The 68,170-nt window shown below is 47.0% G+C and overlaps 6 protein-coding genes, 2 non-coding genes and 1 pseudogene across 13 annotated transcripts in view; 3 read left to right on the top strand and 6 right to left on the bottom strand.

Moving 5' to 3' along the window:
- The window catches only part of LOC120683553 (protein ECERIFERUM 26-like), a 3,425-nt gene extending 173 nt beyond the window's left edge, over window positions 1-3,252 (bottom strand). The window contains exons 1-2 of the mRNA XM_039965639.1: window positions 2,683-3,252; window positions 1-865 (exon numbers count right to left, since the gene is read on the bottom strand). The exon at window positions 1-865 is cut by the window's left edge and continues 173 nt beyond it. Coding sequence (XP_039821573.1) covers window positions 44-865; window positions 2,683-3,171 — 1,311 coding nt within the window. The 5' untranslated portion in view covers window positions 3,172-3,252 and the 3' untranslated portion in view covers window positions 1-43. The remainder of the gene's footprint in view (window positions 866-2,682) is intronic.
- A 5,271-nt stretch (window positions 3,253-8,523) lies between these two features.
- On the top strand, window positions 8,524-8,596 carry TRNAA-CGC. Its single transcript has one exon. It is a non-coding gene; the product is annotated as a tRNA-Ala (tRNA).
- A 308-nt stretch (window positions 8,597-8,904) lies between these two features.
- Window positions 8,905-23,754, top strand: LOC120682430 (annotated as a pseudogene).
- Window positions 23,755-24,163: 409 nt separating this feature from the next.
- Window positions 24,164-29,312, bottom strand: LOC120682428 (serine/threonine-protein kinase CTR1-like). Of its 3 annotated transcripts, none has more exons than XM_039964339.1 (15): window positions 28,700-29,307; window positions 27,712-28,010; window positions 27,264-27,408; window positions 27,062-27,177; window positions 26,606-26,814; window positions 26,232-26,516; window positions 26,116-26,156; window positions 25,940-26,029; window positions 25,757-25,857; window positions 25,585-25,669; window positions 25,402-25,500; window positions 25,249-25,317; window positions 25,032-25,163; window positions 24,853-24,947; window positions 24,164-24,716 (listed from the first exon to the last, which is right to left on the bottom strand). In XM_039964339.1, exons 1-15 carry the CDS (start codon window positions 29,174-29,176, stop codon window positions 24,635-24,637), a joined length of 2,325 nt encoding a protein of 774 aa, XP_039820273.1. In that variant the 5' UTR covers window positions 29,177-29,307; the 3' UTR covers window positions 24,164-24,634. The 3 variants fall into 3 exon arrangements, with proteins under 3 accessions (XP_039820273.1, XP_039820274.1, XP_039820275.1); XM_039964340.1 differs by having other exon boundaries at window positions 25,940-26,008; window positions 28,700-29,306; XM_039964341.1 differs by lacking the exons at window positions 24,164-24,716; window positions 24,853-24,947 and having other exon boundaries at window positions 25,070-25,163; window positions 25,249-25,294; window positions 28,700-29,312.
- A 15,356-nt stretch (window positions 29,313-44,668) lies between these two features.
- On the bottom strand, window positions 44,669-47,075 carry LOC120682476 (60S ribosomal protein L11-like). Its single transcript, XM_039964410.1, has 5 exons — window positions 46,940-47,075; window positions 46,709-46,816; window positions 46,242-46,284; window positions 45,964-46,159; window positions 44,669-45,072 (listed from the first exon to the last, which is right to left on the bottom strand). Exons 1-5 carry the CDS (start codon window positions 47,063-47,065, stop codon window positions 44,880-44,882), a joined length of 666 nt encoding a protein of 221 aa, XP_039820344.1. The 5' UTR covers window positions 47,066-47,075; the 3' UTR covers window positions 44,669-44,879.
- A 77-nt stretch (window positions 47,076-47,152) lies between these two features.
- Window positions 47,153-47,225, bottom strand: TRNAE-CUC. The gene has a single exon. It is a non-coding gene; the product is annotated as a tRNA-Glu (tRNA).
- Window positions 47,226-48,070: 845 nt separating this feature from the next.
- Window positions 48,071-52,320, bottom strand: LOC120681925 (oxygen-dependent coproporphyrinogen-III oxidase, chloroplastic). The gene is made up of 8 exons (XM_039963609.1): window positions 51,594-52,320; window positions 50,852-50,927; window positions 50,294-50,388; window positions 49,543-49,626; window positions 49,132-49,219; window positions 48,736-48,860; window positions 48,561-48,659; window positions 48,071-48,403 (listed from the first exon to the last, which is right to left on the bottom strand). The coding sequence occupies exons 1-8, from the start codon at window positions 52,134-52,136 to the stop codon at window positions 48,335-48,337; spliced, it is 1,179 nt and encodes a 392-aa protein (XP_039819543.1). The 5' UTR covers window positions 52,137-52,320; the 3' UTR covers window positions 48,071-48,334.
- A 2,369-nt stretch (window positions 52,321-54,689) lies between these two features.
- Window positions 54,690-59,819, top strand: LOC120681926 (probable potassium transporter 15). 4 transcript variants are annotated; one of them, XM_039963613.1, is made up of 10 exons: window positions 54,690-55,190; window positions 56,024-56,252; window positions 56,350-56,598; window positions 56,779-56,829; window positions 56,939-57,199; window positions 57,423-57,475; window positions 57,584-57,698; window positions 57,913-58,167; window positions 58,269-58,791; window positions 58,882-59,819. In XM_039963613.1, the coding sequence occupies exons 1-10, from the start codon at window positions 54,906-54,908 to the stop codon at window positions 58,883-58,885; spliced, it is 2,025 nt and encodes a 674-aa protein (XP_039819547.1). In that variant the 5' UTR covers window positions 54,690-54,905; the 3' UTR covers window positions 58,886-59,819. The 4 variants fall into 4 exon arrangements, with proteins under 4 accessions (XP_039819547.1, XP_039819544.1, XP_039819545.1 ...); XM_039963610.1 differs by having other exon boundaries at window positions 58,973-59,809; XM_039963611.1 differs by having other exon boundaries at window positions 55,055-55,190; window positions 56,041-56,252; window positions 58,973-59,489.
- Window positions 59,820-60,105: 286 nt separating this feature from the next.
- Window positions 60,106-63,176, bottom strand: LOC120681928. The gene is made up of 11 exons (XM_039963614.1): window positions 63,158-63,176; window positions 62,689-63,012; window positions 62,423-62,566; window positions 62,220-62,303; window positions 62,078-62,118; window positions 61,849-61,884; window positions 61,443-61,505; window positions 61,190-61,279; window positions 60,608-60,700; window positions 60,482-60,529; window positions 60,106-60,310 (listed from the first exon to the last, which is right to left on the bottom strand). The coding sequence occupies exons 2-11, from the start codon at window positions 62,997-62,999 to the stop codon at window positions 60,237-60,239; spliced, it is 984 nt and encodes a 327-aa protein (XP_039819548.1). The 5' UTR covers window positions 63,000-63,012; window positions 63,158-63,176; the 3' UTR covers window positions 60,106-60,236.
- Window positions 63,177-68,170: the final 4,994 nt, after the last annotated feature.

Here is a 68,170-nt window from a genome sequence, read left to right as displayed (position 1 = left end):
CCACACGAGCTTTCAGACGGACGCAGCGGCGCGGCGCGCACGCTCAGGCGGCGGCCGGCGGCGCGCTCCCGAGCGCGGCGCGGAGGCTCTCGATCTCGTTCCTGGGCAGCACCGCGGTGACGAGCCGGCCGCGCCCGTCGGCGTCGGGCTGCACCAGCACGGCGCCCTCCTCGCCGACGCCGTCCATGCCGTACTCCACGTGGACCGGCCGCTGCCCCTTGATCTCCAGCCCGTACACGTCCACCTGCTCCATGTCCACGAGCGTCAGGTTGGCGCCGCCGTACACGAGCACGTCCCCCGGGAACGCCGCCACCGCGGCGGTCTCGTCGACCACGCCCTTGGCCAGAAGCGCCGCCAGCTCGGCCACGTCGGTCTTCGCCGGCGACGAGCCCGACGCCTCCACGTACCCGACCTTCATCTCGTTCGCCAAGGCCCTGCCGCTCCGGGCGGCCGCGCCAGTCCTGACCACGGTCACGGTGTCCACGTTGCCCCTGATCTTCGCCACCGTCTGCCACAGCAGCGCGGAGACGAGCTCGAAGGTGCCCGCATGGCGCCCCTGCTGCTGGAGCTCCTTCAGGGTTGCCTCCGTAACGTGGAAGGAGTAGCACGCCATGTCGCGGCCCGGGGGGACCAGCCAGTGGTCCTCGATGGGCCCGACCTGCTTAACGGAGCGCGGCGCGGCGGCGCCAGCTGGGGAGTGGCCCTGCAGCGGCTTGTTCTCCGGGGTGAGGACGGTGGCTTCCGGCTTCTTGCCGCTCAGGATCTGCGCCCACTTGTTGAAGCAGGTGGCGGCCGAGAACACGTCGCCGATGAGGTGCGCCCAGCTGAAGCCGAGCGCCAGCCCGCCGCATTTGAAGTTTGTGATCTGCGAGCCCAGCAACCATTGTTACTCCATTTACAGTTTACTAGTACTGTAGTATTTTTTATCTGCGACTGCGAGCCAAGCTACAGAACAATCTGTAGAACAGAGTCATCAGTAAGCTGCTGAAATTTACAGAAAATGATTCTGTAACAAAGAATGGTGCAGTAAAGTAGTACTACCAGTTTGCAAATAGGTTGCCCTTGTGAACAGAAAAGCAAGTGAGACGATCATGCAAAGCAGTGGGCCTACATCATTAGGCGGATCATAATGCGCCACCGCCCGGACGGTGATCAGCTGATCATAAGCATTATCCCGTTTGCACATAAGTTAAAATTCTTAAATGATCATTATTCATTATGCAGGCTGTGTCTTGCGCTGTTCCATTCATTTGGGTTTGCTGTCGAGTGCAGCGAAAACTTTCGCTGTTGAAGTATAGAAGGCACGATCAACCTCATTGAACTCTCGTTATTTCAATCGATTGCCTTCATTGATGAGTAAGGTCCTGTTTAGTTCTAAATTTTTTTTCTATAATATCCATCATATTGAATCTTTGGACACATGCATGGAGCATTAAATGCAGTTGAAAAAAATAACTAATTACACAGTTCAACTGTAAATGACGAGACGAATCTTTTAAACCTAATTAGTCCATAATTAGATATTAATTGTCAAATAACAACGAAAGTGCTACAGTATCCAAGTTTAAAAAATTTCACGAACTAAACAGGCCTAATAGTAATACGAGAAACGAGTACTGACTACTCAGCAGGTCTGCTACACTCGTAAAGTCCGCCTAACAAGTTCACTGATCTTTGCTTCAGCAGAGTTAGACAAGGTGTAGTTAATGGTGCGTACTAGTGATCTATTGGCACCTCCTGAGCACTAGACTTGGTAGTACCAGGTACGGGGCAAAGGTGAACTTGAATGATTTGCTGAATTTCAGGTGTGCTACTATCTGTGCTTTTCATGCCTATGCCTAGAAAGATCGTCTTCTCAAGTCCTTTGATTATTAGTATGGTTCAAGAACAAGTTCGACTGATCATAGAACTCTTCTCCTACTCTCTTATTATATTCAGATTTCGTTTAGCTTAATCAGCCTGTTGTTCAAGAATCCGTGATGCAAAAACGCCCTGCTGCCTTAAGGCCGCCGCCGCCGCCGATCGGAACCCATGGACGCCCTGGGCAAGCGGCCGTTTCAACAACACCAGCGGCAGATGAATGCCAGCAGCGGCCGGTCCGTCCACCGCCGCCGAGCGGCAATTACTACTCATGCGGCCCCGTTCCGGCGATCTCACGGCACCGCACGCCTTGCCCATCCATGGGACGGAAAGGGTTCCCAGGTTTTGCCAATCGGCACAAACCAGCATTAAATCACGAAGAGCTCGCCGCATCCTTGGCGTGCCTACACTACACTACACGGATGATTTGGCACTCCTAAACTCGGGTTTTTCTTTTCTGTTCAGAGAAACAGTCTAGTCTGAATTAGTGGCGACAGCGGGGCCACCAAACTGTTGGCTGACACTAGCGTGATGATGTGGGGTTGCAGTCACCAGCCAGGGACCACTGACCAGCTAGGTATAATGTTGGATGGTTAGCAGGTACGGCCGCACCCAATTAAAAGCTTGCTCAACTGCAAACAACCATACTGAAAGCTACGTACAATGAACAGGTCTCGCCATGCCAAAAGTCGACCAAATCTCCAGTTCCGACAGTAGCCGCAGCGATCGCTCAAATTTAGAACTTTTCCCACACTCCCTACGAGCTAAGCTACAGTACGTTGCCGATTTCATGGCGAGCACACGTGGTGAGAGAGGCTTTACCTGGACGTAGAGCAGCGGCGAGAAGAAGAGCTCCGGGCCGAGCACCTTGTCGTAGCAGAGCTGGCTGAGGCGGCCGGGCGCGTCGTCGCGGAGCCACTCGGCCATGTCGCGGTCGCACTTGGCCTCCACGATGCGCACCCCGCAGTCGTTGCACTTGATGTAGGCGCGGCGCGCGGCGCCCTCGGCGGCGGCGGCCTCGGGCTGGCCCCCCGCCGGCGCCTCCTCGGCGCGGCGGACGCGGCCGGCGACGGGGAAGTAGTCGTCGAGCCACGGGAACATGGGGTCCTTGAGCACCTTGGTGGTGAGGCCGCGCGCCACGTCGCCGGGCGGGTAGTAGTACGCCCCGCGGAGGTAGTGCAGCTTGAAGGCGAGGTCGGCGTCCGCCAGCGCGTAGTCCACCTCCCCCGTCACCGAGCTCGGCACCACCGTGGACAGCCGGTGCCCGTGCACGGCCCCCGGCGCCACCTCCTCCTCCTGCTCGAACACCATGTCGCCGCCGGCGGCCGTAGCACGCGGGTTGCCGTTGCCACTTGCCAGGGGTCGGGTCTGGGAGCGGGCGGGCTGGCTGGCCGTGGGCTGGATATATAGCGAGGGGCGGGGACTCGGAAGCGGCGGTTGGGGGCGGTGGGGCCTGGGCACAGGCACAGGTGGCGGTTTTAAATTTGGGAGCGAGTTGGTTGGGAGCTGAGCACCGAACGGCGCGGATGGGGAGGGTGACGTCGAGAGGCGACGCGACGCGGGAGCGAGACGACGACGGCTGCTTGGCTTGCTTGACCGCCGCAGCGGTTGGGGGGTGCCCTGCCGGGTCTCGGCGCGGGGCAGGGAGCCAGACGATTGCCATCGCCGTGCCGGGAGGGTACGACGGCGGGTTTGTTCGCGGCTAGCCGGAGTAGCCGGACAGGTGCGCTGTAGACTGCGGTGTGCCGCGCTGGGAGCGTGTTAACTCGCCGGCGTGCCTTTTTTATTTTTATTTTTTGATCCTTCGGCGGCAACAGTGCCAGTGCGTCCCCTCTGTGGCCTTGCTTAGTGAAAAAAAAACCAGTGCCAGCGCGCGTGCATTGGCACTGTTGTCGGGAACACTTCGCTTTATCCTTTATTTGTAATCCGGCCCACCCACCGAAAAGGCCCGTTTGGCTCATTGGTCAGGAAGCTCGGGTGATTCTATAGCGTGCATAGTTTTATACCAACAAAGTGCGCGAGCTACCGTGCTACTCTGCTCAAAGTCCAGTACTGTAAAAAAGAGGGAACGGAGCTGAAGGGCACTGATCCATCAAGTACGGTGGAATCGTATTCAAAACAGTGGATGATGGATTGGTAGCTGAGATCTGCTGCGAGCGGACTACTACTGGATCGGGAGGAGGGGCAGGTTGGCCAGAAATTTTTGTACTACTGGGCCTACTCGTACGCTGGTGGGATCGGAGGCCATACGCCGATGCCAGCAAGGAGGCCATGAAAAACTTGTCTGTCTGTCAGGTCGCCCTGGCCATGAACACAATGGATGTACGGCAATGCATGACCACCACCGGAACGCCCCTCACACTGAACACATCATTTTACCTCGAGCTGATCAGGTTATCAGGTGACAGGTAGTAACAGTTTCAGTTTGTTTCCCGGATAGATCCGCCGCGACAATCCGCATGCATTGCCCTGGATCGGATCTAGCAGGGTCCGGCATGCAGCCGGTGGTCCGGCGTGGGAATGACGCCGGCCGGGGATCGGAGGACCTGCTGCCTGCGCCGCCATAACTAGGGCCAGAAAAACCGGTGCGCACGCGTGCCACTCGGAGCAGAGCAGGCCTCACCATTCATTCATTCCGCCGTGCTGTCTGCCGCGGCGCGGGAAGCCATCAGCCATGGACGTACTGGATCTACTGTGAAGTTTGGGAGGGCGCCGCTTTTGCTCCATCGATCGAGCTATCAGGTGACGTGAAACGCCGGATATGGTGGTTCACCGTCCTCCAACTCCAAGAGAGGAGAGATTCACCGTGTTCGGCTGGTGGGTAGGGCTCCAGCCCTACAGTAATTCCCTCTCACACCACTCCAGCTCCAGCCTCCAGTCACCAGCCAGGTAATAGTGTTTTTCTCTCACACCACTCCAGCTCCAGCCTCCAGCTCCAGCCTGCCGAATGCAGTGATTGCCGTATCAATCAATCGATCGATGCAACCATGATGATTAGCTAGCGGCCCTACCAAGACCCTCAAGTACGCGGCCCGATTCGAGAGGTAAAGGTACGTTTCATTTGGGGGAGTATGTGACGTTGGCGATCCGACTTCTAATCAGACACGATTCGAAATCCTGCAACCGTTACACTGCTGCTCCATTGGTTATCAACCAAGCACAACTTGATTGACCTCACCGAGAAGGTTTTTTCTGCAAGCGAATCGAAGCACATAAGCAAAAAAGTAGAAATACGCAATCTGAAATTGGAAATATAAATGAAGCAAGGATAAATATGGGGTTCAAGAACTCAGTTCCAAAGGACTAATCGAAATAGTGGAAGAGATCAAGAACGGGGCCTTGGATCACAGTAAAATGACTTATCGCCATAGTTACAATGAATCTATCTCGGTTCCTCGATGGAAAACTAGATCTAAACAAAACCCTAAACCCTAATGTGGCGGCGACTGCTGATTATATGAGTGTTAGTGCGTGCATAACCCCTAGCCACGTCCATCATGGACCCCAATATGATACACGGGCCAATAGTCCAAAAGATGATGTTGTAGCAACTTGACAGATTCTGGACGTTCACTTGTTTCGACGATTTCCGTTGACTCCGAATGACTTTGGGCCTCAAACCAGTGCCATTGGAAGCTCCTTGAAATTATCTTTCCATCCATATAAAAGCATCCAAAACGGACTCCGTATGCGGCCTGGGCGTTGATTTTGGTGTGGGCTGCTCCTGGACTCCGAAGCAGACTCGAACTCGACTTGGATTGGGCCTCCAACTCGCCTTGGCTGCCCTTGCTGGTCCACCACGCCTCCAAACTCCTCCCCAACGTCCTCGTCATCATCTCCATGGTTTCTAACAATAATTAAATCATTAGGTAGTAATTTATTTTCAAATCCAGATGACAAATTTATTTGGAACGAACTCACCTTATAATTAATGGTCGTATCCGAAGGTGTCATGTCCTCATCACTATTATATTAATAACTTATCAATTCGTCCTTCGCCTAAATAAAATTAATATAAAATTAAGATTTATAGTACAATTATCATTATCTATCTAATGCTTTCTTTCATCTATCAAATATTCTAATACGTACTCTAAAATATATATTTATGTTATCTAGTTGCAATATATTTTATTTTGCATCACACATCCATATGTATTTGATATATATTTAATTGAACTATTTATTTGTGAATTAATATTTTTATCTCTTACATCATACATTTACATCGTAAATGAATACACAGTGACACACATTGTGATTAGTATTGTTATATAAATAATAGCATAGATAATAATATATTAATGATGATAGAAATAGAAATTTAGAATTTTATATTGGTGCACTTTAATATTATATTATAATTATATAATTTAGATGAAAATTTAGAGGTTACTTTAACTTTTAATAATAATATAACTGGATAATTTATATGCAAAATTAGAGGATTATTTGCACTATTTTTATAATGGCATAGGTGGGTAATTTACATAAAAATTAGGTGGTTATTTTAGATTTCTTTTATAATGGCAGATGCGGTAAGTTAGATACATGTTTAGAGGATTACTTAGTCTATTTTTATAACGATAGGGGTGTGTAATTTATTAGAAAAGATAACAGATCCAGTGACAGTTATTATTATAGTTGTCGGATTGATGGTTGGATATTTTTAAGAGATAGTAAGATATATATGCTGCCAAGAACGACGATGAAGATGCCACAAGTCGACAACCGATGGGTATTTGATTCGATATATTAGCTGGCTGAATTTCAGATCTACGGGGTTGTTTGTTTCACCGTACAAAATTTTAATCTCGTCACATATGATATGTGGACATCAATAAAAAATTAAATATAGGCTAATTACAAAAAATCAATTGCATAATGCATAAATGAAGTCTAATTCACAAGACGAATCCATTAAATCTAATTAATCCAGCACATTTCTATTGTATGACACTATAACCAAATTATGATCTAATTAAATTTAATAGATTCTTCTCGCAAATTAACCTCCATTTATACAATTAATTTTAATAATTAGCTATATTTAATACTCCAAATCCATAAATATCTGATGTGACATGGAACACCCCCACCTGTATAGTCTCCGTTACCACGCCATCACATCATGCAGTCTTCACTCAGTCCAGCACACCACCACTAGAATTTCCTATTTGTACTACACTTTTCTCTCCCATAGGAGTACATAGGACAATACGACGCACCACCATAGGAGTATGTTTTTTCATATTCATGGCGAAACCGATGGCATGGCATCTTGCTGCAAGCTGCTAGTGGTAACTGGTAAGCATCACATCAACTCATGACTCATGTCATGCGCTGGTGAACCGCGATCGATCCAGCCAGCTAGGCACCCAACTTGTGTGACTCCGCGAGAACAATTCAATTCGCATCGGCTTCACCGTCAGCGTCACCGGTTTGATTAGCAACTGCTGGTACGCCGTACGCCGGAGCGGGTGGAAGGCTGGTGCGACCACCGGAGCGCCATTGGAGTCTCATGAACCACGCTCCACCACGCACAACTGCACAAGGGGACATGGGGTACATGACGGACGGACGGTTGGATCAACGGAATCGTCGTCGTCGTCGTCGTCGCGCGCGCGACTGCCACTGATCAGGAGCGTTGGGAGTTGGGGACGCCGACCCGCCCGACCGCGCGGGCCATGCATGGAAACCAATCGTTCCACAGGCGCCGTGACGGTGACGGGCCGCCAGCTTCGATCTGAAGCACGGTGGCGACGGCCGGGTTGATCGGATCGGAGTAGGACGGCTGGTTGGGGCGCAGCTGGTTGCCGTACGCCTCCTTTTCGTTCCTTCAGAGCCCGGGCTTCAGCTTCGGGCCCATCGTCCCATACGCCGGCCTGCCATTGCCATCCACAAGTACAGGTCAGTCGGCGGATAGCGATGCATCTCAGACACGAAAAACGTGAGCTGAGAACACAACAAAGGACGTGCTTACCCTCTGCTCTTCGAGGCACATGCACGCACCGGACAATGAACTGCGGGCATTGGGAATAAGAATTAGCACTTCTTTTTCCGGAGGCATGGTTCAGTTCAGACCAGATTAAAAATGACCGGATCTTCCTCCTGATGGATGCTTTGAGCTTGGCAATTGGCACAACTGCCTACAAATTAAAGCGAGTACTCCTCCTAGCTAGATGCTCGATCCATGGGCCATGGCAGTTCTGAATCTTCGATGGCTGGAAACTTTGCAGCTACAGGAACAGAGAGGAGAGGATAAGAGTCGCTGTCGAGCGTCTCTGAACCCCCGCGTAACGGGAACGAAAGCTACCAGTACACTACTAGTGTGTAATGGCGAGCGGTGGTTGATAGCTGTGTTGCTAGCGACAACTGCAGAGCGGTTGGGGGAGCCTCACCGCGAGCCCGCAACCGCTTGCGCGTCAGTTTCCATCATGGATCTCGCCGGCGTGTGGATGGCTAGGCCCGTTACGCGCACGCATTGCTTGTGCCGGTCATGCCACGTCCGCGTGCTTTCACGGGCAGTAGTCGATCGTAGGCTCGTTGGAGGACACGGCCAAGAATCTCACTGCACCAAAGGAACTCCAGTGATGTGAAATAGTTGGTAACACAGTCTATGAGTATAGTTAAATAATTTTTTTAATTGATCAGGGCATCAAAGGGGGTGTAGCTCATATGGTAGAGCGCTCGCTTCGCATGCGAGAGGCACGGGGTTCGATTCCCCGCACCTCCAAGCTTTTTAAAGCACTGTTTTTATTTCAACTCCTTGGCACCAATCGCTTTCGCTCGATGTTCAGAAATCGCCTTCCGAGTAAGAAAACGTATTCCTCGCACGCCCGGTTCAGTCCGCCTTTTAAAGCACTGTTTTTGTTTCAACTCCTTGGCACCAATCGCTTTCGCTCGATGTTCAGAAATCGCCTTCCGAGTAAGAAAACGTATTCCTCGCACGCCCGGTTCAGTCCGCCTTTTAAAGCACTGTTTTTGTTTCAACTCCTTGGCACCAATCGCTTTCGCTCGATGTTCAGAAATCGCCTTCCGAGTAAGAAAACGTATTCCTCGCACGCCCGGTTCAGTCCGCCTCATCCGTGCCGCATCGTCTCCTCCCGCAAGAAAGAAAGAAAACCCCGCAAGCGAGACGCTGCCTCGCAATCCATGGATTCCGAACTGGAGGAGGCGGTCTGCAAGCTCGCGTGGCTCAACTTCGCGTGCGCGAGGGGCGACCTCCACTCCGGCGCCGCCCTGCTCGCCGAGCTCAAGGTACATTTCGGCGATCCGGCTCGACTTGCTCCCATTCTTTCTTACCTGGCCCATCAAAAAAAAAATTCTTTCTTACCTGGGGTGTTGGCTAGTTATGTTTTTTTTTAACCCAATCTTGTGAAGCCGCAAGGGTCGTCCAGTGTATTGAACCCTAGAGGATTTTTAGAGGTTGCTTGGAGATTCTACCGTGTCCGATATGTAGAGCTGAAGATGATCCTTCGGAGAGCTCTGTGCGCCCTTTTCCACCTATGTTTCATCAGGACTAGGGGTTATTACGAGATGGCTGTATCCAGATGTATTTTCCATAGGTCTCAGAAATCTCCTGTTGAACTGATGTTTAGGTTTTACTAGTTTGAATTGTATGTTTTTGTCTTCTGAGAAAAGTGGGGTTTTGGATTACTGGTTTGAACTGTACATTTGTGTTTCTGAGAAAAGGGGGGTTTAAGAGATTACTAGTTCGAATTGTGGACTTGTGTCGTCTGTGAAATGATGGTTGATTTCCATTTTACAGTTCAGCAGTATCAAGTGCAGGACTTTTGCAGAGCTTCACTTGAGTTTGTGGTTCATTGCCAGGCGATAAGCTGATATACCCTTGCTTGATTTCAGGTGCTCCTCACAAGGTTACCTAGCTTGCCACCATCATTTGAGAAGACGCCTAATGCAGTTGAAGAGCTGAAAATCGCAAGTAATATTTTGAGCACTTGGTTCTGTAGACATCATAGTCTGGCCTTTTATCCTGTGAACTTTATATGTTATAGTATCCATCGTACTTTTTCACTGGCAATCTAGGTAGCATTTGCCTCGGGAACCAATTTAAATCTGCATCTCAGTACCTCACGCATGGCGTTAAATATTCTGTACACAGTTTCTTCCAACATGAAAAATGTGTTGTGTAACTAAAAGAAATTTGTGGCATAATGTTCTGGTAAAATTTCTTTTTCATGCTTCATTGGTTGTGGAGTACAAAACCTTGCACTGAAGATAACTTTCTTATAGTGTGTTGCTCTTCCATGTAAATCAATCGTAGGAAGAATTGATACATTAATTCTGTGGCATGATCATTCTCCAATGTGTGCCTTTGTAAGTGTTTTCGTAAGCAGTATAAGTTTTATATTTTTGTGGGGCTACCTCTAAGCAAGTGTTTAGTAAAGCCATACAGATCTTTATGTACAATGATATATAATATTTGCTTTGGAAATGTGTAGTAAACCATAGGAATACAGTTTTCGTTTGTTAGGTGTGACTGGTTTTTAAATTTTACAGGGGCTATCTATGAGAATGCTGTTATCTTGATCTTGAAAATTAAAGACCGCGAGGCATTTGAGAGGAGCTTGTGCCAGCTAAAAGAATTTTACATCAATACATGGTTTGTCTCTCCTACAACTATTGACTTCATGATCCATCCTTGTCAAGCAATGTTCAGCTGTTACTTCAATATATGAACCATTCTGAGTTTGGATGCAGGGAATATTTTTCAGTATATAATCATTTCGAAACATAAAGATACCATCTATTGTATTCTTGTATGTTATCTCCAGTATGTATTTCTTGTTATTTAGCTCCTGGCGCACATAAGTAGATTTATTTACTTAAGTTTTGACTCATTTTGCACGTCTAGATTTCCTATGCAAATATCTGTCTCGAATACCGCAACACTGCTAATAAGCAATTAACAGGGGCAGTTGTTGCAAAGATGCCTAAAGAACGAAAAATACATCTGTTTTGAACTGGAGAGTTTGTTAACCATCTGCCCTAGGTTTCAATCAGTATCATTGTGCTCCTGTTCCTGAAAGCACCAGCCATGGTAGTTGTCAGAGGAACACTCTTGATGCAAATAAATTGTGCAAAGCCTGAAAGCTATGTATCCATGCATAGAATGAGTTCTTGCCAGGGGTACAAATTTCATTTGTCCTCACCTTGGAATTAAAAGGCGCAATTAAACATTTCCTCACAGATCCTTTATTTTTTTAGAATTGTACTTCTGGACATATGGTTCTGAACTCTTTCTTTGTTGTTGTTCATGCAACGGTATAATTGCTCCATCACCAGATGAGTACCATTTCTGGGCCTTAATTTTCTCAGGCTGTTGGCCGAGAACAGAATTGCTGAATTCCATACTGAGCTGGAACTTCTGCCCCTGGAAGCTTTAAGCCATCCTTGTATCAAATATGCAGTGGAGCTTGAGCAATCCTTTATGGAAGGTGCCTATAACCGATTAATCAATGCTCGCCAGGCTGTGCCACATGAGACATATGTTTACCTCATGGACCTTCTTGCTGAAACTGTTAGGTATGAGTTGATTTGCACAGTCGTTTACCTTACCTGGATTCTATTGTGAAGTCCCTTATTGTGCTCCCTGTGTGTTTCTTTTGAAGAGATGAAGTAGCTGATTGCAGCGTTGAGGCCTATGACTACTTACCAATCAATGTTGCAAAGAAAATGCTAATGTTTACATCAGATCAAGAACTTCTCGAGTACATATGGGAGGTACCTTTTATTTTATCTCCAGCTCTTTGTCATATGTGCGATATAATAATGAGTTACTGGTGTCTTAGTAAAGGATGCTAGACATGATTGATTGAGGCATGGGTGAGGGACAAAACTCTAACCACCATTGCTTGGTGAAGGACCGGACAGGCGACCAGAGGGGGGGTGAATGGGAGCCTCAAATTCGATTTGAAAAACCGAAGAGAAAAGTCCCGATTACACCCAACGCACCTCGGACGAAGAGTATCAGTACCGCATAGCTCAGAACGACTATCGGCACTAGTAATACTCTTGACATACAATCGGAAGCTCGATCGAGAAAAGTTCGAACAAAATCTCACAAGTTCAACCACGTAAACGAAGATCAGAGCAAAGCGTTCGGAAAGCCAAAATATCTCAGAAACTTGAACAAAGGGGTTAGAGCATAGATAAAACAAAAACTAGAAATACTGGAATGAAATCTAGCTAACACAAGAACAACTAAACTGATTTTTGTTTTGCTTTTTCAGGTTTAATTAAGCAGAAAATTAATTAAACCTAGATCAGGAAAATAAATCTAGAGAAGGAGCTAAGCGACTAATACTAGAAGGCAGCCCTAAAACATGATTTGCTACTCAAAAGGGACCTAAGAAAAATCTAGCAAATCAACAGAAAAAGAAAAGACTGGTGAAGCAATTCATCGAACACCTTATGGTGCAGAGTTGCTGATGAAGAACGAACACGATCTGAGCCGGGATTTCCCACACACGCACTCGATTCGTCTCCCTGCACAAGAATCACACAAACAAGGAAACCAAAATTGTTGCTGTGAATCAAAGAAAAGAGTTAGCTTGCAAACGCTCCACCAGAGCCGCGCCCTGCTGCTGCGCAGGCTGCTGCTGCAGCAAGCTGTTCTGAGTTCAGCGCCTGCTGCACAAGCGAGATGGCTGCCGCCCCCAGCTGCGCACAGCCGGCCGCACCTGGGCTCTGCTCGCGATCCAAGGTCAGCACCTCCACCAGCGGCAGATGGTGCTGCCGGTCATGCAGAGCAGCGGCACCTCAGCCGCCCTAGAGTCACGCCCCCCAACACTTGGCAGCTACTCAAGCCAGAGCCTGAAGCTTCCCTGCGCCAAGAGTCAAGAACCAAAAACCAGCGCCTACTGCTTGCGTGCCTAATGCATCACGCCCAGCAGACCTGCGCCAATCAAATAGGAAGGGGGAAACAAATACCAACACAAAAAGGAAGAACTAGATGCACACAAATTCAGATCGGATCAAAATCCCGGAGGACAAAAGGAAGAGAGGGCTTCCTTTCCCATGAATTCGTGGTTCAAAGTCTCAATCCTCCATCTCAAATTCTAACCCTAGAAGAAAGAAGGAAGGAGGAAAAACAAAACCAGAACACGGGGGAGGACAGAAGGGGCGACGGGAACGACAGAGCAGGGGCGCCAGGAAAGGGTGGGAGGCGGCTCTGGTCTTGGTGCCTGGCGCAAGGGGTGAGAGAGAGGGGAGAGATATTTATGGTGTCCACGCAGGGGTCCAAAATACTCTCGGAATCAAACTAGAGACTAAACGCCCGTAGGGGCTAAACCGGAAATATTTACACGATCCCATCCGACGGCCGAGGTTCTTTCTTCAGAACGAAGTCTTCTCCGCGATGCCGCCATGTCGATGAAGATCCGGTTCGCGGTTTTGATGGGTCCGCGAAACCCGGGTAGGTGGCCGGTTTTGAGAAAACCGCCAAAACTCCACGCGCGGGAAGATTCCCGCCTCCACGCCGTGGCCCTAGACGCCGTTCCCGCCTCGGCCTTCTGACGGCCCTAGACGCCGCCCGACGCCCGTCACCTCCTCGCTCGCAGCGAGGCCCTAGACGCCGTCGACGCCCGTCGCCTCCGTCAGTCCCGAGACCGACGCCCGTGCCTCCACGACTTGGCGTCTTCAACCGCCGTCAGCTTCCTTGGTTTTGTGGCGCAAACCAAGAAACCCGCCTTCCGTCGCCGCTTGCGCCCTCGATCCAGGAGTGGACGCCACAGCTGCCGCCCGGCCCGAGCTCCTCCACGGCAACTCTCCGTCGACACTCGACGCCCGTGTACCTGCAATCCAAAGACCAAGCGCACGATCACACCGCACGGTTGACAATTCACTCATCACAGGCAGGATAGAGTACTCTCATTCCTCAATCTCCCCCTTGATGAGTGCATTGTCAACACACCACCTGTAACCAGAGAAGTGATAAAAAGAAACAAGAAAGCGAAGAACTCAAGCAAGTGACACAAAGCTCAGAAAGGCAAGACCAGTCACTTACTCAAGCACAGATCGATCCCCTAAGACAAGGACAACGGCTCGACGCAATCGATCAAATGCCAAAACATGACTCCTCAAAGACAGAGGTAACGCTCGACGCAGTCATGCTGGAAGTGGAAGGAAAGCAAGGAAAACCAGGAGCCAAAAACGAAGCAGAAACTCCCCAAGCAAAGTTTTTCCCTCTCAAAAGTGCAACTCTCCCAAAATGATGCACTCTCGAAGCCCTGTGCACAACAAGTTTTTCAAAAATCAAACAAGTCTCCCCCTTGTTCGATCACTTCTCTCAAAATTCTCCCCCTTGTTGGCACATGCACACATCAAGTCTAAAAAGAACTAAAGCTCCCCCTGAAGCTGAGACTCCCCCTGAACAGATGCTATGCAATAAATGCAATGCAGGAGGTGTAAGTGAAAGCATTCAGGGATACAAAGATATGAGCAACAACTAGTCACAAGCACGTGTGCATCCACAAACCAGACCTGCATCTAGCTCAACAGGGTATATCAAATCAGTCTAGAGCTAGGCAAGTTCAGTTTAGGAGAAATAAAAGCATCACCCATGATCTAGCACTAACAAGTAGGGAATGAAAAGCAGTGCTACTCATACTCATACAGGTGAGCCAAATCAGCCAAAACAAGTTGCCAACATTCATTTTTCAATCAATTTTTATATCAAGCAATTCTAAGTGCCAGGGGTTGAAAGCTTATCATGCTTTACTTAGCAACGAGGCCAAGCCTATGCCAAAAGACAATCAGAAGCTTAAAGCACTCGTTTCAGTCATGCACAGCCTTGCCCGGGTTCTCACAAGTGCAAAGTGAGCCGTCCCGAAAGCTCGATCAGTGCGACAAGCAATCCCACCTGGATCTTTTTCATCCATTTCCGGAACAGTTCAAGCAAATTTATCAGATTTAGCTCATTTCAAGTATAAATTGCTGAATGAAAGGCCACACTAGCATGAATAAGATAGCAAAGCATATCAACACGCCCTAACATGCTAGTAGCCAAGACAGGGTGATCATGTTTTCAGATTTTCAAATCAAAATAGCTTAACTCAGATGATGTCATATACACAATGGAGCAAGCTATACATGATCAAGTTTATCAACTCACACTAGCAGGCACTAGAAGATCATAGCAATGTATACAAGAATGCTAGTGCAAGTGAGACAATGCAAAATGAAAACATGTACAATGCATATGCACAATGCAACTACCAAACCTAGAAAACAAAGAGAAGCAAATAAAATCTACAAAGCTAACCAAAGAAAAGTCAGCAATCAAAAGGGGTAACAAACCCCAAGCTCCCCTCGCAAGCGAGCAAAGGTGTCCTGCTCTAGCGGTTTGGTGAGGATATCTGCGGTTTGCCTCTCTGAAGGGACATGGATCAGGTCTATGTGTCCTCTTTCATGGTTGTCTCGCAGGAAATGAAATCGGATGTCTATGTGCTTGGTTCTGGAGTGTAGGACAGGGTTCTTTGCAATGCTAATGGCTGACATGTTGTCTACAAAGATAGGAACCCTACCGAAACTCAAGCCATAATCCTGCAAGGTTTGTTTCATCCAAAGTATCTGGGAGCAGCAGCTAGCAGCGGCAACATACTCAGCTTCTGTGGAAGAAAGCGCTACGCTAGCCTGCTTGCGAGAGGACCAAGACACCAAAGATGTACCGAGAAATTGACAAGTGCCGGATGTCGACTTTCGATCCAACCGACACCCACCGAAATCGGCATCAGAAAAACCCACCAAAACTAGAGAAGAATCCGCAGAATACCAAAGACCAAATTCAGGGGTGAATTTCAGATACCTGAAGATGCGTTTCACCACCTGCCTGTGGGAGGTGCGCGGAGAAGCCTGGTAGCGCGCACAAAGGCAGACGCCGAACTGGATGTCCGGTCGCGTCGCCGTCAGGTACAGGAGCGAGCCGATCATGCTCCTGTACTCCTTCTGGTCCACCGCCTCGCCGTCCAAGTCCTCATCAAGCGCCGTAGATGTACTGATCGGAGTCGGCTGAGGAGACAAGTCGCTCATGTCGAACTTCCGCAGCAAGTCTCTAGTGTACTTGGCTTGATGGACAAAAGTGCCCTGAGGAGTCTGCTTGATCTGCAGCCCGAGGAAGAACTGCAGCTCACCCATCATGCTCATCTCGAACTCCCTGGACATCTGCTCAGAAAACTTGGACACAAGAGCGTGAGAAGAGCCACCAAAGATAATATCATCCACGTATATCTGAACCAAAAGAAAATCAGTGCCAGATCGCATGAGAAACAAAGTTTTATCAACACATCCCATTTTAAAGCCTTGAGCCAGCAAAAAGGTTTTCAATCTATCATACCAAGCTCTAGGTGCCTGTTTCAAACCGTAAAGAGCTTTCTGAAGTTTATAAACACGGTTTGGAAACTTGGGATTTTCGAAACCAGGGGGTTGCTTCACATAAACTTCTTCTTCAATAAAACCATTCAAGAAGGCAGATTTCACATCCATTTGGAAAACTTTAAAACCCTTGGAAGCAGCAAATGCAAGAAAGATTCGAATAGCTTCCAAACGAGCAACAGGGGCAAAAGTTTCCTCAAAATCAATACCCTCTTTTTGGCAAAACCCCTGGGCAACAAGACGAGCCTTGTTTCGAACAACCAAACCATCCTCACCCTGCTTGTTTTTGAAAACCCACTTCGTTCCGATGGGATTACAAGCAGGTGGAGGCTCGACTAAAACCCAAACTTGGTTTCTTTCAAAATTTTCAAGTTCCTCATGCATGGCATTGACCCAATTAGAATCAGAAAGAGCGTGTCCAATATCTTTGGGCTCAAAAGAGGCAACAAACGCTGAATGAGCAAAGCCAGCGATACTTGTTACCTTGGACCTGGTGACTCGCTCGTTGAGATCACCTAGCATCTGTTGAGGTGGATGGCGGCGCTGAATGTGTCGCGGTGCTTCCCGTGTCGAAGTCGCCTCCTCCTCAACCAAAGCTGGTGCCTCCTCAGGTGCAGCTGGTGAAGCCTGAGTCACCTCCTCGAACAGCCCCCGTGAAGTAGACGTAGTCGGATCGGGGCCGTCGTCATCGTCCGAGCTCGTAGCAGAGATAGCCGGGTCCACAGCACGCGTGGTAGCCTCAGCCTCGCCATCTGCAGCTTCTTCCTCCTCATCTTCAAAGATGGAGGTGCCGAGCTCATCATCTCCTGCAACTTCAAAGACAGAAGAATTGCACGGTGCAGTCTCGTCGAAAGTGACTTCACAAGTCTCTCTGACGATGTTAGTATCAATAATCAGCACACGGTACGCTCTAGAGTGAGAAGCATAACCGATAAAAATACCGTCAGACGAGCGAGACTCAAACTTATCAAGATTTCCATCTTTCAGCACAAAACACCGGCAACCGAAAACTCTGAGATGGTCAACACGGGGCTGGCGTCCAAACCGCAACTCATAAGAAGTCCTGTGCATGAAAGCACGCAAGAAAATGCGGTTGGACACGTAACAAGCGGTGTTAACCGCCTCAGCCCAGTATTTGCGAGGAGTCCTATGCTCATCGAGCATCGTCCTCGCCATCTCAACCAGCGTCCGATTCTTCCGCTCTACAACTCCATTCTGCTGTGGAGTGTAGGGAGAAGAATACTGGTGTTCGAGCCCTTGATCACTGCAAAAGGCATCAAAACGAGCGTTTTTGAATTCTGTGCCATTGTCAGAGCGAATCGCTCGCATGGCCTGGGGAAGCTCGTTTTTCAACCTCAAGATCAAGTCTCGAACAAACTCGAAAGCCTCATCCTTGGTTCTCATGAAAAAGACCCAAGAATAGCGAGAAAAGTCGTCCACAATCACAAGCACGTACCACTTCCCACCAACAGACATCACCCTGGAAGGACCAACAGTGTCCATGTGTAGCAACTCTCCAGGGTGAGAAGTCATCACCTGATTAACAGGCGGATGAGAAGCAGCAATCATCTTCCCGTGGCGACACGGATGGCAAACAAGGTCCTTTTCAAACTTCAATTTGGGCAATCCTCGGATTAGACCAAGTGAGCTCAGTCTCGACAACAAGTCAAAGCTCAAATGTCCAAGTCTCCTATGCCACTTCCACAGATCAGAAGAAGGACCAGCCAACAAGCAACGAGAAGGGCCAAGAGGAGTTCCAGAAAAGTCAACCAAGAAAACCCGATCGCGAGGTGTAATCCGACAAACCAAATCTCCTCTGGAATCAAGAACACGCGAACAACCCTCCTTGAAGCGAACCTCAAACCCCTCATCAAGAAGTTGCGAAACAGAAAGCAAATTGAACCCAAGGTTCGAAACCAAAGCAACCTCTCTCAGGGTAAAGCGATCAGAAACTCGAACAGCGCCAAGTCCACGTACCTTTCCTCTTCCATTATCCCCGAACACAATATACTCCTTTGAGCGCATCGGGGTGAGGCTGGAGAACCATTTGTCATTTCCGGTCATGTGGCGCGAACAACCGGAGTCCATGATCCACCTGTTCTCCAAGCCTCCAACCTGCACATCAGTAGTGAGACAAAGGGTGAGCAAATGTCTCAACACTGGGGTTAGCAAAGTGAGAAGCAAACCAGTGTCGAGCCATTTGCTCTACAGAAGGGTTAGCAAAACTAGGCAAAGCGTGTCCCTCGTCCCGTCTACCGCGTGACTGACGAACACCACCGCGAGGAAAGCGTGGAGCATTGAAACCTCCTCCAAAGTCTCGGTCCCATGGTCCATAGCCGTACTGAAAACGACCAGGAGCACGACCGGCAAAGCGACCACCCGCTGGAGCACGGTAACCACCACCGTCTCCCTGACCTCCACCTACACGGCGCGCCCTAGCATCTTGCCTACCACCACGCCGAGGAGGACCATGCACCCGAGCAGAGTACATGTCCGCGTTCCGTCTCTCCTGCTCTCGCCTCACAGCCCGCTTCCTCCTGAAGCAAAACTCCTCCAGGTGACCTTCCCTGTCACAGAACTCGCAGTGGTACCTCACCTCACGCTTGGGAGGTGGAGGCCTAGCCTGCGGACGGGGAGGAGCAGCCCTCTTCTTCTGGGCAACCTGGGCTGTGGCAGCCGGGAGCGTGTCGAGGGGATTCCTCAGCTCATTGGGCTTTGGAACCCAAACCTGCTTCTGCGGAGGTGCTTTCGGTAGTTCTTTAAGCACACCATCCGCGGGGTCAACAAGCGAAGGCTGCATGCTCGAGCTAGCAGTGTTTCCAGCAGCCTTGCCAATCTTACCATACAACCTGTCAAAGTCTGACTTTGTGTATGTGTAACCAACCCCAAATCCATCACCACGCTTAAACTGCTTGATCATCATGCCCAACTGCGGCTCACTGCTAGAAACCCAACTCAGAATTGCCCTAAGATAGGTATTCTCATTCTCTAAGTTGGCTTTCTCTACCGCAAGACTATCCAGATCAGCAATCAAACCAGAGCAAACAGAGCAGTCAATAGGTGGGCTAGACTCCACGATCTTAGTCTTCCCCAAAGACTTAATCAAGGCGTTCTTCTCATCTAGCTCCAACCTAAGCGTGGGACAAACCTTGCAAGCACCAAGCAGAACTGGCCTAGACTTCATTTCCTCTAGCTCGCACACAACAGTAGCAAACTTGGACTGCAACGAAGCTAGATCGGATTTAAATATAGGACACTTGTCACATTCAAGCACATCGCTAACAATAGGAGCGTCCTTAACCAGTTCTAGTTCATGCTTGGCCTTTGCGAGCTCATGAGACACGTCAGCAAGCGAAGTCTTAGCAACATCTAAGTTCACGACGTTCTCATCATGCTTGGCACGGAGAGCAACAAGATCGTTCATGTGAGATATGCAGCCAGCGCACTCATCCTCACTAGATTTCTCCCTAGCACAAGCCAGCTCAGCCCTAAGCTTTCTACGCTCTCTAGCTGCTTCCTTAAGCAGCCTCTTCTGGTTGTCGAGAGCGGCGTACAACTCCCTAACCTCTGTATCAAGCAGGTCAATCGTGGAGTTTACCTCTGAATCGCTCTCGGATCCAGGAGAAGAGCCGGAGTGCGTCGGTGTAGCATGTCCACCCGAAGACGCACGAGCACCATCGGCTTCGCCCGCCATGGTGCAGAAGCTCTTGCGTCGACCGGCCGCCAAGCAAAGGCCGATGAAGCCGGTGGCTTCCTTGTCCCGCTTCTTCTTCTTCTTGTCGTCGTCGTCGGAGGTCGGTGAAGAAGAGTGGTCGGTGTCGGAGCTCTTGTCGAGGTCGCTGAGCTGCGCCAGGAAGGCCTTCTCCCGCTTCTTGGCCTTGTACTGGAAGCGCTTCTTGAGCGACTCCTTGTCGAAGCGTCCTCCCCGGTCACGACTGCGGTGCTTGTGGCGCCGACGCTCCTTGTTGGAGCCTCCCTCGTCGCGGTCGCGGTGGCGGTAGTAGTCGAAGGAGTTGTTCTGGCCACCGCCGGACTTCTTGGGGCAATCGGCGATGAAGTGGTTCAGGTCGCCGCAGTTGTAGCACCCGGGGTTCTTCTTCCTCTGCCTGTTGTGGTAGACGCGCTGGAACTTGCTGATGAGGAGGCACAAGTCGTCGTCGCCCAGCGTCTCCAGCTGCTCATCTGAAATAGAAGGCAAAGAGGCAAGAGAAAAGCCAAGAGCAGGGTTAGCGTTAGAGCTCGATCCACCTGGGCCAGTCACAAGAGCGACGCTCTTGGAAGGAGGGGCACCATTGAGCTTGGCTCGTGTCTGGTTATCCACCTCCGTGGCCTTGAGCTTGCTGAAAAGCTCGTTCACGGTCAGAGTCTCATAGCCTGCAGACTCAATGATCGTGTTCACCTTGAGATCCCACACAGAGCGGTCAAGTGCGTAGAGCAACTTGAGAGCCTTCTCGTGCTCTGTGTACTCAAGGGCACCAGCAGATCTGTTCGAATTGACCTTGTTCACAATCGACTGAAAACGACTGAACATCAGGTCTATGCTCTCACCCGGCTCCTGTGTGAAGTTCTCGTACTCACGCCGGTGAGTCTCGAACAGTCTGGCCTTCACCTGAGGTGTACCCTCGTGGTAGTTCTCAAGGCACGTCCAAATTTTGTGAGCTTCCTGAAAACCCTGGACGCGTGAGAACTCCGCACGAGAAACGCCAGCGAACAAGGCATTGACGGCCTTGGCGTTAGCCTCGTGCTGGGTCACCTGAAGAGGCGTGGTCCGAACAGCCAGCACCTCGTAAAGCTGGTTCGTGGTAATTTCCCAGACCTCGGCTCCCATGCTCTCCAAGAAAGCTCTCATGCGAACCTTCCAGTAGGCATAGTCCTCGCCGGAAAACACTGGGATCTTACCAAGACTCGCCATGGTCGCCAAGTGGTTTTCGAACCGGTTAAGGTACTGAAAACCTCAACCAGGCTCTGATACCAATTGAAGGACCGGACAGGCGACCAGAGGGGGGGTGAATGGGAGCCTCAAATTCGATTTGAAAAACCGAAGAGAAAAGTCCCGATTACACCCAACGCACCTCGGACGAAGAGTATCAGTACCGCATAGCTCAGAACGACTATCGGCACTAGTAATACTCTTGACATACAATCGGAAGCTCGATCGAGAAAAGTTCGAACAAAATCTCACAAGTTCAACCACGTAAACGAAGATCAGAGCAAAGCGTTCGGAAAGCCAAAATATCTCAGAAACTTGAACAAAGGGGTTAGAGCATAGATAAAACAAAAACTAGAAATACTGGAATGAAATCTAGCTAACACAAGAACAATTAAACTGATTTTTGTTTTGCTTTTTCAGGTTTTAATTAAGCAGAAAATTAATTAAACCTAGATCAGGAAAATAAATCTAGAGAAGGAGCTAAGCGACTAATACTAGAAGGCAGCCCTAAAACATGATTTGCTACTCAAAAGGGACCTAAGAAAAATCTAGCAAAATCAACAGAAAAAGAAAAGACTGGTGAAGCAATTCATCGAACACCTTATGTGCAGAGTTGTGCTGATGAAGAACGAACACGATCTGAGCCGGGATTTCCCACACACGCACTCGATTCGTCTCCCTGCACAAGAATCACACAAACAAGGAAACCAAAATTGTTGCTGTGAATCAAAGAAAAGAGTTAGCTTGCAAACGCTCCACCAGAGCCGCGCCCTGCTGCTGCGCAGGCTGCTGCTGCAGCAAGCTGTTCTGAGTTCAGCGCCTGCTGCACAAGCGAGATGGCTGCCGCCCCCAGCTGCGCACAGCCGGCCGCACCTGGGCTCTGCTCGCGATCCAAGGTCAGCACCTCCACCAGCGGCAGATGGTGCTGCCGGTCATGCAGAGCAGCGGCACCTCAGCCGCCCTAGAGTCACGCCCCCCAACACTTGGCAGCTACTCAAGCCAGAGCCTGAAGCTTCCCTGCGCCAAGAGTCAAGAACCAAAAACCAGCGCCTACTGCTTGCGTGCCTAATGCATCACGCCCAGCAGACCTGCGCCAATCAAATAGGAAGGGGGAAACAAATACCAACACAAAAAGGAAGAACTAGATGCACACAAATTCAGATCGGATCAAAATCCCGGAGGACAAAAGGAAGAGAGGGCTTCCTTTCCCATGAATTCGTGGTTCAAAGTCTCAATCCTCCATCTCAAATTCTAACCCTAGAAGAAAGAAGGAAGGAGGAAAAACAAAACCAGAACACGGGGGAGGACAGAAGGGGCGACGGGAACGACAGAGCAGGGGCGCCAGGAAAGGGTGGGAGGCGGCTCTGGTCTTGGTGCCTGGCGCAAGGGGTGAGAGAGAGGGGAGAGATATTTATGGTGTCCACGCAGGGGTCCAAAATACTCTCGGAATCAAACTAGAGACTAAACGCCCGTAGGGGCTAAACCGGAAATATTTACACGATCCCATCCGACGGCCGAGGTTCTTTCTTCAGAACGAAGTCTTCTCCGCGATGCCGCCATGTCGATGAAGATCCGGTTCGCGGTTTTGATGGGTCCGCGAAACCCGGGTAGGTGGCCGGTTTTGAGAAAACCGCCAAAACTCCACGCGCGGGAAGATTCCCGCCTCCACGCCGTGGCCCTAGACGCCGTTCCCGCCTCGGCCTTCTGACGGCCCTAGACGCCGCCCGACGCCCGTCACCTCCTCGCTCGCAGCGAGGCCCTAGACGCCGTCGACGCCCGTCGCCTCCGTCAGTCCCGAGACCGACGCCCGTGCCTCCACGACTTGGCGTCTTCAACCGCCGTCAGCTTCCTTGGTTTTGTGGCGCAAACCAAGAAACCCGCCTTCCGTCGCCGCTTGCGCCCTCGATCCAGGAGTGGACGCCACAGCTGCCGCCCGGCCCGAGCTCCTCCACGGCAACTCTCCGTCGACACTCGACGCCCGTGTACCTGCAATCCAAAGACCAAGCGCACGATCACACCGCACGGTTGACAATTCACTCATCACAGGCAGGATAGAGTACTCTCATTCCTCACTTGGTCTACTGCCTACTGCTTTTGAGTACTCATAACATTCATTTTTATGTCAGGAACAACCAGAATGGGAAATCAAGGATTGCTCAGTCCATTTTGACATGGCAAAACCCAAATCTCACATGGACTTGCCATCGTTCAAGCTGATCAAGCAAGCTCTTAGCTATGCGCGGGAGCTGGAGAACATTGTGTAGCTTGCAACGCAAAGTTGACTCCAGATGTAGACAGCCAAATGCAATTGTCTACTGGTAAAAGTGCAGTGCTTAGTGGTTAGGCGCATCATATTCAAAAAGGATGCCTAGGTGGATCTTTTGTTCCGTTTTGTTGTTTGAGGCGACGATTAAGTGGAATTGACACTTAAAATGGCCCTGAGGAGTGGGGAGTGCTCCGTAGTTTCAGAACTTTGCGATGTGTTCGCGTCAGTTTAACATACTGTGACACCTTCAGTACATTTGTCCTGTGAGCTATTATAACCATTCGCAATTTTGATGCCGAAATGTTAGTGGTGAAATGACCTCTCTGAGAAATTCCTTGGGCTGCGCTTCACTGAGGTCCTGTTCACAATCTGCCCTACGGCCACTGATTTCTTTTCTTCTTGGATTCGTCAGGAGGAAAGCTACAGGCCTTGCCATAGCGAGAGCATACCAGCCGCAAACACAGGAACGAGTAGAGTGACCGTACGCGTTTCCCCTCCCCATGGCGCCAACCGTACATCGCCTCCTTCACCTTCCGCCGTACAACAAGCAGCTGCTGCACCATCCAAGGAAATTTTGCCGATCCGTGTAGAGCCACGTCATCATCTTTGCATCATACTCTTTGTATTACTTGTAATGAGATGGACTGCTAGTGTTGGAACACAATGTGATATGTACATGTCAGCTTGCCAAATGACACTGGTCGAACGAAGAATCAATGCAGAACTGTTTCAGTTCCACCCAGATGTTTCCTGAAATTTTTGTTTGAGACCTGAATAGAAACTCTAAGCATATCCTGTGAGCTATTCTATTTGGCATAAAAAATGTGTTTCCTGTCCCCTAAAGCAACAGACTATTCAGTCCTACTGCACAACCAATAGAATCATTCAGAACATTCAGGGATAGCAGATATTCAGACCACCCTCCCAACCTGGGGCCTGCGGAACTTCTATTAGCACTAGAATCGCTGTACAAAGGCTACCCCAGTGCGGCATGGGAGAGCAAAAGCACAGATTTTTATTGGTTTTGCATGAGGTGGGAAAAAAGAAGAGTGACCTACCTATCGAACTCGAGGCAGCATTGCACTTGTGCTGCTTCAGCTATCATCGCATTGACAGAGGCAGAAGAGGAACGCAAAACAGAGGTGGAGACAAATGGCAACCAAGACAGCTTGCAAGGGTCCTCAGGAGCCTCCAAGAAGAGCCTTGAGTGACTTCTTCAGCGTATCCACGATGCTTGAAAACGAAGGCCGCTGCCTTGGATCACTGAAGAAAGAAAGCAAAATGAGATCATCATCGTGTTCTGAACAAAGCATACCTTCAACAGGCACAATTTGATCTTGCCACTTGAGAATAAGATTTGATCAGAATAAGCTTCTGGCTATTAATAAGAAATGCTTACTCATCCCAGCAGGATTCCACAAGAGCTGCAAGTTCTGGACTGGTATCTTTCGGAATTGGGAGCCTTCTGTTCTGAAATGCAACGGCTCCCACTACCTGCAAATGGTACCATAAGTAATGAATCAGAAACAAGGGCAATTTTCTGCACCAGGAGAACAATGTTAAGAGATGGAACGTTACCTGAGCAGGACCTAGGCCACTCCACGGTTGCTGCATTGTCAGGAGCTCCCACAAGATCACACCGAAGCTGTAAACATCACACTTCTCGTTGGATGGCTCGCCGCGGAGGAATTCTGGTGCCATCCATTCTGGCTGCAGTGCAAAAACACTCAGACGGTCAGAAACCAGTAAATTTAGTGTCAGATTGACTGTTTGAGCGCAGAGATATGAAACTTACTGTTCCAGCAACTGATTTGGATGATATGAAGGTGTTCGCCTTAAATCTGGACAAGCCAAAGTCACCTACCTGAAGTTGTATCAAGGAAAGTAAAGAAACAAAAGTAGAACGGTGGATCTGGATCATCCTAATCTATCTGGGAGGTGGACTAACCTTCACGGACCAGTTCTTGTCTACCAGCATGTTTGGTGTCTTCAGATCCCAATGCACAATAGGGGGATTCAGGCAGTGAAGATAGTTGATGCCTTTAGCCTGCATTGCACATACAGGACGTAGAGAGATCAGTGACATTTCAGAAGTTTGTCATGTCTAGAAGGAACACGATGTGATACGTACAACGTCTAGCGCCATGCGCAAACGGCGCTTTAGGTCCAGCATTTCTCCATTAGCTGCCTTGTTGATGAGGCGGAAGAGGCTCCCTCTGTTTACACCAACATGGTTCTCATTTACTCAAGGATGTCCAAATTTTCGTAACAAGTATGACAAATGAAATTGGTGGAAAATTTACCTCGGCAAATACTCTGTCACTATTGACAAATGTGGGCATTTTGTCACCGCACCCATGAACAATACCACATTCGGATGGCGGACTCGTTTCATAATAGCAATCTGGAAGCCATATGGATACGGTGAGATTTTGATTTTTATTTAGACGATAAGTTGGAAGTTTGATGGCAAATGGTAAATTGACCTCTCTGAGGAATTCTTTCAGCTGAGCTTCGCCAACATCCTGATCCGTAAGCACCTTTACTGCAACATCCTGCAGACCCCAACCTACAATCTTAAATTTATGATCTTCAAAGGACACTTAACTTAGTGCAAAAGTAAATAAAAATGGGTTTCGCAATGGTTGTTTGAGGTACTTACAGAGCCGTGCCAGTCTGCGCGATACACTGTACCGAAAGAACCTGCATTGTACCCCAGGAGTGATCAAATTCAGAGCACACAGTAAGCCAGTAGAAATCCTGGAGGCAAAGAAGTACCGGCGCCTACGCGTTCCTTGAGCTCAAGCTCCTCCCATGATATCTCAAGCCAATCTGCAGCAAAAGACGGCTCAATACTCAAGCATTTCGGAAGCGTGGCACCTGGGATGTCCTCCTTATTGCAATTCTCGGCACTGATGTCCATTGCCTTCAATTGCACCGATATGTCTACCATTGATATGCCATTGCAGTTTCCATTCTGCGTGATTTGACCGCAGTTCGGCAGCAAGCCTTCTTTGCTAGCTACCTGAACAGAGTTCTCCTCCGCGACACTACACCTAGCAACTACAAGTAGTATAGTATTGGATTATTGACCAGCCATATGGATGAATTGTCTGAATATTTTGAGTTGCTCGTGATAGTGGGTTGCGTACCTGAATACTGGGAATTTGCTATTATCATGTTGCGACGCTCATCCGCTATCTTTTGATTCCAGGCAGTGACCGGTGTAGTGTAGTTCCCTGAGCCTACTGTACACGAAGTCTTGAAAGGTGAAGGCACTGTGCAGAGCAACTGGCCGTTGATGGATGAATCTGGGCAGCTGATGCTTCCCGGCTCAACTACAAGGTCCACCACGTATTCCCTGAAGCCACCAGCAAAATTACTAACGAGATTGAGTCAATGCAGAACATAAAATAAACGTACTAATTACAAGCTCAATAACTCATTGGCATACGCCAACATCAGATTGTAGCAAGCCATTGAAATGCTCAGACTTCATAATAAGAGAAGCTACAGAAGAGCAGTCTTAACTCTTTACTGTCTCAGTTCTTGTTATGCTACATTGTATCTGTAAACGAAAATGACAAAGAACAGGTACAAGTACAGACCTCACATATCTCTTCTCACTATCGATTTTGACAAGGCAAGATGATCGGTGAGGCGCAGAGCAGTACTTGCAACCTTGCGCAATCCGGCATGGGAGGCCGATGAAATCTGCGAGTTCCTGAACATTTCCGGAGAAGCAGATGGTACTCTAAGCTTAACAGAAACCAACAATGGCTGGTGTTGCGTCTGACCGAAGGTACCTACCTTGAAAAGGATGGCCCGGTGCCGGCAGAACCCGATGGACAAGCCGCCAATGGGGACGACGATGCACTTCTGCCGCTTCCTCAGCTGCTTGCTCACCGCCTTCCACCGCATGTACAGGTCTCCATCCTCCGACCGCAACGCACCCCTTCACATGGAAAAGGGGGGAAAACACACGAGAGAGATAGAACGTCACATGAAGGTGGTGCACGTCAAAACTGTTGCGTTCACGTGCTCGGCTCCGCTGGTGACCACCGGGTTCATGGAACATGAAGGAACTACGAGCCTACCAGTCTAGCGATCGATCCAGGCATCTAGCACAGCTGCCTGGTGCACGGCGCACGAGCGTGGCATGTACGCCGCTGCTGGTAGCTCTACTTTTTTGGAAGCGAAGCAAAGGAGCACGGGCGACACGCCCATGCACAGCGCGGTCAGTGTGTGGTGTGCTCACCCCATGTGGTCGGAGACGAGGACGGCGAGGCGGCGGACGAGGTCGAGCGTGACGCCGAGCGCGCGGACGAGGTCGAGCGCGCGGCGCTCGAGGTCGAGGAGCACCGAGTCGGCGGCCTTGTCGACGAGCACCACCTCGAGCGAGGACTCGGTGGCGTCCACCGCCCGCAGCGCCGCCAGCGACGGCAGCCGGCGGCCCTCCTCCGCGGCGTTGCACATGGCCCACAGGTGCGGGTCGATGCCCATGATGTTGTAGAACCCGTGCGCGATCTTGTCGCCCCACGACAGGCACCCGTTCACCTGCAGCGCGCGAGAATGCATCGCCATTTCTGTCAGGTTCCTGATCAGGTCGTCTCGTCTCACACACTGCTACCAATATATGACTCATAGGAGCAGTTGCAAGCGCGAGATCGTCGTCGTCGGTCATCACTGAACACTACGACTAATTAAGCTTGCTCCAACTTGCAATAAAAGAGCAGGTGCAGCGGCGCATCGAAATAAAAATGTCAAGGGAGGAGGAGAGACTGATCTGCATCATTTGCAATCAGTAGTGTGCTTGTTCTTTGGTTATGCGCGCGCGAGAATATAATACCAGCCCACCAGCTCCAAGCGACTGCATCATCGATCTTCATGGAGATACGGCCACTAAGGAACCACTACTCCTAAACCACTTGTTAACCCAGTAAATAAATGCAGCAAGTGTAAGAAACAAATAACAGCATGTGCCTAGTACAGACACTCAAAGAGATGAGCAGAACAGAAACAAAATTTCAGCAAATTAATTAGCAAAAGCTAATCCGCCCCAAAAATCTGTATGATTCCATCAAAACAGCAACGAAGAATTTTGTTGTGTCAGAGAAGCAAGAATAGCAGGAGTTGAAAAGCTTGTGCAGGAGTATGCGTTTCTCTCTCTTCACGCATTGCACCACCAATCCATCATATATGGATATATGCTCATGTGTACAACTGAGACTGTATGATCCACGTACCCAGAGCCGGTAGGAGACGGCCTCCGGATCATCCGCGCCGTCGCCGGCATCCCCGGGGCCGCAGCCGAGGAGGAGCTCGGGCAGGGCGGGGTTTCCGGCGAGGAAGGCCTGGGAGGTGAGGCGGATGGCGAGGGAGAGCTGGAGGTAGTACCCCTCCCTGGCGCGGCGGACCCACGTGTCCCTCCCGGCGCCGGCTTCTTTGGCGGCGGTCAACCGGGCGGAGCCCGGCGCCGTGGCGGTGGAGGAGGCGGCGTCGCTGGACGCGGTGAAGGCGCTCCCGGCGCTCCACTCCGCGGACGCTGGGGCCGCGGGCGCGTCCGCGACGGATGAGGCTGCTGCGGCGGCGGCGGCGGACTGGAGCAGCGCGTAGTCCGCGGCGAGGAGCGGCAGCCGCGAGTCGTCCGCGGCGAGGTGGAACGCGGCGGCGGGAGGTGGCGGGGGCAGCGTCGGGTTAAGGGCTCGGCGGCGGTGCGGCATGGCCGGAGGAGGGCTGACGCATGGAGATGGTGGCCGGTTGCCTATTGCCCAATCGGGGTTGGAGAACGGAGAGAGAGAGGGAGGGAGGAGGCGAGGCGAGAGAGGTGGGCTGTGTGAAAAGGAGTTGAAAAACTTCCAGCGGAGGGGGAGCGACATGGAGGTGGGTTGGGTTGCAACTTGCATGTAGGTCCTTTTTCGTTGCGTATTTTTCCTGTTGAGTTTTTATTTTGTCTATCCGTTACTGTCATCCTCTTTTCTTATGCTCGCTTTGAATAACGCAGCGGTGTATACCCGTCTAGACTTGTGTATTGACTATTGAATCTCTAAAGTACAGTGCGGCTGTATACTTTAAGAAGGTAAAGTATTGGGTGTATGGTAAAATAATAAATCTTTAATTGATTTTCATTTAGTATCGAATCCATAACATCAAGTCGGTTTGTGTTATGCTCCTAGAGGTTTAACTCCTAACTATTTATAATCCAAGCATGTATTTTATTATGCATATAACTACATATAGTAGATCATGTAGTCAGAGGAATCCTACCTTAACTAATGTATGGTAATGATGGTACTAATAATAATTGTAGTACCAATCATCATAAGTAAGTTTAGACTTATACTCCCTCCATATAGAAAATAGAAGACGTCTAGGACAGCGACACGGTCTCCAAATCATAACTTTAACTATTTAGTTTTACAAATATTTGTTGAAAAATGGTATATGTATATTCTTATAAAAGTGTATTTTAAGATAAGTCTATTTATATGATTTTCACTTTTCAAACTCAATAACTTAAAAGTTAATTATGATTTATATTTCCAATGTTTGATCTAAATCTTGTCCAAAACGACGTTCTTTTCCTATACGGAGGGAGTATATAGTCTATATTTGTGCTCAATTGAATTATGATTAATTGAAGAATATATCGCTAGGTAGAAGCAACTATGATATACACGTAAATAGTATTTTAGATGATCGAACAAATATAGATTTTGAAATGCGATAAGCTATTGTAGATTGTAGAAACGTGAACAAAAAAGCCCTAAGGCTTTATCAACATAGCTCACTCACACAACGCGAAAAGCGCCCCCACCCCAAATCGGCAACACCACGAGGGCGCGCGAGCAAAAAGCCGAACCGCCTCCCTCCCCATCTCGTCCCAGCAGCACCCCCGGCCTCGGACAGGCCCGCGCGCGTACAGTGCCGGCCGCGGGCCGCGGCCACCCACCACCCCGGTGCACGTGTGCGGGAGCCCGTGCGGAGCCGCCGCGTGTGCCGGGGCGGGACACCCGTCACCCGCCGGAGCCGTCGAGTCAGCTCGTGGTGGCGCCGCGTGATTCGCCGATCCGCGCCGTCATTTTCAGCCCTGGCTTGGCTGCCCGCCGCGGCCGGGCCGGGGCCTGGAGGCTGGAGCAACGGCACCGGCCGGGGGCGCAGGTCGGCGCGCGTGCTGGATGGCTTCGCTGCGTCCGAGACCCCAGCAGCCAACAGCCGGTGGCCGCCGCCCGCCGCCGGGGCGAGCACACTTGCATTGCACACGCTTGACTAGCAGCTGGCAGCCGGCACGTTCCTGCGTGGTGCTTGACAGCAGGTGAAATCTAGGTGGGGGGAATGGGGTGCGCCGCAGAGCAAGTAGCGCACGCGTCTGAGCTTTCAGAGGCTCTTTCTAGTGCGACGCTAGTGGAAGGTGAATCATGGAAATGTATGGCTCTGTAATTTTTGCAAGTTAACAACCGTCCCCGGGCCGGCGTGGTGCCTGATGACATGTGGAATAATTCAGTAGTTAGTATTGCGGATGGATCTTTGCATTATTATTTAACTCTAATATTTTGGACAATATAGTAAAATCTCTATAGTCAGGAAAAAAATCAAAATGATAGTGATTATTAACGGTCATGCCGGCTTGGCAAAGCGATTGATTTACATGTCTTACTGTGAAATGCTACTTCCGTGTAACATATGTACTCTCTCTGTTCCAAATTATAAGTCATTCCAAGAATTTTGGAGAGTCAAAATTTTGATTTCATACAATAAAATAATAGCATTTACGATACCAATTAAGTATCATTAGATTCTTTATTAGTTATATTTTTATAGTATACCTATTTGATGTCATAAATCTTCGTATTTTTCTCTATAATTTTAGTCAAACTTTGAAATGGTTTGACTCTCCAAGATTTTTAAAATGACTTGTAATTTGGAACGGGGGAGTAATATGTTATCGTCTCCTTACAATTCACTTGCTTATGCGAATGAGAAAGAAAACCTATAGTACTATACAAAGGCCGGTGACGATACGTAGGCTTACTATTTGTAGCAGTACTTGTTTTTTTGTAGTAGCAGTAGTAGTACAAGTACGCTCAACTTGTACAATAAGTTAAGGAAAAGGCCAATCTTTATGCCTCGAGAATTGTGCCGCTATACTGTTATGAAATGTGAAGGAACCTAATTCTTCTATGGTAACCACTACTTTGAGAGAAAAAAATTTGCTAATTGCAAATATTAAAATGACCGGGAGAGAGGAGGCTCGTGACCCTTTTCCCCTTTTTAGAAAACTGGTTCCTAGGGAAGATCCGTGTTGAGATGCTCTCTTCGCCTGAATAATGCCGTTCTGCTGTGTACGTAAACCCTTTCTCGAGTGAGTTCCTGTCATCCTTTTATATTTTGCCGTCTTCCCGTCTGCAGCAAATAGGATTTTTTACACAGCTTTCACACAATGACACAGCACATCCCATATTCCCATGGGTGGAAACTGCAAATGTTGATGACTCTTGGGTGCCGGAACGCTAATGAGAAAATCAAGAGGGGCCTGGCTCTAATCAGCTAGCTAACGTTTACGGCATCACCACTGTAGTCGGCAGTGGCTACAGACTTTCTTGAAAAGGACGGGCGCCATATATAGTTTTCTTTGAACCAACAAACTTGTCATCATGACCTAAGTGATGTTAACAGCCATTCTCAAGAACTGGCAAAGCCATCTCTGCCTCTATGAGCCTATTGTGATTTGTGAAGTGAAAAGCATCCAAATCTTGCTTCTGGTGACGCAACAAAGCCACACAGATTTAAATATCTCACAACTTGACCGCTAGTGGCTGGCATTAGTTAGCAACCACCAAGTTCTTTAATGATGCAGCTAGCTAATGGAGGCCATCAAGAGAAACAGAGACCCCTGGGGCTAGGCATGTGAGGGAAGGTGGTTGGACTTTGACCGAGACAATGTTTTGGAACATGCACAGAAATAGAAAGCAAGGAGAAGTCTATTTCTGGCTGAGATCTCTTTCACTTTCTGGTACCAAGTCTAGCTCAACATCCAAGGAACAAAACTGACCACTTTGTGGTGAACATTTGTAGGGGCTTGATAGGTCACTAGTACATGCAATGCATAGGCTTGGAAGCCATATTTTCTTTGCTTTGCTTTGCTTGGAAGCTAAAATCCCAGGGCAGATGCTTGAGTTTTATCTAGTTATGGTCAGGAACACAAGCAAAAGGCTGCAACCTTATCACTTTTGTTGAGAAATCATATCTCAGTTATCATTATAAAGGTTATCTGCTTTGGGTATATCATGAGCAATGATTTCCCCCCATCATTTTGCATTGTTGCAAGGTTTTTTTCCTTAAAGAAACAATGTTGCAAGTTGCAGTTGTACTGCTGTGTGTACTTCGCGGCGGGGCAAGCATTATTTGTTTTTTTAACGAACAACACTCCACGAGTGCGTTTCTATTAATATAGCAGAAAAAATACAAGATTATGTCCCTGGGAAGCCATAATCAGGAAAAAAGAAAACATCACGGCAACAACACCGGCGGGTTAGATTGGGGCCTCAACACTCGCCAAACTCAGCTCGATTCAAACTCAGGCTAGTCGGATTGGAACGTCGACACAAGCCACACCACATGTCTCAAACGAGACAACTCAGTCCGGTCGGATTGGGACATCAACGCGAACAAAACACAGGGCGATGGAGGCAGAAAGAAAGCATAGCCGCTGCGACTAACAGCCTTTCTCATCTTCTGAAGTCACCGTTGAGCCATGGCCTCAAGTCGATTGGGAAACGAGAGGAACAGACAACACCACACCGAGAAGACCACCGCCATGCGGGACCTGCCGCCGTAGTGCCATTGCAACATCGTACATCATCTGGCAGGGTGGAACCATCGAATCCGGACCGCACGCAGGCCGCCTCGCAGTCGCCACCACGAAAACACAACGCGCGGGGGCCTCGCACATCCGCCGTTGGACTCCTCGCTCTCGTCGCCTCGCCGAAGACACCGCACGCGGGGGCCTCGCCACTTCCGCCACAGTACTCCGAGTCGCGGATTCGTTTATAATGTCGCCACCAGGATGAAGAACAATGATGCCCCGCTTCCACGAACCCCGTCGATAGCCGAAACCACGCCCTCCGGACGACAGCATCTCGTTGCGAAGCCCGCGTACCAGCCACCGCCGCCATGGTAGCAAACCAAGTTGTCGCTAGCGCCGTCTTTCGATGATGTACCACACCGGAGTCACCGAGCAAGGTTGAACGACCCGCCGTAGTCCGCTGCAAGCCAAGTTGTCCTATGACATTGGTGCCGCAAGCGCCATCCTTCGACGCAGTCCCACGCCGCACTGACGATTGCCAGGCAATGCCAGCCGCCGCAGTCCGCTGCAAGCAGCCCAAAACTAACGCCCATACGACAACCCCTGGCCTCCAATATGATTTCGGTCGCCGCCGCAGAATTCAACAACCCCCTTTGAGTTTGCATCTTGCATTGAGCCGCCCCGCCAAGCCACTGTTCATCCACCGGCTAGCCAAGATGGGTCTCCACCAATGACGCCTCCAAGAAGGTAGCAACGCCAATGGCGCCGCCGTCGCTCGTCCCACTAGAGGACATGTTTTTCACCCAGAGAAACAACGCCGCAGGGACGGGCTCCAAGATTACGCCCCCAACAGGGGAACGACGCCCTCGGGCGCCGTCATTATCGCCGACGGCAGGCTTTCGCCCGGAGAATCCCGTCCCAGTTGCGTGCCCACAACCCGGCAAAGCACAGCAGCAATCCCTGGGCCGGCGTTGCCATCGTGCCTCCCTGCACTGCGGCCATCTCGCATCATCATGTTGCCTCCACATAGCCACCCTCCACTGCCGTCGAGCAGGCCCCCGCGCAGGCCGCCGCCAGCCGCACCTCCATGGCATCGACGGGGAGGCCACGGGCATGCCACCCCCGGCCACAGCAACCCGCCACTGCCAGGTGCCGAAGGAAAGAAGGTCGCCAGCACTCCTCGCTGGCCCCGGCGCGCCATCCAGGGCGAGGACCCGAAGCTTGAGCCGCCGCCGCCACAGATCCGCCACCATGGCTGCCAGATCCGGTCGTGGAGACCCCGGCTCCGGACTCGTCGGCCACCAGCGCCGCGCACCATGGCGGCCACGCGCACGGACCGCACCTCCCAGCTCGCGCCGTGCACGCATGTTGACCGGCCGCCGCCCGCCGCCCGCACAGGGCTCGCCCGTGCGCGCACGGCCGCGTCGCTCCGCCTCGGGGCCAGCTTACACACAGCTTCACACAGCGCCGCCGCGGCCACGGCCGGCCACCGCCCCGCACCCGCACCCGCCTAGATGAGGGCACGCAGACGACTCCCACGGCAAGAGACCTCGCCGCCGCCATCCTAGGGGCCGCGCGGACTTCCAGCGAGCCTCTCCGGCGACGGCGAGGGCAGGGGAATGAGGGGGTGGGCGATGGCGGCAGCTAGGCGACGGCGGCAGCTAGGCGACGGCGTCGCCACCCGAGTCGCCCGAGCGGGTGGGCGACGCGGGGGCCTGCTCAAGAGAATTTCGACAGCATTATTCGTATTCAAGGTACAGAAAGTTGCAACATATTTATTGGGTTAGTCAATAATTGGTCTCTCTCTGGAAACTTCAGTCAACTTTTGTATTTGTGAAACATTCAGATTCCTAAGTTCCAAATTTGCGCATATATATATAAAGAAGTGTGAATATTGTAGTTTTAGAGGCCGTACTGTCTTCTAATATTTTTTTTTTTGCATTTTATCCTTCACTCTCAGTCTCTCACCAGTTATGCCTAGGCCAGAACATCTATTATATTATTAAGAGAGTGTTAAAAGAAGCCACCACATTCGTCGAGAGAGTCTAGAAATTCCCACATTAATCTAAAAAAAAGAAAGATTTGCACCGTTGGATTTTATGAAGATCTAATGGTTCAAAGTAACTCAAGAGTTCATATCAAATATGATTAATAAATAGCTAAATTTGGATTTAAAAAATTAAGGAAAATTAGGACATAACAAAGAGTCCATGCCCGAATACAATTATTAAATAGCTTAATTCCAAATTAAAACAATAAGGAAATCATGCCTTAACCAAAGGTCCATGTTGAATAAATTACTAAATAGGCAAATTCAGAATTATAAAATTAAGAAAATTAGCATTATCACTTGACAAAAAATTAATATTGGCTGAATAGCTAAATTAAAAATTAAAAGTATAAAATTCTATTGTATTATTAAGGGAGTGTTAAAAGAAGCCACCACGTTCGTCGAGATGGTCTAGAAATTTCTACATTAAAAAATTAAGAAAAATTAGGACATGACAAAGAGTCCATGCCCGAATACAATTATTAAATAGCTTAATTCGGAATTAAAATAATAAGAAAATTATGCCTTAACCAAAGAGTTTATGTTGAATAAATTATTAAATAGGCAAATTCAGAATTATAAAATTAAGAAAATTAGCATTATCACTCAATAAAAAATTAATATTGGCTGAATATCTAAATTAAAAATTAAAAGTATAAAATTATATTATATTATTAACGGAGTGTTAAAATAAGTCACCATGTTCGTCGAGAGGGTCTAGAAATTCCTACATTAATTAAAAATGAGAAGGATTTACACCGTTAGATTTTATGAAGATCTAACTGTTCAAAAAACTCAAGAGTCCATATCCGATTAATAAATAGCTAATTTTGAATTTTAAAAATTAAGAAAAATTAGGACATGACGGAGAGTCCGTGCCGAATACGATTAGTAAATAGCTTAATTCAAAATTAAAAAATATGGAAATTAGGACTTAACCAAAGAGTCCATGTTGAATACAATTACTAAATAGGAAAATTCAGAATTATAAACTTAAATTGGCGTCAAATATGACTAATAAATATATAAATGCAAGAACTAGAATAGAAAAAAAATATTGTTGATGTGTGTAGTGATTGAGAAGCATATTAAGAAGGAAAATAGCTAAATAAATAGTATAGGTCAAATGAAATAATAAAAACCAAAATTTGATTTCATACCAAATAAAGTTAATAAATACTCACCATTTAATTTAATTAAGGTCTAACAGTCCAAATTGGCCAAAAGAGTCCATGTCCAATTTAATGAAGATGCAATATTATAAACTACTCAAAAGTGTTTGTATCCAATTAATTTAAATACAGAGTCCACATGACATAAAAACTCACATTACCATTTATGTCTCGCATTAACTCTCCTTAAAGATGCAAACAAAATATGGCAGCAGCATAAGCATGACAGCGCGATCATAGTTGTATTGTATCTGTACAATAGAAATAGATAATTGCTTTCAAAAATCTTCGGAGCGCCCTACACTATGGCGTGACCATAGTCTTTGCTCGAGATTCCGAATCACAACTTTTTGAGTCTCAAGAAGGTCCTGGGTACATGCAGCTGCATAAAGCACACTGGATTCTACTTAAAATCATTGCCGAACTCAATCAATCCATTTCTTCTAGAGCAACCAAACATCAAGGTAGGGATGAAAAAATAATGACGATGCACAGAGTTTCAGATAGTGCAATTTATTGCAACACCATCAGCGCCTTATGATTTTCAGTGTGGGCCAATAAATACGCATGCCAATCAATGTGAGAGAAATATCTGCTGAATAACCAATGCTTTCTCCAAACAAGAATTATCATTGTAAATGTTGCTTATTCCTGAACAACTTCAGTTATACAAACTACTCTGATGGTGGTCAACGAAGATTCATCATTCTGTGGGCATACAAATAGTTCCATACAAGTAATCATCGCTGGGATAAAGAGTAAAACACCGAAACCTATAAATAAATGTGATTGCTATTAGCTCAATCTAAATAGGGCATGGGGAAAAATCAGGGGCTTAGTCGTTTGAGGAATCAAATAGCATAAACAATTCTTAACATCATTATCCCTGTCTAATCTTTTATAAGTACATAAAAAAACACTAGGCACGAAACACAAATGTGATCTATACCTCTAAAGAAGTAAAGGATAAAGAAGCAGCAAAGTTGAACGTGTAAGGAAAGTAGAAAAAGGAGAATAGAAAAAGAAGGCAAGAAAAATGAGAAAATGAGAGCAAAAGAAAAGGACAAAAGTGAACTTATTGGTTTAGTCTATAAATAATATCATTAGTCACCACTATGTTATTTCATATGAAGTTATGTTATTACAAAAATCATATTATAGATTATGAGAAAATATTAAATTATATCCATGGCACGTTGGACATTTGACATCTTCCATATGTTCATGAAAAAAATAGGAGAAGCGGTTCTACCGAACGGTTTTCAAAACAACTCTATATCCATAAGAGAAGCTGCTCCATCAAAGAAGCTACAACCGGAGTTATTTTAGCCACAACTTCAGGCCTGGAGCCCTGATAATCTATCCCAAAGTTGATTGCCTACAATACAAAACAAATGTACGTTGTCGCTGCTCCTCTTTCCTAAAAAAAACAAAAGCCCTGAGGCACAATACTAAATGGGGAACTTCTCCACTACATGCATCGGACGCAATACACACTAATCGATTTTAAATATACGGAGGAACATAATGGAAGACAGAGAAATCAATAGAAATAGCTAGAGAAAATGGAATATAAAGAAAAGAGTTAGAAACAACAACAAAGATATATGGGAACATATTAGGTGCAAACCAACTTCTCCGTGCAAACCGTGCAAACTCCAATCTGGGCCACCAAATCAACATCCAGGGGGCAGAGGGAGTGGAAGGGGGGATTTGAACTATCTATCACCGAGATGACACAACTCTAAAGTAGGCCAATTTATGCAGTCATATGGGCTAAAAACTAATAAATTGTGCAGTAACCAAAGTGGAAAAAATAATAATAGGTTTGATTAAGTAAAAAATTTGAAACATATATGCATTAGCACACATATTTATAAGTTTTGCATAACATTTATTTACCAAAGTCATCTAGAGGCCCCAACTTATTTTTTTAAAATAAATTTTTTGTCCAATCCATGATCATTTTTATTTCGCTCCCGTGATGAGTCAGATCTAGGTCTGCTAGATGCTATTTAAGTGCTCTAACAACTACACTACATATATTTTTGCTAAATAATAATCAAAATATTGCAAGATACAAATCGAACTCCAATATCTAAGTTACAGATTGTTGGCAAGTATAACTAACACATACATTTAAATATATTTCACAACTACTTATAAATTTTTTATAAATACAAATATGTACAGTATGCATCCAAGGTGACCCAAAATTAAATTCAATCCTCAAATTTAGATTTTGCAAGTTAAAGTACTGGAATATACAACTATAATATAGAACAAAGCAACTTAAAATTTGATGATTGACATGAACTCCTATGCATAGAAAGCTGCATGTAGTATTCAACAAGAGCAAACGAGAGGTAAATAAATTATCAAATACATCTCTTCTGTCAATATAAATTTTTTTAAAGAATTAAATAAAAAACTAGCTACCCGCGCTATTAGCGCGGGCCACCTTGCTAGTTTTTAATATTGAGAAGTGGCATCAAGCTTATTGCAAGTTGGGGGTGGCACTGATTGGCTATCCAACTAATTCTGTGATACATAATTTCCTATATATTCTTCACCACCAAAAGTTTGTATACGTTTAAATATCTTGTACGGCTCTCAACGCCTTGCTTTGATTATTCCTGCAAACACAAAGTATGGAGCTCTCCGAATTCAGATACAAATTTTGTGATAACCCGTGGTTCAAACGACGAACCTAACATGTTGAGTCATTTTCTTGCCAAATCTTGCCACAAGTACGACTACACAATTTCAATTCAGTCGAAAGAGGGACCCGCATGCAGCATTACCTCATCCAGCCATGCCTTAATCATCTCCATCCCAGTCTGCACCTTGGTCATTATTTCTGATCGTACATGAAGTTGGTGACAGCAATCACATTAACCTGTGGAAAACCAAGAACTCCAGACTTGTGCAGAGATCCCACAGTAACAGCGGGGCAACGCATGATCGATGTGCGCCGATGTCGGCCACGCTCCGCAGGCGCTTTTCGGCCTTTCTTGCTCGATCGACAAAAGGAATGATACAGAAACTGAGCATATACTAAACATTTGCCAAATCTTCAGTAGCATCAGTGTCCGATCAGAAATTCAGAACCCGTTTGTCGTGGCTCTAGAAAGGAGGGCCACAGCCGGGTGGCGTAGTACACCCGTCTAATCCCTGAGGGTGGATACTCGGGAAAGTGCAAGCTATTCGTCAGATCTACTCATGAAGCAAGAACACATGAGCACTCGGGGATTTTAGAGTGGTTCGGGCCGCCGGAGTGTAATACCCTACGTCCACTGAGTGTTGTATTGTTCTTGTGTCTATGGATGAGTTTATCCTCTGCCTCCCAGTCCTCTTTTGAGCTTGAGTCCTTTCCTAACGGGCGTCTCCCTTTTATAGAGCAAGGGGACGCGTACACTGGTGTTGGATCCCGACAGGTGGGCCCAACGAGGATGTATACCACAAAATAGACTACAGTGGTTGAGGATCTCCTCGTCGGATATGCTTCATCACCCTGTAGGCACTCTCACCGAGGGGGGTCTTCATCTGTCCCTTCGGCGAGGCACCCGTTGAGGTGGTGTAGGTTGCGGCGTAGACTGCTGGGTCTACCGCGTAGGCGTTATGATACTCCGTCGCCGAGTTGTCGTGTCTAACTGGCGTGGCAGACTAACGCGCGTGGCGTGAGTGGTGCCAGCGGCTGTACTGTGCACCTCGGTAACTCGCGACCAACAGTACAGCCTGGCTAAAGTCTTCTCGGGCTCTGCCGTGGCAGAGCGCACTTAACGTCTCTTGCATTGAATGCTGTATGTGGGCAAGTCTTCCCGAGGAAGCTTGTCAGCCGTGCGCGCGTACCTGCGCCTGCGGACACGTGGCGGCTCCGGACCCCCCCAGTCGGGGTGTCTGTTCCCTCCCTGCTGAGGGGTCCGGATAGTATATGGGGGTCCGGGACCCCATGGGAGGTCCGGGGCCCCGGCTGTTTTTGGCTGAGTGCTTCCTTCTCTGGGACACGTGGCGTCATCGGACCCCTCCCAGAGCTGGGAGCGGGTCCGGGGCCGTTAGTCCGGTGAGATGGAGTCGGACCCCTGGGGTTCGGCTGGTCAGCTCCTTTGGGCGTAGTTACAGACAGCTACACGAATTTAACAGAGAAGGTACCGACACCGTTCTTCGCTTGCCCCTGTGTGAACTCGACAAAAGCGTAGGAGTATATCATATGCAGCGCAAGGCGAATGCTGCTGCTGCGGCAATTGGCCACGATCCCCATGATTGCAGTCAGCCCGTGGCATGCAGCTCGCAAGGCCCTCCTCTTTTTGGGCACGCACGCACACGCATTGGGATGCAGCTCTGTAAAGCGATGGAGATGGAGAAGCAGCGTATGCATGGTAAGATAAGAGTCGTCTCGATACGGCAACAGCCAACAGACAGATGGGAGCATGGAGGGCAACATGCCGGCTTCGGTGCCTTCTTGCCGTGGACTTGTGGCCGCCACCGGGTCCGACTTCTACTACGTTTTCTTCTAATACTAAGGGACTTTCTGATAGTTGAAAGAAGGCTTCTACGAATGCAGCAGATCCATGACGGCACAGTGTCATGCACTAACAAATTAAAATTACTGCAAAAAAAAAAACTAGAGCACTTTGGAGCGGCATTGTGTTGGCACTTTGGAGCACTTTGTTCCCATGCATGTTCGGCGATTGCGTTGGCACAATGAGTAACCTTTTTCAAGGAAGACATTCATGCATGTAGTCTCCAATCCGATCATTAGTTTTGTTTTTTACACCAACTTTATCTTGGGCTATCAGGGCATCCGCCTCCCCATCCGATCCCTTCATGTGCTGTGCACACATGACTTGTTTATGCCAGCTGAACGATTGCTAAACCTAGATTCGGCTTGTCTCTTTGCTTTGTGCGCTAACCTCTAGCCTATGACTAGCCTCGTCATCTATCTTTGTATACTCCGGTCAAATCACAATCAAGCAATATGCATTAGTGTAAGCAAACCGGCCCATACGTATTAAGAATTATATTGCTAGGCAAGCAAGATTTGGGAAGATCTAGCATGTTATTGGTCTGCAGTGTCCTATGGCTCTAGTCCACTAGCTCTAAGTTTGAGGCACAAGTATCTTATGAGGGGGTGGGCCCACGCGCAATTGCTGGAGTTAGATATTTGTCCTCAACCAATGGGGCATTTGTGATGAGAGGATAAGTGCTCGATCACAAATAATTAATGGAAGGGGGTCAGCAGCATAGCAGTACGGCATGCGTGTAAACAATCAATTCAAGTGCCTGTGCTTTTAGCGGCACAGGAGCAATGAGAGAAGTGCTCCTGCTGCTGCTGTTGGTGCTGCATGATTTTGAAGCGTCTATGCGTGGTGGCAAGCTCATCGCCTTTTTAGGGTGTTATGTCTATACGTGCGTACTCCCTCCGTATTGGTAAAAGAAGTCGTTTTGGACATGTTTTGGGTCAAACATTGGGAATATAAATCATCAATAACTTTTAAATTGTTGAGTTTGCAAATGTGAAAATTATATGAATAGATTTGTCTTGAAAATACTTTCATAAAAATATACATATCTCACTTTTCTATAAATATTTTTATAATGATAAGGGGTCAAAGTTATGTTTTGGAGACCGTGTCGTCATTGTCCTAAACAACTTCTTTTACCAGCACAGAGGGAGTATGTTGGTAAATTAGTGCATCAAAGTCAGTTTGTAGGCCATTTCTCGTTGGAGTTAGTGCTCCAATTTCCCAGAACTTCAGTAAGCTCGAGAATGTCCAACAGGAGGAAAGGAAAAGGGAATTGGCAAACTAGAGTCTCAGCCAATGGGGCCGATAAAATGTTCTTATTCTTCCTTACTCCTTAGCTTAATCATCAAATGGCTAAGCGGAAAGTTAACATGAAAAGCTGTTCCAGCTCTCATCATCATCAAAACCGGCTTATAGTTTTTATATCTCCCTTCTTTTTTTGAAGGATCGAATACTCTTGAGCATCGTCGTCGGGCGCCCGATCGGCAGTTGATGGATCGTTCTTGGCCGTGCAACTTGACAGCGCTGTCATCTCCAGCACGTACACATGCATTCTGCCTCCTACACACCTGAAAGCAAGCTTGGGCGCGCTGTCGGCCTCGTTGCTCCAACGCGAGGACGCTCGAGGAGATCGGGGTGGACGGTATTTGAAATCTCCCGTCCACCCCTGGAATAAAACTTTCCAATCAAAAAGGAGACGAAAAATTCTGAATTAAATTGTACGGGGATGTCATGAAGAAACATCACATGAGATTTCAGGGTCGTCGTCCGTGATCTGTGCAGGTTGGGAAAAATGAGAAAATTACAGTCTCGGGATGGATGGTATTTAATAACCTCCACCCCTGATCTCGCTAGCTAGCTTCTCTTGTTTTCCGCTCCACGGCACGGGATGCCCAGGCTGTAGTAAGGCGACGGTCCACTGACACTGCCCAACAGACGAAGACGAGCCACCACTAAACCGACGCCGGATCGGAGGCCACGCACGCGGTCACCAGTTCACCACTCAATCTCGCCACCGGCAAGCGAGGCGTCCAAGAGGACTAGAGGAGGCTGCGCCGCGGCGGTGGTCGAGTTCACGTCCGGCCCGTATGCCCGCGACAAGGCTAAAGGCCGGCTAGCCCGTTCCCACCTGCAGCTGCAGGTTCCTCCATCCCCGTCCGGCGAGGCCGCGGAGCCGCGTGGCGGGAAGGAAAAACGTCACGGCATGCAGATCAGGCACCTGGCAGGCTTCCAAAGCGGGACACGCGGGCATGACCATCAGTGAAAGAATTTGGCCTTGCACGCGGCCATGTGCTCTCTGGCAACGCTGAGCGCGGCGGCGGCCGCGAGCGCCATGGCGAGGCACACGCCGCACACCGAGCGAGCAGCTGAGAACCCGCACGGGGGGTGGACGGTATTTGATCTACCGTCCGGGGTTGATGTCCTAGAATCGTCGGATCTGCAGCCTACGGCCGAAATGCGACTTGACTACAGCGACACCACTAGAGCTCTCTGGGCCAAATCGTAGGCCCATGTTCCCGAGCCGGGTCTTTTCGTTTGCTAAGGCCCATATCATATCCTGGCGCCGCTGCGCAGCTGGGCTGGAGCCGGACTTTCAACCCGCCCGAAAAAAAATCCGACTCGATCCGATCCGATCAAACGACGGGTCGGGTATGAGCCGAAATATTTGATCCAAAACTCAAAAAATCCGATCCAATTCGAAAATTACACGCAAAATTGCAGATCAACCCAATCCAAACCGAATCAGATCCGATCATATCATGGGCCAGGCATGGATCAACATTTTTTTGACCCGAAATACGAAATGACCCGATCCGAACCCGACCGGATAGGTGATTAGGTCTAGCAGAAGGCTTGCATGCCTGACGGTCCTCCGGGCGCCGGTCACCTCCGTCCGGCAGCTCGTCGCCGGCGGCTGGCACGAAGGGCACGATGTCGTCGTTCCAGCCTCATGCTGCCGCCCCGAAGCTCTGCGCCGCCGCCGGCTGCGGCTTCTTCAGCAGCCAGGCCACGCCAGGCACGACATGTACTCCGTATGCTACAGGAAGTACACCGCTCGTCGGCAGGGGTTCAGGCAGCGTCGTCTATTGCGCACACGCTGCCACGCGTCTCCCTGACGTCCACCCTGAACACTGACACGTGGGACCGGGCTCACATGTCAGTAAACCCTGTCCGCTGCAGGCCCAGGTTGTTAGGTCTAGCCCACGTGAAATTTTGCTGCTGACTTGAAAAGGCTAATTGGGCCTCCGACGACAACGCTTTAGAAGTTAAGGGTTTAAGCAAGTTGAATGATGTAGCTATGGGCCTAAAAAGAGTTAAATTTCCTCGCAAAAAAAGAGTTTATTTGGAGTATTAATTTAACTTGGGAGTGAAAAACGTCTGTAGGGAATAAAAGCAAACGCCACCTTCGTTAGCAATTCAAGCGTTTAGAGGTTATCTAGTTTCTATGCAGGAGTTTGTTAACGAGCACAGAGAAGAGGTCGAAATGTGCAGGGGAAGAATTGACTGACATGGCGTCAAGTTCAATTTAGGACGGTAGACGAGTTCAGGTTCAGTTTCGATTGTGTATATTTACTATCTCAAGTTCAGGTCTAATTTACCACGATTTTGTAGCGAACCTTGGTGCTCAGGATTTCCAAGAACGAAACAAAACAAAACGCTACTTTAGAGAATTAAGCCAGTTATCTACTATTGCTGCCAATGAGGGTAAAACACAAGTGAGAATTAAGATGAAAGTACAGGCACCCAGAAAAGGATCCAACTGCAGTACAGGCAAAACTGACAGCATTTCTGTTTCTTCTAGTAAAAACCCAACCACCAGATAAACTTAAGTAACACAAGCTCTAATGCCTGGAAAAGCTCTTCTTGTGATGCCTAGGAGGCTTGGGCCTTGTTGAGGATCACACCCTCGTACTTGACCTGGAACCACTTCATGGCGTCCTCCTTGGTGACCCTGTGCTGAATACCAACAAGGGACTTGCACCTGCGGCGGCGCGCCACGCGGTACCCAGCACGCTCAAGGACAACATAGAAGTCCATGCCGTAGATACCAGTAGATGGGTCATACCTGAGATAATGCGATAAAGGAATGGTTATTAACAAAATGCAACACTTCATTAAGCAGACACCAGGCAGCCATGAAAAACTATCCCCTGCAAATATGCACAATAAGTATTCTGAAATTCCAAATCCCTAACGGAGAAACCAGCCACAAACACGCAAGGCCCACATACAGAGACAGTTTAAAATGTTCTACAAACTGAACCAAGTGGGAATGGCATCATATGCACAGTTTATAACAAGGAGATACTCCAGGTCACAAATAGCATGTCAAATAATAACAGCTCAGCAAAATATGTCCATTGCACCACGTTACTACAAATTTGACCACAGCCCTGGACAACCATGCTAACCATGCAATAAATCAGATACAAAAATCAGATATGCACCCAAAGAACAGCATTTTTACTTGCTAAAGACTCGAGCTAACATGGCAACCCTGGTATAAAGCTCACACTGATACACACTAGTGTGGAAGTTTCTGAAAAAATACATTGAATTGAACTCAAGAGAACAAAATATTGGAACTTTGACGTCATCAATTCAACATGACTTGCAAAAATAACGTGGATACTGTAGTAGATAACGAAAAACCAGTTCCAGTACATGAAAAGACCAAAATGACGTCCTTGGCATAAAGGGAATCCATGGTTGTATGATTCAGTCACTTTAGTACAACAGCAAATAGATGAAGCTACCAAAAAGCTAATTTTAGTGGATTCTCCAACTGTGTTAAGATGTCATAGTGAGTAGAACCCCACATGCTGCGCACATGAATCTAAAATTACATGTTCCACCCTCTACTTACTGACAAACAACAATCATCATAAAAGCATCCATTCAAAGAAACAGTACACCACATTTAAATCACTGGAGAGCAGAAATGGGATAATCTTACTTGATGCCAAGATCAATGTGCTCCTGGATACCGAACCCAAAACAGCCGGTCTCACTGAAGTTCCTCCTCAGCAGCTCATACTCCTTGACCTTCAGGCCACTCTCCAGCAGCTGCATCGCCTTCTCTCCCCTCACCGTCACGTAGCACGCAATCTTCTCATTACGCCTAATGCCGAACGACCTCACAGTGTACCTCGCTGCAATATCATAACACCATCGGTTTGAGCACCATCAACCCAAACCACACACATACTTGTCTGTCAGGTTTAAGAAAATCACCCTTGGAGAACACCGGTGACTGCCCACTCAGCTGCTCGAGCACCTGACAACAATCACTGGAGGTTAGAGAAGAGCAAATGGTGAAGATTGTCCAAAGGCATCAATGAACACATAGAGACATCAAAGCAATTAACGACATTGACCGGTCTCGAACTGAAACTTTGCCAAAAACATCTAATCACAACTGATGTGACAAAAAATCGTATTCCTAAGCATTTGGATGGCACAGTTATGATGCTGATAAATATGATACGAGATAGATTTGACGGCTTGAGGAGTGGAGTCTACAGAGCAGAATTAATTCTCACAGAAAATAAAATGGAGCACAACTAGATACGATTCAGTCATTCAGACATGCCACAATACACGCATAGCTGAAAGTAAAGTATGTAACTCAAGCGCCGAGCAAGCATACAAATCAGAGCGCAGAAACCAAAGTGAACCATTGGAGGGGAATAGGCGAATACCTTGGCGGCACGGGTGAGGCGATCACCGCTCTCGCCGACGGAGATGTTGAGCACGAGCTTCTGGACCTTGATCTCCCGCATCGGGTTCGACTGCTTCTTCTCCGACGCCTGCAATCGCAGAAACCAAAACCGAAACCAACCCACAACGTCAAAACAGCACGCACGAGAGGGCCGAACGATCCGACGGGGGAAAAAGAGAAGGGGACGGCGCTATGAACAGCGCGAGCTCACCATGTGAAGATCTGGGAGGCGACGGCGAGGGAGGTGAGATGGTTGTGCAGTGCTGTGCCTGTGCGGGGCGGCGGCGGCGGTCGAGGAAACTTTATATGTAGACAAAGAAACCCTAAATCCCCTCATGCCGTGTGCAATTACGCACTTACCCCTGAGAAATGTAGTGAGTGGAGGGGTGTTTTAGTAATTTCGCGCAACGAATTGGCAAAAAATTTCCGTTGCCGGGACTCGAACCCGGGTCTCTCGGGTGAGAGCCGAGTATCCTAACCAGCTAGACTACAACGGATCTGTGAGAGAAGAGGACAGGTAAAGTTTATAGAGTAAGTAGCCTACGTTTCCAAACACTTGTCACTTCTAACTTCTTTTTTTGTTTTCAAAATATTTTCCAGTTTTATCCTTATGCAAATACCATTGGAATGTTCTAGAATTATATAAAGCTAATTTTATAAGGATGTTTTCGTTATTTCATCTTTAAAAGGTGGACTACCTTAGTAACCGTACATTGACCAAAATTGAAAGTGTTCAAGGCGGCGAAGCTTAGGTTTTGGGTTTCCGGAACTGCAATGACCACCGTCCCTAGAGGAGGAGGTCGGCACTGTTGTGGCGACAGCCCGATGGTGGTGGCGGAGGTGAGGCGGCGCCGCGCTGCCGGGCGGGTAGGACCGAACATGTGATGAGCAGTGGCTGGTGACGGAGACGAGGAGAAGTGGGTGGTGAGCGGACGGCAAGAGCCACTGACACCAGGATGGAGGATGTGAGGCAGGGCGGAGGAAGAAGATAGCAAGGGCGCAGCTGCGATGAATGGACAGCCCCGTTTTGAGTTTGGGTCAACTAGGCTGCCGCCCAGTGGAGGGGCGGTAGGGGGCCTGCCGCCAAGGGCCCCCGCGCAAATAAAAATTATTTTTATTTATATATAAGTCCCTACCACCCCCTGCCGGGCAATAGGAGTATAAAACTGTAAATTGTGAAATCGAAAATATATTTTTATAAAAAATGTTTTTGAAAAATATAAAAATAAAAAAGACGCAGCGTTTGAGCAGGGCGAAAATAATCCTGGGCCATCATGGGCTCTTGCCTCATGGAGCGACCCGCTTTGAAATGAAAAATGAGTTCTAGTGTTCTCTCATGGGATGCATAAAATGGTTACAGAATTTTTAATCCTCGGGCACAAAACCAGGGCAACGGCAACGAGGTGCTTCGCTCTTTCACGTGGGGACAAACAGCACATACAAACAGCTAAAGCATTACATCATACTTAATTATTCACGATTCTACAGATACAGAAGACGTGATGAAACTACACGTATCACGTATGACCGGAACTCTCAAGCTAACAAAATTACAGGGAGGGTAACACTAGCAAAAAGGTATGAAGAACAAAGAAATTTCGGCTAATCAGATCCAATCCTTTGGGTTTATGCATGCGTCGAGAAGTTTCCATTCTTCAGTCCCTTCTTCTGGTTTCTGCAAACAAGGGTTACGTGTTAGTGTTGAAGAACATAACTATTTCAGCAGTACTTTTTTTTGTATTTTTGCTGGGATTTTAAACGTTCTCTGATGGCAAAACAAAGACACGTCTACGTTTATTGGTCGGCAGAGCAAAGCGGCATTTTTAGCTTACATGATCATATTGCCATCGTGCTGTAAGTGGAAGAGACACGAGTATGCTCTCAATCCTTCCTCCAGTCTTTAGGCCGAATGTGGTACCACGATCATAGACCTTCAAAAGAAGATATTAAAGCCAGAAGACGTCCATCCACGAAAGACACTGGATATGTTAATCTAAAATTACTTACAAGGTTGAACTCCACATAACGACCTCTTCGCAGTTGCTGCCATGCCTTGTGCTCCTCGGTGAATGGAGTGTCCTTACGCCGCTCTATGATTGGTATGTATGCAGGAAGTACAGAGTCCGCACATTCTGCAGGGGAAAAAAATCACCATTGTTGTACAACTATAACTTGAGCTCACCTCAAATCACACTGCAACCTAAACACTGAAAAGCTACATATAATTTAACTACATAGCTCATAGAAAAGAGAACATGATTCAAAGCTATAGCCACCTTCAAATTGAACTTGTCTCACGCAAAATGTGTGGAAAATCTATCCCACAGAACAATTTAGAAAACACTGCACCAGGATACTTGAATACAAATAAGGTCATCCTATCATTCTAGCAAAGAGTCTCACCTGTCGCAAAGCTGAGAAGCATTTCTTGATCATAATCATTAAGATCATCAAAAAATATTCCACCAAGCCCACGTCTCTCATTACGATGCTGCATTGAAAGACATAACATGAGAACTCAAAAGCAAGGTGCTAGAAACTCTTAAGAAATATTGATTGCTGCATCAAATGCTTCCTAGCAGGAAATTAGTATCTTATCCAGGATTGCCAATTTACCATGGCCATCACGAACACACAGGACTAATAAACAAATACAGAAAAAAAAATTTAGAAGTTTTCTTTCTTGGTGGTATTTGAACCAAGCTAGCAAATGCAGAATTGTGTCATTGCAGAAAAGGATACTAAACAACGTTATTCAAACTGCAGAATTGATTCCTCTTTTGGTTTCTAAAAAGAAAGAGGAACTGAAAATACCTTAATATAGAAATAATCATCACACCACTTTTTGAATCTTGGGTGAAAACCTGGATCAAATTTATCGCATGCTTGTTTTTGAACCTGAAGTCAGAAAATAAACATGTTAATAACTTTCGATGAATATGAAGAAGCAACTAAACTCCTAGTAATAGCTATTAACTAGCTTATTGACTCTTCTTTTTTCTTCAGTTTCCTCTCAAGATTATCAGAAGAACTTTGCCCATAAGAAATACTACCATAAAATCCTGTAACTGCATGGAACTCTGTTTTGCTTGTGCTAGTACTGATGTGGCTTCCCCATGTGTTGGACTGAAAGACACCCTTTTTCAGAGTAAAGAACAGCTTACAGCTATAAACTATATCAGAAACCTAATATACAGCCTGTTCGGCTGAGCTAAACACCAGCCAGCGCTGGCTGGAGCCTAGAGTGCGGACACTATAGGGACACTGTAGCAACAATGTGCGGAAAACAGTAGCCCAGCCAGCCACGGCTCGCTACCAGCCAACCGAACGGCGCCATATTCATTAACTACATTCGATACAGCACTTGGTATAAAAAAAAACTTTAACTAGTTTACATCTAGAAATTGTGGAGCATTAAAAATAGTACTAATTCCATAGGCTCACCTAGCATAGTTCTCACCTAGCATAGTACTATCTAGGACACAAGCATTGCCCAAGATATGAAAGAAAGACACCCTAGAGTATAGGGCGTATGACATTGCAATATTTTGGGGGTGTTACATACAGAATGGAAATGCTTCACATCCTCTTCAATGATGTATGAAGGAGTCAAGTCAGTACCACCCCCGAACCACCATTGTCTTGGTGCACCAGGAGCATCTGCAGTTGGATATTATAACAGGTGAGCATTAAAAATCACATTTCCTAATAAGAAAGACACTTACAATACAACAACAACAACAACATAGCCTTTTATCCCAAGCGAGTTGAGGTAGGCAAGAAAGACACTTACAATATGCATAAAATTTTTTAATGCATAAAATTTCTTCAGCGTCCAAAGATCTATATGAATGTGATATATTTGCAGAAGGATTTGGAGATGATCATGTTAAACTTGGGTTACCTCACTAAGTAAATAAGATGAACCCAGTTATCTTAAAGATATCTAGAGGATTTAATCTATTTTAAGCCTATATTTAGTAAAAGCAAAGCGCAAGAGCATCCCATTTATTCAGTAGTCTTTGTACATGAGTGAGGCATATATAATGAAGAACAAAATCCTCTTGGTGTGCAGGGTATTAATTAAATGCAATACTTCTAGATTTTATAGATAAAAAGATACCTTTTGGTGCATCTGTCTCAAAATAACGGTAGTTAAAATGCAATGTCGGAGCAAACGGATTCTTGGGATGGAGCACCTGCCAAAAAAAATCTTTAAATCCACGTATCATATTCATAGGTTAACATTAAGATTAAAGCATTGCCTAAAGTTGGCAAGCATTTTTGTAACCCTGAATAAGCATATTAAATTAAATTATCAGTGTCACAAAACAAGAGGTCAAGAGCATGGTGTACATTAAGTAGAGTAGAACAAACTGAACTGAAATTGATCACCACACTTCAAATAACTAACAACACATTCATCTAATTCATCTATCAACAGCTTCAACAGCTTAACATAATATTTAAATGAAATCTATGCACTTCTGTTGTAGCAGTGAAAAGATCGATCATATAGGTATGTGACGCTAGTGGCATCAGCACAGAACAATATGCTAGCTATTCAACTGTGCAGCATGCACTTAGCAACAGCTAAAGCAAATGGGAAATTTATACACCATGATAACGCTTGTGAAGCCAAATGACCAAAAATTGTTTAAATGTTGACAGGTCCACACGCATTCTGATTCTCGGTGCCTATCAAAGAAATGGAATGTATTGCCTATACTGGGAGCAGGGGAACTAAACAGTAAACACTAACTTCCTACGGCATTGCAACGTCTACATGCAACTTAGAATTTGCATAGCGGAAATGGAAAAGGGATCTAGGATCTTCACGTCAATGCAACGGGAGAGGCACTTACCGAGCTAATCCCCGCGGCGAAAAAGGGTACGGGGCCAGCCTTCTGCGCATCCGCGGCACCATTCTTCCCGGCCTCCCCCTTGGCCGCGCGGTACGCATCCGGCGGCATGACCCCGTACACCACGGACACATTGACCCCGGCCTTCTCGAAGACGCGGCCGTCCTCGAGCACCCGGCTGATGCCGCCCCCGCCGCCGGGGCGCGACCACACGTCCTCGACGAACCGCGCGCCGCTGCCGTCGGCCTCCTCCAGCGCGGCGCAGACCTCCCCCTGCACCCTCCGGATCATGGCCTCGAACCGCTCCCGCACGGACCCGGACCCCGCGCCGCGCCCGTCCTCGCGCAGGAACGTCGGGGGCGGCTCGCTCTCGGGCGTCTCCTTCTCGATCGCCACCGACGCGCGCACGCGGAGCGCGCTGCTGCGGCGGGGCGCAGGGCACCCGCGCGGGAGGTGCACCTGGGCCGGCGCCCTCCCGCGGAGCCCCGCGGGGGCCGGGGCGGGCGCTAGGGTTCGGGACGGGGTGGAGAGGAGGGACGACGCCATTGGTTGGGGTTGATTGTGTCCGGCGAGCGGCAGTTTGCTTGTTTATGTAGTAGACGCCGGGGGCGGCGGCTGGCTGCCGGAGGCGGGCGGCGCGGGGGAGGGATGCGGCCCGCGGTTTTGGAGGTGGGAGGAGTCAAAAGGGAAGAGCGGTGGGTGGGAGGGAGCTGCTCCCCCCCTATGCTTTGCTGCTCTGCCGCGCTGGCTTCCTAGGGGATAAGGAAACGGATCATGTTCTGGGCTCTCGGGATTTTCAGATTCTGCGAAAGGGAAGGCATGCGTGCGACAGTTAATTAAAATGGTTTCTGATTTCAAAACGTGATGAGAAAAAAAAGACTGATTAGCAAACTGGTGAGACATGCGCATCAGCATATGTGATCATACGAGACGTGTTTGTTCGAGCTAATTTGAAATTGGAATTGTAGTCTTGCTGCCATTCATGTTCTGAACTTGTTTCGTTGTCAGATAAATGTTCTGAACCCGTTGCTCAACGTTCATTCAATCATTCTCATCAGGTTCAGACTTGATGGGGGTAAATCACTATCTCCGGTCACTCCATGGCGACAACAAACAGATTGTCGTTCAATAGAAAGCTGTTCCAGCAGGAAGGTGAAGGCTGAAGACAGGTCAACTATACTCGGCTTGTAGTGCTTACCGGATCACAAGTTTTGAAAAACGGAATGAAACAGTGGTCGACATACTGAAATGCTGGCTGTTTAAGCTACCAACTGCCACAACATGTTGAAAGAGAACTGGTGCTGCCTTCTTTTTTTTTGATGGAACGCGTATATATATTATGATGCAAGGAAAACGTACAGATACACGTACATATACCAGCGTGTACGCAAAGGATACAGAAGGAATAACATCCTCCACCAAACTACGCAGAGGTCCCTATGAAACAACGAACTTGCAAAGCAGTCCTTAGGGGGCTCTGCATCCTCCAGAAGCGTCTTCCTTCGCCGGACTCCGCCGCAGGCACACGAAGCGACCAAGGAAGGCAGCTCACCTTGGATCAGGAGTAGCGCCATCGCACCATGGCTTTGACAAGAGCCGCAGCAGACGCCCACCACGACGGGTAGGAACCAAATCTCCGTTGAAGAGCATCGGCCGGGGACGCACCCCGCACCACCCTGATCCTGGAACTGGGCTCGCCAGAAGAGAACCAGATCCACATACCTCACCACCACATCCCGGAAGCCATCCCCTCTGCACACTGAGCACCACACCGTCATCATCTCCTCCGCCGACACAGCCATCAGACGGATCAAAGCTCCTGTACACCCGCCGACGAACTCTGGAGCTCCAACTAGGTCTCCAGCTTCGACGGGCTCAAACCTCGCTAGCCCACCGCCGGCACTGGAGCACGCACCGGCGAGGTGAAGAGCGGGCCGGAGGAGATTATTCCCTATAGGCGGCGCCACCTCCACCAAGCACGCACCACCCGGAAAGACTAGCCTCGACTCCTTCACGCTGTGGAAGAAGACAGGCACCACCCAACCCCAATCCAGCGACATCGCCGACGGGGAAACAAAAGCTATATACACCGGCCGCCTCAAACCTCGTTCCCCATCCTCTCCGATGCCAGACCGGCCGCCGGAGAGAAGAGGGAGCGGAGGAAATCGGCGTCGGAGTCGATTCGCCTTCCTTTCGCCCTCACTCAACTGTAGCAGTGGAAGAGTCGAGAGGAAGTGAGAGACTTTTTTTTGATAACTGGTGCTGCCTTAAGCGTGGTCGAAGTCAAACCGTGGAGCGCATAAATCCTGTGGGTGCCGGATTTCCGTGTGCCTGAACAATGGCGCGTAGCTTCATCCTTCATTCGCTGTGTAGTAGTCTAGTTTTTGCTCATCAAGTGGTTCTATAGTTTCATTCAAGTGGTTCTGAAAAAGGTAAACGAGAGACAGTGGTTGCCTGTCCATCTCAAGTCTCGCAAAAGGCTAACGTTCATTAAACTGAGGCCGGAGCCCAGAGGTCTCTCGAGTCTCTTGGATGTGCTTTATTTTAAGGAAAAAAGGTTCGACTATAAGATAAAATTGTTTTGTATTTTGAACGGACAGAGTAAACATGGACCATGGCTTGGTGAAGGTTAACATGAAGTGTAATACTATTTTATACAAAATTTTAAGTAAGCCACTGTTTCTTTTTCCTCTTTTTATGTAGGAAGTTCTAAAACTTTTAGATAATTTCTAGGCAATGCAATCAACCTTCGCTAAATATCAAAGAACATGATATTTTTTAAAACATACTAAATAGTGTACTCTAAATCTGTAATGAATACATACAACTTCTTAGTGTCCAATAACAAATATTAACATTTTAATGGTTTTAGCAAAAGTAGACTGCCGGTTTCCTTCTTTTTCTCCCATCGCAGAAACACACTGTGCTTACAGTACAGGCTTCGTGCACGCATCATCCGTCTCCTGTCACAAATTCAGCTTAGGATGTCGCCATCTGTAGACTCTTGTTTCTCAAACTATGTAATTTTTCACTTTAAAACTATTAAGTATTTTTTTTTCAAAAGGAAAATCATCGAGCAACTCATGTGACCCCCACGTGCTGCCACCTCAGCGGCACCCCTTCCCTCCGCCTCCGCGAACAAGCTCGTGTCCGCCCCGCCATCGTCATTGGTTTCGCTCTTGCTCCCGGTTTTCTCGCTCGCTGTGCCCCTTCTCTCCTCCACCACCCGCAACCACGGAGCGGAATTTTTCTATACCAAACTCCCTCGTCCTGGCCTGCCCTCTCGATCCGATCGGGACCCAACCCTAGCCCGGAATGGCGTCGTCGGCGGCCAGCGGCATGCGGAAGGCGCCGTCGCTGGAGTGGCGCTGGGTGTCCACGGAGGAGGACGACGAGGAGGACCGCGGCGGGCGCGGTGGCGACGCGGCCGTCGGGGCGGTGGGCAGGGGCGGGAGCTTCGAGTCGGAGGACGAGGAGGACGCCGAGGACGAGGACGAGCGGGAGGGGAAGAAGAGGCTGATCCGGACCGTGCCGTCCGTGGACTGGTTCGACGTCGAGGGCAACGAGGTCTCCGTTGGGCAGCAGGTCGAAGACACCGAGGTGAGGGGCTTGACACGGGCGATCATTCCTTTATCGCGTTTGGGGTTGGGGACTGGTGTTTGTTTCTGTTGCGTGATTGAGATGGATTTGCTTTGGGGCTAGGATGACACAGATAAGGTGCTGATTGCTTAGCGGGGAGGATTTTCGAAATGGTAGTCGATCAGGTGGGGAAGGGGAATCTAATCCTTGAAACTGCGGAAATTGACATTTCAGTTAAGATCAAGTGCTGTGTGTTCACCATGTATTATTGTATTTCCTTTCCCTACAACCCACATTCACATGTATGCCAATTTATTTCTCTAACCTGCACAAAGCCACAAAGGAAACACAACGTTTGCATGTAGCTGTAGTTAATTGAGAAAATGCAGGTAGTCTTGCTAGACACAACATTCATTTGATTCATACAAAGTTTGGTACATATGTCCAGCATGTTAATGAATCTATAAAAGTAAAAGCGAATAGAGCAACACTGGAACTAAATTTATAGGGTGCTAGTATTGTTCAATAATGTTCCAGGTGGTCGCTATTTTTGTAAACAAATAGTCACACCATTGTTTTGAACACCTCTATTTTAGCAATAGTTTATTTGAAGATTTATCACCAAGTGAAGTTGAATTTTAAAATCAACTCCTTTTGATCTGAAAATATATCACAAGCTTGATCTTTTCTGTTGACATCAGATAGAGGTAAATTGTTTTTGAACACTTCAAAGAAATTAGGTGTGCATCGATAGATCCTAATATATTTCCAGTTTTTACAGAATGCCTGCCATTGTTGATCATGTTTCACTCATTATCTTCCATATGGTTTAGTTATTTCATTTACATGTGCAGGAGTTTGATTTTGGCAGGACAATGTTTCTTGCACTTCAGACTCTTGCTGTGGTGTTTGGGGATATTGGAATTGGTCCATTATATACATTTGATGTCATGTTTAACAAGTACCCTATTCAAGGAGAGGAGGATGTCCTTGGAGCTCTCTCACTTGTTCTGTATACTCTGATTTTGATGCCATTAGTGAAATATGTTCTAGTTGTCCTTTGGGCCAATGATGACGGTGAAGGTATATGCGAGGTTGTGAATTGAGTTAATCAGGTTAAGATTTTTGTGCAAAAGTGTGTCAGAGGCTTACATCTTCCATTGATTTTACGACTCTGCAGGGGGTATATTTGCCTTGTATTCTTTGATTTGTAGAAATGCAAAAGTGAGTCTCATTCCAAACCAAGTACATTCTGAGAAGAGGATGTCAAGTTTTCGACTCAAGCTTCCAACACCAGAACTTGAGAGATCCATAAAAGTAAAAGAGAAACTTGAATCGTCATTGTTGTTAAAGAAGTTGCTCTTAGGCTTAGTGTTGTTTGGGACTTCCATGTTCATATCAAATGGAGTTATCACACCAGCAATGTCAGGTTTACTTCTTCATTTTGTGAATATTTTAATTTCAATTTAGACGTTTTTAGTGGAATAATCATAAAAAAGTACACTAGCCATCGAATAAATGTGCATTCTTTTCTATAAAATTGTAAGCCTATTTCTCTACTAAAGAATACTTTTGTACAGCCAAATTAATTAGTTATCCCTGAATGTAGTGTTGTCTGCTGTCAGTGGCTTGAAAGTTGGGATACGAAATACCTCTCAAGGTGATTGTTTTTTGGGTTAAAATTTCTTGTACCTCATAGTGCAAACGCTAGATTTTTTTTATAATTATTGCTTAATGCCCTTTGTATTTTCATCAAACATTCTTTGCAGATGTTGTGGTGATGATTTCAGTTGCACTTCTTGTAATATTGTTTAGTGTACAGAGGTATGCCACTAGCAAAGTGGGGTTTGCACTTGGCCCTTCTTTACTTGTATGGTTTTGTTGTCTTGGAGGTATTGGCATATACAATCTCAGTCTATTTGGGCCAACAGCTTTTATGGCATTTAATCCTCTCTACATCATTTATTATTTTGGGAGGAATCCTTTTCAGGCTTGGCTGTCCCTTGGTGGGTGTCTTTTATGTGCAACAGGTAACGATCATAGCTTGTTGATCTATAATCAGCTGAATGCCCAACTTTTTTTGTCTTATTCACTTTGCTGGATCTCTTTACTACTAATTTTTTTTAAATGAACTAGGATTCCCTTTTGTAATAGTGCATTGCTCAGAACTTTGTCTTAAATATCTGAGTAAAAAACATTTCTTTTTTCTGATTCAAAAAACACACTTTTAAGCTTATCCAACCAACATTGCAGGATCTGAGGCCATCTTTTCGAATCTTTGTCACTTTCCTGTAAGATATGTTCAGGTATTATCTGCAAGCTTATGAGAGCCTCAAATTCATTTGCTCCTTCATAATATGCTACCACAACTAACATTTCCTGTAAACACCTATGTGGTTCATTTTACTTTGCAGTATATGTTTATGCTTCTTGTTCTTCCTTGCCTTGTCTTGGCATATCTAGGACAAGCTGCTTTTCTTATTGCCAACCCGAAGTCATCTGAGCAGGTCTTCTTTTCATCGATTCCAAGTAAGTTGAATGTTGCTGACCATTTAGCTTAGCTGCCATTTTCTTCTGAATATATTCCAATAATAGTTCTTTGGCATGTTATGTAAATATTCGCTGCTTAGATCAGTTCTATTTTGTGCTTTCATTTGGCCTCTCACATATTCCAGTTGATTTTTTTTTAACCAATGCGGAGGAGCTATGTACTTTGACTTATTAAACTGTTTCCTCTTTGCAGTTGGAGTTTTCTGGCCTGTTTTCTTAGTGGCAAATTTGGCTGCACTAATTGCCAGTAGGACAATGACTGTTGCTATATTCCAGTGCCTAAAACAGTCTATAGCACTTGGTTGTTTTCCTCGGCTGAAAATTGTTCATACATCTCGAAAATTTATGGCTAAGATCTACATTCCTGTTGTAAACTGGCTCCTATTGGTTTCCTGCTTGGGATTTATCGTTCTGTTCAGAAGCATATATGATGTTGGCAATGCATATGGTAATAATCCATTGAATATACTTTTTGTGCCAGTAGTTTTATTTCTCTTTTATTAAATATGGTTAGTTTCGGATGCTCTGACACAACTCCATCTTGGACAGCTATAGCAGAGCTTGGAGTGATGATAATGGCCACTGTTTATGTTACAATCATCATGCTTCTAATATGGGAGTCCAATATTGTTAAGGTTCTGTCATTTGTTATCACATTCCTCTTCTTGGAGCTGATTTTCTTCTCCTCAGCTCTGAGTAGTGTTGGAGATGGAGGTTGGGCACTGTTGATTTTTGCATCTGTTCTATTCATGATTATGTTTATATGGAACTATGGGAGCAAACTGAAGTATGACAGTGAAGTCAAGCAGAAGCTTTCAAAGGATTTAATGAGAAAATTGGGGCCCAACCTTGGTACCATCAGAGCTCCTGGACTAGGCTTAGTCTGCAGTGATATTGTGAAAGGAGTTCCTGCAATTTTCGGTCATTTTCTGACCTCCCTTCCTGCGATACACTCTATAATAGTGTTTGTCTGTATCAGGAATGTGCCGGTTCCTGTGGTTCCCCAAAGTGAAAGGTTTCTTTTCCAACGTGTATGCTCAAGGGGCTATCACATGTTCCGCTGCATAGCCAGGTAAGCTTCATTTTACATGAATACATGTTTTGGTCCATGTAAAGGTTAGGTTTCAACCATGCTATTGTTGTTAATTGCAATGCAATGTAGGTAAATTGATCATCCAGTTATGCAGGAGTTGTTCAGCTTCAGCATGAATCAGCTGCAAAATGTCCCCTGATACTAACTTGTGTGTGCACAGATACGGGTACAAAGACAAGAAGCAGGAGCACCACAGTGTATTTGAGCGTCTCCTAATAGAAGGCCTCGAAAAATTCATACAAAGGGAGGCAGTAGAGTTATCCCTACAAAGCGAAGACGATGTCGACTCTGATGAAGAGCCTCCAACCCCTGTGAAGATCATCACAGCGCCAAATGGCAGCCTCTACTCCCTCGACGTCCCTCTACTGGCAGACTACACGCCTTCAACAGAGGTCATTCCTGAAGCCATCTGCTCAACGCCTCAGCACGATCCTGTACTGGACTACGCACAGAACCTCGAACTGGAGCTGGCATTCATCAAGCAGTCAAAGCAGTCTGGTGCCGTCTATCTCATCGACAGCCCCATCATCAAGGCCAGGAAGGACTCATGGTTCTTCAAGAAGCTGATGATAAACTATTTCTTCGCATTCCTGAGGAACAACTGCCGCCGGGCGATCATGTTGATGAGCATCCCACACTCGAACATGATGCAGGTGCGCATGACTTCTTATGTCTAAATGCCGGAGCAGCACTGGTTGCGTTGTTGATGGCTCTCATAGATACCATACTAGACCGGAAGAGGCTAGCAGTGTAAGAGTGTTGGATAGCCAATGTCCAAAGACGATACCTGTACTCTTGGAATTGTTCAGGAAATGATGGCTTCAGTTCGGTTGTTGTAGGGATCAATCTCCCGTGTAGCTATTGTACAATGCCAGGCTCCGGTGGATGCATCTGTGACACATTTTGGATTTTGCTGTCATATGCACACGGAACAAATAACTATTGTTTACTTGCCAGTTTATGGAATTCTTAATGAATATGCACACGGATCAACCAATTGTTGTTTAGATTAGTGCCAGTTTATGGAACTCTTAATAATTATTGTCCCGTCCCGAGGGGATTATATATAGCAGGAACCGTACTCAGCACCATCGATGAGACGAAGCAGTTACGGAGGAAGAACAGAGCATGCCTTGGCAAATGCAAATTTAAGAAACGAAAGTATGCTTCTAAAGAGCGAATTCCACCCGTAACGAAGTTCAAAAGGACCATGTCTGCATTGGTGCCTCCTGATTAGTCCTGAATTTTCGCGCGCGTAAAAAAAAGAGAGAAGGAAATGAATGCAACAGTACGGAACAGTCAAACAAAAATAAGATATATGACTTAAAAGTGCGTTGAATAATAGAGTAGCTCAATAACAAGACAAACGAGTGTTCTAGGCGACTTAGAAGTCCCCCTGGTAGCACTTGCAAAGCGAAGCTAGCTTATTCTGAGAGATCCCTGGTCCCTAGACGAGCAGCATCTTGTTGAGACTCCTGAGAGCTCATAAGCTTCATGGCTGCCCAAAACAACATACTCTTAAAGGACAAAAATACCCTTCATGGGGACATTGCAGTAGCTTCCCACAGTTAGTAGTACTAGTAGTAAATTTAAAACAATTTCATAGACCAAAGGTGCAGGTGGTGTATTGCCCCCATTTGAATCAACCTAAACTGTTAAATCAACTTACCTGACTTAGTTTCTGAAAAGGCCACAGCAGCAGAACTCTGCAGTACATCTGCAAGTAAGAAAAAAAAAACTTGACAGTTGGAATTTGCAGCTCAATTTGAATTGCAGAAAAAACAAGGCGTGTTACCTTGCTTGGGTGAATGTTCGAGTTGACGTACTTGGCCTCTCAGGGGTTTGACCAAGAATGGAGGCTTAGCTAGCATCTGCATGGGCGGAACACCTGTAGAGAAGAAACACCAAATTCAGACCTGCAACAATGTGTTTGTTAGCCTGGTTGGCTAGCCCGGGCCCGGTAGCGTCGCGCTCTCAGCAGGTCCTGAGTTCGATTCTCATCAGAAGCGAATTTCAGACTGCTGAGAGAAAAAAAAAAACTCCTCGCTGTGCTCGCCGCAAGGCTTAGCCCTCATGGGCATGGCCCAGGGTTCGGGGGTTTCTCTACCCGGGTAAGCCGGTTAGGCTTCCTCTTAATGAAAAAACAATAGGGCCGTTTCACACACCCCCCGGTAGAGTTTTTTTAGGGTCTCCTTTTGGTCCACGCTGTGTACATCTACATAAACCCCTTGCTTTCGTTTATATAATATAAGAACTTCAAACTGCAGCTTGAAATTGTAGGAAATACAATATCACCTTTCTTTGCAAGGAAGAAAAAAAGATCGGCACTTAGAAATTGCAACTTAATTTGAACTAAAGAAAACACAATGCATGTTACCTTGTTTGGATGAATTTTCAGCATGGGGGTTGATCGATAATGGAGTCAAATGTACCTTCTCCCTATCTAGCATCTGCAGGAGCGGGAAACCTGTAGAGAAGCAAACAGTATCAGCAATTTCGAATTGCAACTTTTGCTAGGGTGTTCTTTGGTCCACACTGTGTACATATATATAAACATTTGCTTTTGTTTTATATAATGTAAAAAGTTTCAAACTGCAGCTTGTTCTGAACTGTGGGAAATAAAATATTACCTTCTCCTTGGTGGAGAGGGAATTGAGGGTGATGGTAACACCTACCAGCTTGCAAAGCTTTCTCTGAAGATCACAAGAGTTTTCCAGTCATGGTCCAGAATTAAGTGTTTTGCAAAGTAATGAGAATTCGTAAAAGAATGAGGGGGTGTTCTTGTTCTGCTAGCTTGCATGTATGGGAGATCCGATGAAATCATAGTAGACATGGTGTTCTACACTACCAAATCATAACATCTATCAGAAGAAGAAAGTGCGCAGATGCGAGGACAGCAAACAAAGTTTGAAATAACAAATTCACTCAAAATTGGGAACAGAGAAATATACTTTGTTTAACACACCATCAACAACGTGTAAACTGGAATGTAAACAATTAAGAGAGGATACAGATGGAAAAACTAGTCGTACGTACCAAGTAGTGCAATCAGTGTCTCCTCTAATTCACTCGCTGGTCCAGCAATTGAAAAAGCTCGGTCAGTAATAAGCACAACCGTATATTATGAATCAAAGGCAAACACATTCTTCAGAACCAAATGCGTATGCGCAAGACATTATAAGAGATGCCCAATAATGTCTGTATATGATGCTTGAAAAGACAGTACTATCTACAGACATCCAGTAACAGTTTTATCCATTGATACCTGAGAAACCATTACTTTCACCCTGACTTGAAGAAGGCAGTCTGCACGGTTTCAAGAATCAACATTTTTATAGTGCAGATCTGTGAGTGCCAAAAAAGAAGATGCAGAAACAGCAGAGTCTCAATTCATATGCCTGTTGTACCTCTTCTTCAGCTGAAGATAGACTCGAGCAATGTCGGTTCCTTGTTGCCGGCCTAAGTTCTTCACGACACGCCTTCGATGAGAGCTAGGCGAGATTCCATCACATGAACAGCAAGCCGAGTAGCCGACTGTTAGTACTGGAAACTGCAAATGCCATATTGTAACGGAAGAAAGCTTGCACCGGTGCCGTGCGCACAAATGTACCTGGATCCAATGGACACGACGTGGTACAGGTTGTTCGGGCCGCGAGGGACATGCAGCTTGTTCTTAAGCTCGGGCACCTTGTAGGCCATCTTTTTTACCATCTCCGCCGCCTTGTCCTGGACTACTTTCCATTCCACGTAGTCCCTGCATCAGGAGTAAACCCCAGAGAAATAAGCGTGCTGCACATCACATTATATACAGCTCAAAGAAAAAGATCACATTGCATAAAGGTAACATCATGGGAGGGAGATTAGGGAAGACCGTACCTGGCATGATCTATGCGCAGGAAGAGGACGTCCTCAACAAGGGTGGTGAAGCAAGGGTACGCAGCGAGCATAGGTTTCTTGTCCTTGTAGATGCGTGCGAACCGGTGGCAGATCGAGGATGGTATCCTCCATTGGCCGTCGGCGAAGCCGTTGAGGACCCTGAGTTCCTGGAGGAACCCCAGGAGGAGCCAGCTTTCGTAGCTCTTCGTTGAGGTCGGGTGAACGAAGCGGATGAGATAGTTGCAGGCCGTCCGCCACATGCCAAACATGACCCTATCAACGAGGTATCTCACATCGAAGAACACAACCATTTTATCTCTCGCCCTGCGATGTTTTTTTTATGAAAAAGAAAGGAAAAGAAAAGGCGATCGAGCAAACAAGTGCCAGTTCAAGAAACAAGGAAAATAAAATCACACGGACGGCAATTGAGGGGAGGACGATCGAATCAAGAAAAATCAAGAGAGCATACGCATCGTAGATCTCCCAGTGGCTGTTGTTGGAGTAACGGGCTTGGCTCATTACTTCTAAAGCATTAAAAGAATTTAAAGCCCACTATTAATGTTAGAGAATCAATGCTTAATTCCGTACCGGGAATTGAGGAAGATCTCAACCGACTTAAAAGGTGGACTTCGTGTACACCACTTGTGAAGCCGGTAAGAGGAGGACGGTGAACCACACGCGCGCGCGCTCGCTCGCCGGGCCGGGCCGGGCCGTGGCCGAGGCGCGGCCGGACGGGCGGTGCGGTGCGCGGCCGGAGTGCTGAGATGAGAAGGATGTTTTGCAGTAAAGAGTATTAAAACAGAGGGTTAATGTCGTCACTAATGACCGGACATTGAAGGCTCTTTACGACGTCCAGGTTCGTTGACCGGAGTGCTGAGATGAGAAGGATGTTTTGCAGTAAAGAGTATTAAAACAGAGGGTTAATATCGTCACTAATGACCGGACATTGAAGGCTCTTTACGACGTCCAGGTTCGTTGAACCTGAGGCACATTAACTGCCGCTCATCAAAGTCATTCATGATGTCCAGGTTCGTTGAACCTGAGGCATATCGTGCCTATATAAACCAGCACCCTCTCCTCTCATCCTCACTCATCTCAAGCACTCATCCAGGTACTCCTCTTTAGGAGACCTCTCCCTTCTCCCTCAGCTGCTTTCTGCCTTCCCCACCGCTAGCACTGCGCGCACAGGTCTAGCGAGAGCAGGGCCTCCGGAACCTCTGCTCGCTGAAGGTCCTGCACGGGACGCGGGCAATTAGGTTTTTGGGAAGCGTCTTGATGCGACTGCTCGCTCCCTGAACGACTCCTTCGTCTACTTCCCGGCATAACCGCTAGTGCGAACGACTACTTCGTCTACTTCCCGGCGTAACCGTTCGTGGGACTGCACTGCGAACATCTTCCTGCATCGACATAGTTCGGCTACTTCGAGCAAGACCAGTCGAATAGCATGTCTATTCCAGCTGGTAACGGCGCAACCGGTGCCTCCGGCACTGGTCCCGCCTTGGGGTACTTACTAAACCTACTCTGGTTTAATTCTTTGTTCATGCTTATTAGTGAGAATAACATGAATACATGCACATATCTTGTACACACATTATCACTCATCTATATCATGAAATTGATATTAATATTTGGAATTAAAATATACCGAAAATTGCCTAGATATCTAACAATCCAAAAACCTAATAGTGTTAATAGGCTTTCGGTATCTAGCTTTGCTGCATCAATCAAACCACCACCTTTTGATGGTTCAAATTACAAACGTTGGCAAGAGCGGCCTATACTGTGGTTAACACTATCGAGAGTGATCCATGTGAAAGAGGGTAAGCCTGAACAATTCTCTCCAGAGGAAGGGAGTGTGTTCGATGAGGCTGATATTCTCTTTCGAGGCTTGATCATTAGTGTTCTCGGTGATAACCTGGTGGATTCTTATATCCGGCTGCCAACTGGCAAAGCATTGTGGGATGCTCTTGGGGCTCAATATGGAGTATCTGACGCCGGGAGTGAGTTGTATATCATGGAGCAGTTCCTTGAGTACAGGATGGTCGAAGACCGTTCTGTAGTGGAACAGGCTCATGAAATACATACTCTGGCAAAAGATCTCAAAAATTGCAGCAAAGAGTCCCCATGTGTGTTACCCAATAAGTTTGTGGCCGGAGGTATAATCTCTAAGCTGCCACCTTCTTGGAGGGACTTTGCTACTTCTCTAAAACACAAGAGACAGGAGTTCACAATAGATGGACTCATAGGGACTCTTGATGTTGAGGAGAAGGCGAGAGCAAAGGACATACGTGGGAAAGGAGTTGTTGGTGCTTCAAGTGCCAATCTTGTTCAGAAGAACAACTCCCACAAGAACAAGAAAAAGCCACCGCAGAACCAACCAAAGACTAAGAAGACAACCACTTTTAAGAAGAAGAAGAAGACGGGAGCTTGCTATGTGTGCGCTAGTACGGATCACTTTGCTGCAAAGTGTCCGAACCGCAAAGGCAACGACTCCGCCAACATGGTTATTAGCGAGCCTGGAGGAACTTCGGGGTACGGTAATTTATTACCTACTGTTCTTTCAGTCTTTGGTTCACCCGAGTGGTGGGTTGACACTGGTGCTAATATTCATGTTTGTGCTGATGCTTCTTTGTTCTCTTCTTACCAGACCGGCGGGACTTCCTCCTTGCTGATGGGGAACGGATCACATGCGCGTGTTTTTGGTGTTGGTACGGTAAATCTGAAGTTTACTTCGGGGAAGACCGTGCAGCTGAAGAACGTGCAGCATGTCCCCACCATCAAGAAGAATTTAGTCAGCGGCTCTCTACTGTGTAGAGATGGTTTCAAATTAGTCTTTGAGTCCAATAAATATATCTTGTCTAAGTTTGGTACTTTTGTTGGAAAAGGTTATGAAAGCGGATGCTTGTTCCGTCTTTCTTTGTCAGATGTTTGTAATAAAATTGCATACAATGTTATTAATGTTGATGAAATAAATGTTTGGCATTCGAGGCTTTGTCACGTTAATTTTGGTTGTATGATGCGCTTAGCTAATTTGAGCTTAATTCCAAAGTTCACTTTTGTCAAAAATTCTAAGTGTCATGTATGTGTTGAATCAAAACAAACTCGTAAGCCTCATAAGACCGCGGAGGCAAGGAGCTTGGCACCCTTAGAATTAATTCATTCCGATTTGTGCGAAATGAATGGAGTGTTGACAAAAGGTGGTAAAAATATTTCATGACTTTGATTGATGATAGTACTAGATTTTGTTACATCTATTTGTTGAAGTCAAAAGATGAAGCTTTACACTACTTTAAAATCTATAAAGCTGAAGTAGAAAACCAACTTGAGAGAAAGATCAAAAGAGTTAGGTCAGATCGTGGTGGCGAGTATTTCTCAAATTTATTTACTTTATTCTGCGAGGAACATGATATTATTCATGAAAGGACGCCTCCCTATTCACCTCAGTCAAATGGGGTTGCCGAAAGAAAGAACCGCACTCTAACGGATTTGGTTAACGCCATGTTAGATACAGCGGGACTTTTCAAGGAATGGTGGGGTGAGGCTATATTGACTGCATGTCATGTCCTAAACCGTGTTCCAAAAAGAATAAAGAGATAACTCCATTCGAGGAATGGGAGAAGAAAAGGCCAACACTGTCATACTTACGTACATGGGGTTGTTTGGCAAAAGTGAGTGCGCCAATAACCAAGAAACGTAAGCTTGGACCTAAAACTGTGGATTGTATCTTTCTAGGTTATGCTATTCACAGCGTTGGATATAGATTTTTAATAGTGAAATCTGGAGTACCTGACATGCATGTTGGTACTATAATGGAGTCCAGAGATGCTACATTTTTTGAAAATATTTTTCCCATGAGAGATGAAATAAGTTCATCTAGGCAAGAGTTCATCGAGGATGATGGCTCTGCTGAGCCGATAGAACACAATGAACATACACTTGTAGAAAATCCTGAGGAGGATAACAATGATGCTCCAAGAAAGAGCAAGAGACAAAGGACTGTAAAGTCTTTTGGTGATGATTTCATTGTATACCTCATAGATGATACACCCAGAACCATTGAAGAGGCATATTCATCTCCTGATGCTGACTATTGGAAGGAAGCAGTAAGGAGTGAGATGGATTCTATTATGTCTAATGGAACCTGGGAGGTCGTTGAACGTCCTTATGGATGTAAACCGGTTGGATGCAAGTGGGTGTTCAAGAAAAAGCTTAGGCCAGATGGTACTATTGAAAAGTACAAGGCTAGGCTTGTGGCCAAGGGTTATACCCAAAAAGAAGGAGAAGATTTCTTTGACACTTATTCACCAGTCGCCCGATTGACCACAATTCGAGTGTTACTTTCCCTGGCAGCCTCTTATGGTCTTCTCGTTCATCAGATGGACGTTAAGACGGCTTTCCTCAATGGAGAGTTAGAAGAGGAGATCTATATGGATCAGCCGGATGGGTTTGTATCAAAGGGTCAAGAAGGAATGATTTGTAAGTTGTTAAAATCTTTATATGGTCTCAAGCAAGCGCCTAAGCAGTGGCATGAAAAGTTTGATACAACTTTGACCTCTGCCGGCTTTGTTGTGAACGAAGCTGACAGATGTGTGTACTATCGCTATGGTGGGGCTGAAGGAGTGATTTTGTGCTTGTATGTGGATGACATACTGATCTTTGGCACTAGCCTTAATGTGATTAAGGAAGTCAAAGAGTTTTTATCTCAAAATTTTGAGATGAAGGATCTGGGAGAAGCTGATGTTATCCTTAATATAAAACTGGTAAAAGAGATCAATGGTGGGGTGATTCTTACACAGTCTCACTATGTGGAGAAGGTGTTAAGTCGCTTTGGTTATAGCGACTATAAACCTGTCTCAACACCATATGATGCCAGTTTAATTCTTAGAAAGAACAAAAGGATAATGCGAGATCAGCTGAGATATTCTCAGATCATTGGTTCATTAATGTATTTAGCGAGCACTACAAGACCTGACATCTCGTTTGCTGTAAGCAAACTGAGCCGGTTTGTTTCAAACCCGGGAGATGATCATTGGAAGGCTCTTGAAAGAGTAATGCGCTATCTGAAGGGGACAATGAACTATGGAATTCACTACACCGGGTACCCAAGGGTACTCGAAGGGTATAGTGATTCAAATTGGATTTCTGATGCTGATGAGATAAAGGCCACAAGTGGATATGTGTTTACACTTGGTGGTGGAGCTGTTTCCTGGAAGTCTTGCAAGCAGACCATCTTAACGAGGTCAACTATGGAAGCAGAACATTAGATACCGCCACTGTTGAGGCTGAGTGGCTTCGTGAGCTCCTTATGGACTTGCCGATAGTTGAAAACCGTTACCGGCAATCCTAATGAACTGTGACAATCAAACGGTAATTGTCAAGGTGAATAGTTCAAAGGATAACATGAAGTCATCTAGACATGTGAAAAGGCGGTTGAAATCTGTCAGAAAATTGAGAAACTCCGGAGTTATAGCCCTGGACTATG

The sequence above is a fragment of the Panicum virgatum genome, chromosome 7N (genome assembly GCF_016808335.1).
Source record: "Panicum virgatum strain AP13 chromosome 7N, P.virgatum_v5, whole genome shotgun sequence".
NCBI classification, from domain to species: domain Eukaryota; kingdom Viridiplantae; phylum Streptophyta; class Magnoliopsida; order Poales; family Poaceae; genus Panicum; species Panicum virgatum.
The sequence above is the reverse complement of the archived record's forward strand: the minus strand, read 5'-3'. Positions and strand labels throughout refer to the sequence as shown.

What these genes read in the sequence shown, in the direction of transcription:
- LOC120682428 (XM_039964339.1), bottom strand. Translation starts at nt 29,176, where the DNA reads ATGCCGCACCGCCGCCGAGCCCTTAACCCGACGCTGCCCCCGCCACCT. An exon ending in ACCGGGCCATCCTTTTCAAG is followed by an intron (nt 27,178 to 27,263) that starts GTAGGTACCTTC and finishes GGAAATGTTCAG; the next exon opens with GAACTCGCAGATTTCATCGG. An exon ending in AGTGAGAAGAGATATGTGAG is followed by an intron (nt 26,815 to 27,061) that starts GTCTGTACTTGT and finishes TGGTGGCTTCAG; the next exon opens with GGAATACGTGGTGGACCTTG.
- LOC120682476 (XM_039964410.1), bottom strand. Translation starts at nt 47,065, where the DNA reads ATGAGGGGATTTAGGGTTTCTTTGTCTACATATAAAGTTTCCTCGACC. An exon ending in GCCTCACCCGTGCCGCCAAG is followed by an intron (nt 46,285 to 46,708) that starts GTATTCGCCTAT and finishes GATTGTTGTCAG; the next exon opens with GTGCTCGAGCAGCTGAGTGG. An exon ending in GTCACCGGTGTTCTCCAAGG is followed by an intron (nt 46,160 to 46,241) that starts GTGATTTTCTTA and finishes ATGATATTGCAG; the next exon opens with CGAGGTACACTGTGAGGTCG.
- LOC120681925 (XM_039963609.1), bottom strand. Translation starts at nt 52,136, where the DNA reads ATGGCGTCGTCCCTCCTCTCCACCCCGTCCCGAACCCTAGCGCCCGCC. An exon ending in TGAGACAGATGCACCAAAAG is followed by an intron (nt 50,389 to 50,851) that starts GTATCTTTTTAT and finishes ATCCAACTGCAG; the next exon opens with ATGCTCCTGGTGCACCAAGA. An exon ending in GCTTCTCAGCTTTGCGACAG is followed by an intron (nt 48,861 to 49,131) that starts GTGAGACTCTTT and finishes TTTCCCCTGCAG; the next exon opens with AATGTGCGGACTCTGTACTT.
- LOC120681926 (XM_039963610.1), top strand. Translation starts at nt 54,906, where the DNA reads ATGGCGTCGTCGGCGGCCAGCGGCATGCGGAAGGCGCCGTCGCTGGAG. An exon ending in CTTCTTTTCATCGATTCCAA is followed by an intron (nt 57,699 to 57,912) that starts GTAAGTTGAATG and finishes TCCTCTTTGCAG; the next exon opens with TTGGAGTTTTCTGGCCTGTT. An exon ending in ATGTTCCGCTGCATAGCCAG is followed by an intron (nt 58,792 to 58,972) that starts GTAAGCTTCATT and finishes GTGTGTGCACAG; the next exon opens with ATACGGGTACAAAGACAAGA.
- LOC120681928 (XM_039963614.1), bottom strand. Translation starts at nt 62,999, where the DNA reads ATGGTTGTGTTCTTCGATGTGAGATACCTCGTTGATAGGGTCATGTTT. An exon ending in TGAAAGTAATGGTTTCTCAG is followed by an intron (nt 61,885 to 62,077) that starts GTATCAATGGAT and finishes TTGCTGGACCAG; the next exon opens with CGAGTGAATTAGAGGAGACA. An exon ending in CGAACATTCACCCAAGCAAG is followed by an intron (nt 60,530 to 60,607) that starts GTAACACGCCTT and finishes TCTTACTTGCAG; the next exon opens with ATGTACTGCAGAGTTCTGCT.